This window comes from Eucalyptus grandis, chromosome 8 (genome assembly GCF_016545825.1).
Source record: "Eucalyptus grandis isolate ANBG69807.140 chromosome 8, ASM1654582v1, whole genome shotgun sequence".
In the NCBI taxonomy this organism is placed as follows: domain Eukaryota; kingdom Viridiplantae; phylum Streptophyta; class Magnoliopsida; order Myrtales; family Myrtaceae; genus Eucalyptus; species Eucalyptus grandis.
In genome coordinates this window covers 19326686-19396908 of record NC_052619.1, presented here as the reverse complement: position 1 = coordinate 19396908, position 70223 = coordinate 19326686, and the positions used below count along the sequence as shown (strand labels likewise).

Genomic DNA, 70223 nt, shown 5'->3' with positions numbered 1-70223 from the left:
CCAGGCACAAAGACAAGTTACTAACTTTGGTTTAACCGAAACCCCCGGCCGTTAGGATTTTGGCGCCAAATTACCTCCTCCTAGGCTCGAGTCTAGGGCCATAACGGCTTTTTAATTTGCGCGCGAAGTATTGTATTGTGTGATTATAAATTTAGAATCATGATAATTTTTCAATTTACTTTTTAATTCGCGCGTGAAGTATTATATTATGTTATTATGATTGGATGAAAATATTTATTTTTGTGGGATTGGGCTCGAAAAGAGGGGTAGGACGGTAAATTCCAAGCTTCGTGCTTTGGGGGGTAATGTGGGACTAATGAGGAATGGCAAATCAGCATTTAATTGAGGAAGGATGGAAATGGGGGAGGTGTTGATAGTTTTCCCTCCAAATATAAATTTTTTCCTTTTAATCCATTGGCCCCGTTGTTTTCCCTCCATTATTTGGATGGGCCTGATTTGGAAGGAAATCTCTGGGTTTTGGGCAATTTCTGGGCATGTTAGGTTGCAGCCCAATTAGGAAAAATCATGTGGACACCGAAAACACAAAAGGGTGCAAAATGAACATAGATGGAAAGCCAGACAAAAAAATAGTTCCCCGTTTCATGAATCTGTTTTTGAACTGGAATAATCCCACTCGTGAATTGGCAGTCCTTTTTTTTTTACTCATAATTAAAAAAAGATGAGAATTTCCCTTAATGTTGCTGTGAGAATCGCATGTTCGTTACGGGATATTCCATTAGAGTCATGAGTTGGTGAGCCTGTTAACACTTGTGAATGTCTCTCTACGCCACAACTAGATGCATTGCACAAGGTGCGAATTATTTAGATGTCTGTTCATCGCACCAGTTGACCTTGTAATTAGTGGAAAATGAGTGATTATATTAATCTAAATTTGCAGGCTTGATTTATTTCTTTTATAAATTCATGCTACTTAACAAGACATTACTCAAATCGTGAACATAAATGAATTAATTTAAATTTTAATAGAAACTAAAACTGGCCTTTTTGTTGGAGACATGGTAAAAGAATAGAAAAGGAGAAAGACATATAAACGAAATTATTTTTCAAATTCAAATTAAACCTGGACCTTTCGTACATAAACAGACTTAGTAAAAGAAGATAAAACCGAAAAACAGAAAAGATTACATTAAATTATTAAATAAAAGACTATATCATTAATTGGAGCCCCACCCCTGCGTAGCAAGTAAAATAATTTCAAGCATGGTCTTATTGAAATAAAATAATAACTTTTGTTCTCGTAAAAATAAAAATAAAAAATTGAAAAAAAAAAATTTGTGAAATTGACAACCTACCTGGAAAAGCCTCACTTTTCGAGTGCTTGTCATATAAACAACCCCACATCTTGGGAGCAAAGACGAGTTAATATTTTGGGAGCAAAGACGAGTTACTAACTTTGATAATCGAAACCCCCAACTGTTGGAGCTTTGGCGCCAAATTATGCCTTGGGACATGCCTAGGTCCAGGTATAGGGCCATAACGACTTTTTAATTTGTGCGCGAAGCATTATATTGTTTAATTATGGGTCTAGCGTTGTAATAGCATTTCAACTCACGCATGAAGTATTATATTGTGTAATTATGATTGGGTAAAATATTTTTTGCAGGGTTGATCTCGAAAGGCGGGGTAGGATGGTAAATTAGCAAGCCTTGTGCTTTGGGGGGTAATGTGGGACTAACATGAAAGGGCAAATCAGCATCTAATTGAGGGGGATGGAAATGGGGAGATGTCAATGGTTTTCCCTCCAAATATAATTTTTTTTTCCTTTTAGTCAATTGCCCCCATTGTTTTCCCTCCATTATTTGGATGGCCTGTTTTGGAAGGAAATCTCTGGGTTTTGGGCAATTTTTAGCACGTTAGGTAATCGCCCAACTGGGAAAAAACATATGGATACCAAAAACACAAGGGGGCAAAACAACATAGATGCAAAGCCTGACAAATATAGTTCCCTATTTCATGATTCTGTTTTGAACCGGAAGAATCCCATCTCATGAATTGGCAGTCTATGACCAAAAAAAAAAAAAAAACAATTGGCGGTCATTTTTTTTCCTAATAAATAAAATAGAGAGTTTCTCCCAACATTATCTTAAGGATTTTGAGTGTGTTTGATTGGATTACTGGGGAAAGCCTTTAAGAAAATGCAAAATATTTTAAGTTAAAAGAGTTTTTCAAAATGCGAATTATATTTGTTAAATTGTAATATGAAAATCCATTGTAAAATACCTTTAAGAAAAATAGCGGTGGAGTGATGGGCACATGCTTCTCAATATTGATTCATATGGAATTAGCACAACCATGCTTCTCAAATTCTTGGGGAATCAACTTTATAATGTTTTAATAACGGCTCACGCTTTTTCAGCACTAATCGTGTTCAGGCAACAATTATGCCTAGGTACCCAAAGACTGGTTCTCTTTTGAGATATTATATTTATAAAAGACTTTTGTAATTAAAAAAAAAAAATGTCAACGAAAAAAAAAAAAATTAGCCACGCGAGGGCAGACAACCGTTGGCAATCGAAATCTATAACCGGCGATCGACCTTTGAGGTTGTAAGACCTCAGGTGGCCCCCAAAAACCACCAACGAGGGCTGGTTGAGGTCAAGTGACCCCCTTTAAGGGTGCGACCAGGTGGTGGCAACCTCCACACGACCTCACACAACCCAAATCTAGATCGCCGAGGTCACGCAACCTTGCCGTGTGGGTCGCGTGATCGGCAATCTAGCGACCCAAATCTAGGTATTGCCTGGCGAGGTCATGTTGGGTCGACAAAGGTTGCGTGACCTCACCACGACCCAGATTTGGGTTGCCGGAATGACCAGGCGACCTCAAGCGGCCCTTCACAAAGGTTGCATGACAGATCTAGGTTGCGCGACCATCGTCAAGGGTCGCCCAAACACTGCCCTTTGCCACAACCACTTGCAGGTATGCCAATCCCGTTCATTGAAGAAGATGATGAACAATAGTAGGTTAGCATGCTCATAAGGCAAAAGCTTAAAGCACCTCCTTAGCTGCCTTAGGCTTTCGCCTTTGGAGGCTAATGGGGTTCAAATTTTTTTTTGCGAAACACGCATTATTTGGCTTAAAGGACTTTAGATGGCCAAAGGGCTTTGGGAATGCCTCTTCCAAACACACCCTTATACTCTCATAAAGTGTTTAGTTTGAACCAAACGTACTTTACATGGCTTGAAACTTAAAGACCCAAAATTGGCTAGCCTGCTACCATTACTCTATTGAAATTTTAAAATCCATTAGGTCATATCACGACTATATGTTCAAATTGTTTAGAGGTTCATTCTTTTTGTCAATCGATCATGTGAATTAGTGGAAGATGGATGATTTCAATTTATTTATTTTGTGAAATCGTGCTGCATAACAAGTTTTTTCTCAAACCGTGACATAAATGAATTAATTTAAATTTGAATCGAAACTAAAACCGACCTTTTGTTTTAGACATGCTAAAAGAATGGAAAAGAAGAAGGATATATAAACGAAATTAAATTTTCGAATTCAAATTAAACCCGAACCCTTCGTACATAAACAGGCTTAGTAAAAAAGATAAAACCGAAAAACATAAAAATTTACATTAAAACATTAAGAAAAAGATTATCATGAATTGCAGCCCCGCCGTGCGCAGCAAGTAGTACAATTTCCAGCATCGTTTTCTTCGAAATAAAATAATAATTTTTATTCTAAAAAAATATAAATAAAAGCGTTTTGTAAATCGACAAGACGCCCCTCGTCGTACAAACAACACCCACGAGCGCCGACGCTCCATTTCCATCCTTCGCAATCGCCGACGATGGGAGGTCCATACTCCGGCGCCGTCTCCGGCCGCCGGGACCGCTACCACGGCGAGGACGGCCGCCGCCGCCACAGCCCCGAATCGGATCGCCCCGCCGAGTACCGCCGCCGCCGCAGCCCCTCATACGAGTCCTTCGACCGCCGCGACGACCGCCGCGGCCGCGAGCCCGATCGCCGCGACCGCCGTGGCCGCAGCCCCAGCCTCAGCCCCTCGTACGACGATCGCTACGACGACCGCCGCGACGGCTCGGGCCAGCGGCGCCGACGGGGTTCGCCCCGCGCCTCGGACTCCAGGAGGAGCCCTAGGGCAGACGGAGCCCTAGATTCGTTGCCCAGGCAATTCGGGAAGAAGCGGCCTTACCTCGATCGCGATTATCGGGGCAACGGTAGGTTCTCGGAGTCGGACTCCGATGAGGAGCTGAAGGGGCTGAGTACGGAGGAGTACAGGAGGCTGAAGAGGCAGAAGATGAGGAAAGCCATGAAGTTCTGTATCTGGAATTGCACCCCGAGCCCACCGCGGTACGAGGGGGATGAAATGGAGGAGAAAGCGGAGGAGATTGATGAGAAGTACGGGGAAGATTTGGAGAAGAGCGACTCGAGCGGGAAAGAGGATGGAAAAGCGAAGGGGAAAGGAAAATCTAAGTCCGATAGCGAGGAGTCGAGCGACAGTGGGGCGGACAGCGAGTCGGAGCCGAGTGCTTCTGGTTCGAGGAAGAAGAAGAGGAGTTCAAGTTCTAAGCGCAGGAGCAGGGAATTGTCTGGAACTGAGAGCGAATCTGAGAGCGAGAGGGAGAGTGAGTCTGATGATCCTGCATCGAAGAAGAAGAAGAAGGGTAAGAGTTCGTCTTCGAAAGGGAAGAGTGGGAAAGTGCGTGATACCGAGAATGAATTGGAGAGCCAAAGTGAATCGGAGGATTCCTCTTCGAGGAGGAGGAAGAGGAGGTCGAGTTCTAAAAGGAGGAGCAAGAGAGAGCGTGATAGCGAGAGTGGATCGGAGGTTGAGAGCGAGAAAGAATCAGATGAGGAAGAGGATCGAAAAGGGAAGAAAAGATCCAGGAAACGGTCTAGTAGGCGGACAAGGAGTGGGAAAGAAGTAGCAGGCGACGAAGCAGTAGGAAAAGCAAGAGGAGATATAGTGAATCTGATGATAGCGAGGGTGAAGATAGCAAGCTGAGGATTCTGATGTCAAACCAAAGAAGGACACGGGCTCATCAAGATTGGGCAAGAAAAGTCACAGTCGGAGTAAGAGTGGTCTTGAGGATGATAGCGATGTTTCGAATTCGAGCGAGAGACCACAATCTGAGCCTGATCTGAATGGTTTAGACAGTGAGGTCAAGGCTGAGATCGATGCAGAAGCACTCATGTTCAAGGAGATGATCGAGTCCCAGAAGAAGCCAGCCTTGGATAACGAGCCAGTGGTTGGTCCCATGCCGCTGCCAAGAGCTGAGGGGCACATTAGTTATGGTGGGGCTCTTAGGCCTGGTGAAGGTGATGCTATTGCGCAGTATGTTCAGCAAGGGAAGCGTATCCCGCGGAGAGGTGAAGTCGGTCTTTCTGCAGAGGAGATTCAGAAGTTTGAGGGTCTTGGGTATGTGATGAGTGGTAGCAGGCATCAGAGGATGAATGCCATCCGTATTAGGAAAGAAAACCAGGTTTATAGTGCTGAGGACAAGCGTGCTTTGGCCATGTTCAACTATGAAGAGAAGGCGAAGCGTGAGCATAAGGTCATGGCTGATTTGCAGCGGTTGGTGCAGCGTCATATTGGGCAGGATATTGGCCCTACTCATGATCCTTTTGCTGGAAAAGCTGCTGATGGTCCTGAGGCTTGATAAACATGTATGTTCATGTTTTCTTCTTATTTCATGTCTAAATTATGTGATGCCCTCATTAGTGTTGTGTGTGCCCAACTCTGTTGGCATTCTGGTCAGGTGGACTCATCTTTGTGTGTTATGTAGTTGAGGCATATCTAGTACCTCTCCTTTGATGCTCTTATTATATTGAAATAAATGCTATAAGGGAATATTATTTTTCTTTGGAATGGAAGTGTTGCATGGACCTGCATCATAATTTGCTTGTTTGAAGAATACAGCAATTGATGGTTAGAGATGAATGTACAGATGTTTGTAAGGGCAATGCAATTGACTTGTCAGATGATTTCTGGCTGTGTTTTTTATTGCCATTGTATATGGCATGATTTTTATGTAACTTAATACATGCATGTTATGAGATTATGGAAACCCGACAGTGGAGCTTATGACACAAACATGAGGCCGTGTGGAAAAAAGAAAAAAGAAACGAACTTGCTAAGGCTTAGTTGTCTTTGTTAAGCATGCTTTTGGGCTATACCAGTTATGACTGTTTGAGGTTTTCATTCTAAATGTCACTTTTCTATAGGGCAAGATATTGTTGTTTTATGTTGAATTGACTAGACTAGATTAAATTTAAATTGGGTTCTGCTCTGTGAATTATAGAACTTGCAATGTCTGCCAACCGAATGTTCTATATTAGAAGGTAAATAGTCTGACCAAAATGTGAAACCTGGTAGCGAGGGTGATTGATTAGATTTGACTGTAGAATCATTAAATTTGGCTTTATCTTCAGCCTTGCAAAAAGGTTTTGCATAGCAGTTTAAGACAACATGGTTGGAGTCCTCCTTCAATTGAATTTTGAATTTCAAGTAAGGCCCACGTAATCTTTGGTGAAGCTGCATATTAACTATAGAGGCAATTTGCATGCAATGGAATATGGAGTTGATTATCAAGGCCAGTCTATACTTTTGTGGTGAAGCTACTTATGGTCGTGAGAGACAATAACTTGCTGTCTGTATTGTTCATCTGCTGAAACAAGTCTCTTTTTCTCGTTTCATCTTTTTGTCATTTTGATTTTGGAACACAATTAGATATCAGAGCATTTCTTTTTCTTCCGCATGTGGTAGATAAGTCTCTTTTCATTCCCTTTATAGCTTTATTAAATAATAGTGAAGTACTGATTGGGAATTTAGCACATCTCCATATCTTTTGGTCTATTATGGAGATTTTGGTGTAATACCTAACACGGTGCAAATATTTTCTAAATTAACTAATCATGGCGTTTGTATGTTCATAGGAAATAGATCATTCACCATGGCCTTTGCATGAGGGCATGGAGAATAACTATCTTGGCAAACCAATTGGGGTGAGTTGTCGTAAACTTCGTGGAGAAACTATAGGCTTTAGAATGTGAACTGTCGGGCAGTAACTCTCAGTCAGAGGACTTTGCGAATTTAAAACTACTTTTCAAAATTGTCCCAAACTCATGTTTTGTCTACCCAGATTTACGAAAGTCAGGATGCTGTTGCTAGTGCAATCAAGTAGAAACATTTTCAATGGACCATGAAAATCTCTCAAAGTCGGCATTTTCGGCCTGGGAGATCGTTACTACTGTCTGATATGGTCAGTGAAGGATGCATAGCATAATGATCTAGCTAGATTTCCGTGGCCCAAGCTCTCAAAAGTAGTCGAGGTGACTAAACCAAGTGATCAATGATGAATCACTAAACAAGACATTTCACATTTGACATGGATCGTTGGAATATTACCATAGGCTTTTCCTTCTTGAGTTGATGTGTGGTTCTTTGATAATATGGCTCGAGTTAAGCTCCTAAGCCGACATATCCTGATCTATTGTCTTTCTGGGTTAGGGATCGGTGATTCTATGACAGGGCTTCCTTGACGACGGTGATGCTGCTAAGATCCGTGCCTTGTCTTATGAAGCTGTTCTCACTCTTCGTGATAGCGTGTATATCTCGACGGGAATGTTCAAGCATTGAGCAGCAGCGTACATCATACGGAAACTGTCTGCTTCACTAGATTGTCATAATATATTTCTTTTGGCTAGTTCTTGTTTTTGGCTAGTATGGAAGGAAATAATCAACCAACGTGTAAGCCCACCGTCTCCGACTATTTTGTGTCCTTAGCCCGTTCCTCCTGTATTTGCTGCAACAGCTATTTAGCTTTGCGAGTGACGTGATATTTTTCATGCTACAGTTCAGCAGTCGGCAACAATATTTGATGTCCCCTTCCCTTTTATGATTTTGGCATTCGATCCTCTTAAAACACCTGGCCGATCTCATCCGGTCACGAGTCTCCCCCCACCACCGGTGACGGGAAACTATCAGGCCACCGGAGGCGGTTCTGTTAGTTGGGCTCGAAAACTATGATCATGGTTCTTGATGGATGGTATGGCGTTGAGCTCAATCTATATTCTCTTTGTTCATGTTGCTCGATGATGCCCGGACGGTAGCGCCACAGACGGCCTAATGGGCCTGGGGCCTGGGCAAATTGACGTTTCGTTCTTTAATCAATTTCCCTCTCCAAAAATGATTTAAGGTGCGGATGATAAACAGCGACTCGTATACCCTCATTTTGTTCCTCTTGATTCTGCTGATTATAGTGATGTTTGTTTCCCATGGAGGGCTCAGGTGTGTTTTCCCGGAGAATGGCAGAACGGTGGCTCATGCTTAGCGACCGTTTAAGCCGTATCAAGGAATCTACCCCACACACGATCTCAAGCTTGCAACAGTCGTCTATGTTCTCGAAATTTTGTGGCATTACTTCTCTATGGCTAGAAATTCGAGATTTATACCGATCGCAGAAGCCTGGAGTACGTGTTTTCACAGCAAGAGTTGAGTATGTGACAAATCAGCCTCTCCAGCCAATTTTGGTCAAAAATTGATGATGTGGATACTAAGGGCGCATATGGCAAAATTTTCAAAATAAAAATTAATTTTTGGCTAGAAATTGATTTCTCGATTTGTATTCTCTGCATAAGTTTCTAACAAAAAATTGCATTTGATAACAATCTAAAATTCCTATTCTAGAATGAAAATTTGTTTAATAATAGAATACAAATTTTATTTATGGGCGGTTCGGCGTCTAGCGATCAATGGTGAGCATCTGGTGGTAGGCGGTGGTCGTTTGGCAACTGCCATCTAGTGCCTAGCAAACGGTGACGAAAGTAAACAACGAGAAGAGTTTTTATTTTTCATTTTTGTTTTGAAATAGAAAAGTTAAAAATCATAACTTTTGATTTTTATTCCAAATTTATTTTTGAAATATAAATCTATTTTAGAAATAGAAAAATTAAATTGCGTTACTAAACATATTTCTATTTTAAATTTATTCTGGCAATAGAAAAATAAAAATTTTGTTATACACGTCCTAACTATCCTACGTAGCATAACTAATGGTGACACAGACAATTTTATAAATTTTAATGATTATTTTAATTTTTCTATTTTTTTCTCTTTTTTTCTATTTTTCATTACGGCCATCAAGGTCATTGGCAATACTACCCAGCTAGCGAGGTTAGGTCTTGCCCATGACCAGTGAAGCCTGACCCTTGCTAGCCCAGTAAGTGACTTGGGCATGGCCATCCTCGTGGCCCCTAATGATGGCTTGAGCCTCGCCTAGCCATGGAGAGATTTGCTGGCTCTCTCCTCTAGCCAACAACCAATTTGGAGGAAGAAGAAGGAAAAAAAGGAAAAGAAAAAAAAAGTAAAAAATTCGAAAAATACTATAATACTATTAAAAATTATCACGTTAACATTAATTGTGCTCACATAGAATATGTCATTAGTTTCTTAGATTGATTAAATCGACATAAATATCAAAGGTATAAAACTCAATTGATAAAAAAATATTTAAGACTTAATTGATATATTTGCAAACGGTCTAGAAATTTTTGTATAATTTTCCCCAGCTTTAATGGTTGGTGAGGGGTCACCTCTGGCGGGATTAAAAGTTTTGGGTTTGATTTAGTGAGCCCAATGACAATTATTGCAACTTTACGAGTCGAAATGTCTCGTTAGAAAAATAAAATAAAATTGAAGAACGACCAATGACTCACCAATCAAAAGGGCAGCTGTAAAAAGATTCTTCCATATAGGATTGGAAGAAAATATAGCTTATTAACAAAAGAGTTAAAATCCTTAAAAACTTAAAACTAATACATTCATGTAAAATTTATCTCAAACTAAATTTTTGAACATAAAAAACTCATAACTGATATATTTGTGATAAATTTAATTAAAAGTAATTTTTTTTACTACAAAAATTCCAAATTGGTACACCTATAACAAATTTATTCTTTGCCGGCTTCCATCAAATTTAAAGGTTAAATTTGCTAACTTAGATGACACATGGGTTGTAGTATGGCGACGTGGCAATTCCACGTGGAAATCCCTAGGGTAAATATCATAAAAAATTTCAAATCAGTATATTCGTGAAAATTTTAATAGTAATCTTGTTATAAATTTAACATACACCTGTGACAAATTTAAGATTTTTCATGACATTAACCTTATAAATTTTCACGTGGATTTACCATGTCATTATAACATATCACCATGTGTCATCATGTCAACGAGTTTAATGGTAAAATTTGATGAAAGTTAATAGATAGTAAACTTGTCATTTATGTACTAATTTTAGGTTTTTAGATGTCCAAAAATTAGCTTGTGGTAGATTTGTCACGGGTGTATTAATTTAAAGTCTTTTACCCTGAAAAAAATAGTTTGAAATAAAATTGTTATAATTGTATTAATTTGAGATTTTAAAGGTATTAATCTTTGACAAAATCACAAATTAGGGACCTATGACAATACCTTTTCATGTTCACTAGTAATTTTTTAAGTGTGTTAACTTGACACTCATAACTTTTGGAGCCATGCTTTCCTCTCTAATTTGGACAATGCTCATGATCTATAACTAGACGTGTCGAACGGTCGAGTCGAGTCATAAATGATCTGATCCAAATTGATTTATTTATAACCCATTTATTTGTAATGTAAATTTATCAATCCATATCGGTTCCAATTTGTACCCAACTCATATTACCAAAACACTTCCATATTTAACCAAACCTAGAAAAATTTGTTTGTTATGATTTAAAAAAAAAATTATATTGTTAAAACACTTGTGTACAATTACAAATTTAGTAGATAAATTTGAGGTTCCATTTATTTCACAAAATATGTCTAGCGAGGGTTAGCGGCCGGACTTTGTAGGGAGAAAAAGTACAAGAAAAAAAGAAAAAAAAGGAATTTTAAAAAAATTATAAAAAACTGCTCAAAAGAATGATATCTCATTAATGGGTTAACACAATTAATAACATTTATAAATTAAATGGGTTGCAAATGGGTAACCCGATGGGTTGCAAATGGGTAACCCGTGTATCATTAAACTTATACAACCCAAACCCATTAACAACCCATTTATTAAAACTTAACTAACCTACATATAATCCATCTCATTGATAACCCATTTTGACACATTTATCTGTTGGTTGGAAGATAATATAACCCTTAACTTCTATTATCGAATTAAGGAGAAACTACATTTTTGGTCCTCGTACTGTCTGTTTTGGACCTTATACTTTCTTTGTCCTTACACTATTCTCCGACGACGATTTAAGTCCTCGGTCGAATCCCCCTCTTCGCAATTAATGGGAATTGCCGAGTCGACGCTAGGGCCGAACTTGTGTCATGCCGTGCGTGGTAAGACAAGGAGTGACGACAGATATATGTTGTTTTCACAAATTAAAGAGGAGTGCACCGGTCGTATTGTATCTGGAGCGACCATGTACTGCGCCTTGCGACCCTCGTTAATGGACCATCCTTTTCCAGCGGTGATTACAAGCACTTGATGGGTCGTTAGGAACACGTCATGTCAAAAGACTCAGAGCGACTCAAAACCCAAAAGATAAGACCGAGCGATGGAGGCTTTCATGCTTCTTGCCAGAACATCCAAACCAAGTTTCTCTCACTTGCTGTGCCAAGGTTGGTCCCTGCGATTAGGACATATGCTTGGAGGGACGACCGCATCACGTTGTTGATCATTCAATTTGGGTCTCCCTATCTCCCTATCTCTCTTTTTGTGCAAACGCAGCATTTAAAGCACTGTGCAATTTCTCGGGTCTTGGGCATACGCTCTGTGTCATGTGAGAACGCTTCTTGATTTCTGACATGCCGGTGGAGCTACGGTGATTGGGTTTATAAACTTACCGGGTGAACTACATGGTTATGCTTCAAAACCAAACATTCCATAACCAGCATGGAACTCCCGTCGAGAAGGGTAAGCGTTTGTCCATACACCCTTTATTATGAAATGACACGGTTATGAACGAGTCCAACTCACGTGCAATAAAATCATGCCAGAACGCCTCTGTAAATAGATACATTTTTATAAACAGGACCCTCATATCTAATATGATTATGTTGAACTTGGAAAGAATTCTACTGAATCATCAAATTCAAATGTTAGTTAAATTGCCGATCCTCTCAGTGCTTGGGATGAGCATGCCGGACTGTCTAAATTAAGAACCATCCAAACCGGACCGGACTAGTGGTTTGGTCAGGTTCCCAATTTTGGGGAAATGGAATCGACCCTGATAAAAATATATTTTTAATTTCTTAAAAATAATAATAATTCTTGTATTTTTCTTAATTTTTACTTTTTTTTGCTAAAATCGGTTCCATGGATCGGACTAGATCTAGGTTAGTCCGGTTTATTTTAATCTAGGTTGGTCCGGTCCAATTCTCGGACTCAAAAATTGGGAACTGGTTCTCCCAATCCTGTTCCCGGTTCCTAGGTGGAAATGGATTGGATCGGAAACCGATCACCCTACTTGGTGCTTGTCTATAACATTCTTCTTGGCTATTAACCCTGTGATTATGAAGTCTTGGAGTGGTGGAAAGAGACAAGACTATTGAGATCACATGATGTCCTCCGGTGCATGCGTTAGAAAAGAACAATAATCTTTTTACCTTTCCCTTTTGCCGGTTCATGATATCTCACCTTTTTTAAGTTTATTTTGTGAATGGGCACATGATCCTATGCTTGTCCTGTATGGAGACGGGACAAAGTGGTGTTGAACGAATGCTTTGAACTCATTGCCTATGCCCGCGGGAAAGGGGTCAAGCCAGGCCCAGTTTCATGATTCTCCTGATTAGTGCGATTGACATCAGGGCTCTAGAAATCATCACATCTCTCTCTCTCTCTCTCTCTCTCTCTCTCTCTCAGACACACACACACCCACACACACACAATGCTTACGTACTAGAGAATAAATCTTTTTCTTGCTGGTGCATTGAGATGATGATTGTGTACACTGGCCTTGACTGATTGAAACCAATTTTCTTTGCAGCCAAATCATTACTTCTCACACATCTAATCATGGTCAGTCACCAACCCACAGTGAAAAACATCAAATGAGGTAGAAAGAGAAATGGGTTTTTTGGGAAGGTCAAGGACTGTATATTAGGGTTTTGAAAATAAGGTCTAATATGCATTATTACAATCTCACGCATTCCATCAATGCTGGGTATGTTCAAGGATGAATCGAACTATCTTGAAAAATTACAAGCATTGAAGGTCAGTCCATCAGCGGTTCAAGGACTTGTTCAAGTATGACAGATCAAGAGAAGTGGAGACATGCATTATCGCCTCAACGACTCATTCTCGTTCATTTAATGTTGCACGTTCTTGGAATGGAGACGTGCGTTCGATGGCGGATAAGACGTTCCATGTTCGATCCAAACTAATGCAAGATCTCCATACCATCATCATTATCCATGCAAAACGCGCTTTCCAGAAAGGGGAAACCCTAATGTGTGATTTACGCTAGTACATCACTACAGAACAAAAACTGTTTTCTTTCTAAAAATAGAGGGAAAAGAGGAGATGACCTCCACGTAACTGCGTTAGTCTTGTCGTTGCGGATGGACGAGTCGATTAGCTGTCTGACCAAAAAGCAAAAAGGAGCAGGAAATTTGCTTGATTGGCGGCAAAAAGATGTAAGAAACCACAGAGAAAAAGGGTTGAGTGATGAATCCTCTCATCAACATCTACCAATTAAATAAAATAGATAGAGTTCATCTCAACTATTGATTATATGAATCTTGTCATAGACAAATACTTATCTCGACACGAGTTCAACATGTGACCAATTACATTGATCTAATATGGTCCATTCCGCGCAATTTATGGTTAAGAGTGCATGTGAATCCATGCAAGACTCGCCTTTGCAATGGGGCCCACGTAATTAATAATACGAGATGGTATTGTTCCTACGGCCCTACGAACAACCGATTGCCTTGCCCTACTTGGCACTATACGACGTGGTCATGCTGTCCCGAGAAAGACATGGCTTTGAGCTCAAGCGACTGGGTGGGGACACTCACATGGCCACGCAAACACACGGCAACATCATCAGGCCACCCCTGTCCAGCCATGACCCCCAAGTTGCCATTCCATGTGCACTCCGGATCCCTCGCCTTTTCTCTTTCCACATCTCCAAAAAAAAGTTATTCTAGTAATCTAATCCAATCACAATATGAAATCTCATCGAGGAGGATAGTCTTATCGTGATTACTTTTTTAGTCGCGATTCACTTTGTCTACCGTATTAATCTCGTAACGATTCCATCAATGAATCATATAATAGTGGGCCATTTGGTATAATATTTACTCTCAAAGTTATTCCCCAATCTTAGGAAACCTTGATTAGAATAATATATATTTCCCCTAAATTTCTCTCCTCCCGGATGATCAAAACACACACAATCTCGCGTAAACGAATCTCTCTCTCTCTCTCTCTCTCTCTCCTCTCCCTCCCTCCCTCCCCAAGTCTTGCTCATAAAACCAAAGAAAGAACGAGCTGATCTTTCCATGCACCATTTCTTGATGGGTCTCCAATAGCTCTCTCTTTCAAACACACGACAGAACCTACCATCCCTAAAACCAATCAACCGATCATCGTCCCGCGGCGGACATGATGAGAGACTTCCCGTCCTGCTTCGGCGAAAGCGGCGTCCAGATCGCCGACTCGTCGGCGTCCTTGGCGAGGAACAGCCCCCAGAACTCGGTCACCTGCATCTACAAGTCCAAGATACGCGGCTGCCCTTGCCTCATCACCGTGACCTGGACCAAGACCCTCATGGGCCAAGGCCTCACCGTCTCGATCCTCGTCGACGACGGGGGCGACCACCCCAACTCGTCTCGCTCCCTCTGCCGGGTCGAAATCAAGCCCTGGCTCCTCATCTCCAAGCATAGAGGTTGCCGGAAAGCCCCATTATCATCATTGGATTCCTCCACTCTCGACGTTCACTGGGACCTCTCGAACGCGAAGTTCGGCGCTGCCCCTGAACCCGTCCAGGATTATTACGTCGCGGTCAAGGATGACCGTGATGTGGTCCTACTCCTTGGGGACATGGAGAGGGAGGCCCACAAGAAGCTTGCCGGCCTGGGCTGGGCGCGTGACAGCGCAGTACTCGTGGCGAAGCGGGAAAACATGTTGGGGAAGAAAAGCTACTGCACGAGGGCTCAGTTCCGGGACAAGGGCCAGGCACACAGCGTCGTGATCGAGTGCGACCCGGGAGGTGGCTCTCTGTCCGATCCGTGCCTCGTTATAAGGATCGACGACCGGGACGTAGTGAGGGTGAGGAGGCTGCGGTGGAAGTTCCGGGGGAACTGCACGATCGACGTGGACGGCACCGGCGTCGAGGTGTTCTGGGACGTCCATAACTGGCTCTTCGGGGGCGACTGTGTTGGGAGCAACTACGGGGTTTTCCTGTTTCAGACGTGCCCTTTCTGGGCCGAGAGCGATAATGAGAAGTTCTGCGGTTCGTCTAGTTCGAACTTGTCGAAGCCTTCTTGCATCTCGAGTTGGTGGAGTTCAGCATCACCCTCTTCTTCGCAGGGGATCGAAGATGATCCCCATCATCAACATCAGTTGCAGTTGCAGCAAGGTCTGGGCTTCTCTTTGATATTGTATGCTTGGAAGAGTGAATAAATAGTATTGTTCAACATCTATTTCTCTACCAAAAAAAAGGACCAGCAAGAGAAGTTTTCCTCTTCTACCTTTTTGCTTTTGGAAAGATACAAGAAAGATGAAATTGGGTTTTTCCTCCGTTTTGGCTTTTCATATTGTTGGAGTTGTAACTGGTAAAGAAGATGCATAAGATGAGTTCTTCTTCATGAGTTTGACTGAAGTACAGTGAAATGAATGCAGATATATCGTTGCTTCTGATACATTGTTGCATAGTCAATCCGTACAGAGTCTCTTGGCCCCCAAGAAATCGTACATACAGGAGAAAAAGAGGAAGAAAAAACCTACATTTTCGATTGTCCCTACTTGGAAGGGATATCTTCCATTCATACCCTTTATTTAGGTTCACGAATCATGACATCATTCACATGTATGCTTAACTCAAATCGAAGGTAAAGCTATAGTTTCCTCCATCCTTTGCAGGAGAAATAGCTGTGATTCTAAAATCCGGTGACGTTTATATTCATAACGGCCAATCAAAAATTCGGTGACCCTTAAAAGTGATCGTGTCCAATTTGCAATTCACTTATAAGAGGCATGGTTGGAGGATTTCCTCTGACCAGAGATTGGAGTAAACATGACCCGAAGAAACAAATTTAACACAAGTCTATGTATCTTTTTACTTAACATTTGAAATATGACTTGTACCAAATACGTAATACCTGAATTACTTAAAATCATCCAAGAAGTTATGTTTAATCATCTATAATGCTATAAAATTTACTAGAGATTTTTTATTTTGACAAAACATCAAAAGGTATTTTTAAGCTAAAACTCTTACCAGACGCAATCTCAATCAGTCTCATGTCATGAGAAAATCATATATAAATTTAGCCTATGGGTGAAGCGGTAGGCATAGTCAATCGCAGAATATAAATTGTATTAAAACTCATGTTTTTTATGAGTCCCAATGTGTTTTTCACCATTTCTTGAACTAAATCTCCCTAATATCTTCTCTTCAATCATTTCGCTCACTTGATAAATACATCAAGTCTAATAGTTAATAAAAAGAAATATTCTTCATGCGATTTACTCTGGCTAACAATGAGAAATTTTCTTTTATGACTACCTTAAAACAAAGGACTAATGGGAGTTAAGATTACTATTTCCTTCTATTGCAAATTAGGAAGACAATTTTCCATTAGGAGGCGCTATTTGCACATCCATTTTGGCTGAAACTAATTGACTTGAATGTCCTAACTTCTCTCTCACCTTTTATATTGATTATGATTAGTTTTCTCCTCATTCTAAACAGTTCTCTCCCACACCCCACCCCCCCCAACCCAAAAAAAAAAAAAACAAAAAAACCATCTCTTCATCTGTCTTTATCTTGGTTTATTGTTCGATGCAAATTGTCAATCTCAGGTGTCAGAGGTTCATCCTCGGTGCTTCATCGGAGAGTCTCATAATTTTTATTGAGACTAAAACTAGAGCTAGTTATTCTCTTCGCATTTGATGTATATTGGTTCACAGAGGAAAATGGAAGTTTTCAGTTATGGTTCGTAATTACAGCAAGCTAACAACATGTTTGACCACGAGATGTTTGACCAAATAGAGTTTTTTAAGGGAAATTTCGAAAATGTAATAAAACAGGTGTTTCAAAGTCCAAAAGAGTTAAAATAGCCAAGCCCTTTTTCCGTTTCATAATGATACATCTTTTAGTAAGATATGAGAAGAGGACAGAGAGCAATTCATTTGTTCGACTCGAGAATTCTGAGAAGAGTTGAGCATATATATTATATTACAAATTTAGAAACGAATCTAATCAGGTACAAATCAAGTGATTTGTCGAACATGAGTGAGATCTCCGAAATCTCCATATGTTTGTTACATCTTCAACATCCCCTAAACTCAAGTTGGTAAGAGTAGACAAATTTCAGATGGGTGTCGGGGAACTTTTCAAAAGCAAGTGCTACCAAATTAGCTTTTGAGGAGACGAACCCCATGCAAAAGCACCATTTGAACGCGTTAGGATTAAGTTCCAATCAGACGATACATATACGTGATAGCACATGTAAAAGCTAGTACCACCGAGTTAGCTTTCGGGTAGATCAGTAACAGAAGACGATTACCCCCTTTGAAAGCAAGCAGTATTCGGGAAGATCGTGCACATGGTGTTTGGAACTCAGTTTTCCGAAAAATCCATACTCTAGGACGATGATAATGTTTTAAGGTCAACAAGGTTCTTATAAGCATTCACGACATGAAACAGCATTTGAAAGCATGCGACGGACGGCATCCTATGCGGCCACCTGTGTGACAAGAACTCCCCATCCACCGTCATCCATTTAGCTACAAGTCGGAAAGTATGGGGGAGTCCACGATACATGGGATTGAGCAAAAAGGGGTAGTGCATTATGAGACTGATTCATGGAGGACCTCGCATCGCCGCTTGCGTGGGAGATTTAGGAGGTAGGGTGCATTTTACAAAGAGTGACGCATTGATGTGCATTTATTACGATTAGCATTTGTTGCTACTCAGAAATGTGAAGACAAAAGACAATAATGTAATTGTTTAACTTCAATGCTACAGCCTATGAGAGCTTTCCATCGAAATCTACTTTTCCAAAATCCGACGGTCGGATCTTAATATATCACATCTTTTAACCATGGCTGTTCTATCTTTAAAGGCGTTGGAAATTTTTTTCACACGATAAAATGATTTTCATAATGACTCTGTCACAAGCTTTTCGATCTTCAAGAATTGAAGCCTCAGTGACAAAATTGAAAGAAACGAATGCCACAAACAAGCCTTACTGAAGTTTCCGGGGTGACACTATAATGTCATCCTAGAGGAAATTAGTTTCAATTTATTAGAGCAAAACAGACATTGACTTCACAGCTTGCTCCATCTCAAGAAGCAAACTAACCATTGAATAGCGGTCGAATTGCAATTATGAGACGATTGACAACACTTCGATTATCCACAACCATTACAGGATTGAAATAGCTAAAAATAAAAGCGCCGTGAAAAAGAAAAAATATAAAAGGAAAAAACCAAAACATCAGTCACGAGTCATGCATCCAATAACGGTGGATGACACTTTTGCATAGGAGAGATAGGGACCAGGGAACACGTCGCTAATTAAATTCTAGCTTTCCGGCATTTATCCATATACAAACTTCCGGAGTTCAGGCAACAGGCATACCAACCTGGGGTTTGGGCGTTCCTTCATATCCGCAGCCATCGGCAGTTAAAACTTGACCAAAATGGCACCATCGACTTGGATAGCTAGATAAAGAGCTTGTTGCAGAACTGACAAAAGTAAAAGAAGAAAGAGGAAATACTGCATCAGTCAGATTCTGCAAAAAGATCATAAAAGAACTGCCACTGTTACAAATTCGGCAGGGATGCCTTTCCTAAAAGTAAAGCAGAATAACAAACTATAACAGTAACGCAGAATAACCACGAGACATTCCTCACATATTGTAAAGTGCATTGAATTTATCAGATGGGTCTCTCAGCCACTAGCTTTAGGCAAAACCTTTGTGCACGTGACGTCAAAATTCTCTTCAGCGGAAACTTACACTTTTCTTCCCATAGTTTATCACTACCCCTTCTATCAGAAAAAAATGCACCCTACCGTTAGGCAAAAGCCTAGAGGCTGGGATCAAGGGGCAGGAATGAGACTTTAAATTGAATCTAGAGTATAAAAGCCCCAGACCTCTGGGGTACAATTTACAAAGAAGAGAAAACAAAGCATGGACCCTTCTGAAAATAGATATCAGGAAGAAAAAAAGGAAAAAAAAGAAGAAGGAATTTCCTATACATTGCAAGTATTGTGACACTAGAATTTAAATTTTGATTGGGAAACAAAGAACATCACAGCAAACAGAATGTGAGTTTAAATGAAGTAAAAGATTCAGAGTCTGGATCTTAGGTGTGTTATAAATGACAGTGGAGGAACACACACCATTTTGTTTTTGTGCATAATCTTCAAACTTTTCTTTACTTAAGGCATTTCCTAGATGGGAAAATAGTCCAGCTCATCTGAACTTTCCTCGTAGATTAGGTAGCTGGAATCACGGCTATCCTCATTACCACTGCCTTGATCGCTATTGTAGCTGCTTTCAGATGAACTCATAAATAAAGAACTATCTGATATGTGACCATTATGATGTAACGGCAGCCCAATCTCGCTATTGAGGTCACTATCAATAATTTGTTCCATCTCGCTAAAACTGCAAAATAACATAAATCCATGGGGCAAAGTGGAGATTGAGATTCATGCCCAAAGGGAGCATGCAATAATTTAAATCAGAAGGTAGATATCAAGCACAACAGTCATATAGCAAAATCCCAAATCAATAACTATATGGAAAAGAACATTTTTGGACAAACCTTCCCCCCTCTGATGGAAAATCTGCTAGTAAACAAATGTCCGGCCTTCCTTCCACTACCTCTTTGAATGGGATGACACTGGACAAGAAGACAAGTACCAACATTGCAATGTTAAGAGTGTGAAACCTGCAGCCATTCCAATATGATGAATCTAAGTAATTTTAGGCATACCTTGAAGTGTAACTTCTGTTATACCAGTCACCTTCAGAAGCTAATCCTTCCTTATTGGATATGTCCTGCGGCAGGAAAAATATCAGGCTCTACTGCAGGATAACAAAATGATGATAAGACAAATAGAAGGTCCACGGTACTCACAACGTGTCTTAGACACTTGAAATCTCCAGCAAGAACAGCAGTCAAAAACCGAGCAACCTCCATCTGCAGATAATCTTGTATCAGAGAGGGTGGCGGGGTAGAGAGAGGTAATGGTGATGGGCCTACTCTTTTTCTCACCTCTTTGAGATGCATACAGTCCCGTAAAATCAGGACTTCCAGTAAAGTTCCAGTTGAAGTGCTGCCAAGATTTCTAAAAAAAGAAAACAAAATACCCATTTGAAGAAAATCCATGGGACGTCAACCCAAAACACAGAAAATTAACCTTATGAAATGTTGTTCAGGGAGAGAGAGATTAGCCGACCTCAGAAAATTTCCAGTAATTGAGTAGGATGTTGAAAAGTCAACATATCGTAGCTTTCGAAATCCCTGCAAGAGATACCAAGAAGAGTACTTGCTTGTCATTGACAGAAATGACTCATTCAGAACCATCTTACTAGGTCTACTATCTCCAACAAATGGACTATTAAACTCAAGCATTGAACCAATCTGAAGTCGAGATTCATATCATCCTACCACCTATGACTCATAGAGGCAAACTTAGATGGAAAAGGAAATGGCACAAAAAAGCTGCTGATAGAAATTATTTGCAGTCATTCCCAGATAGCTTTTAAGAGCCAAAAGTGGCATATGGGAAGAGCATTGGTGTCCTATTTAATGGTTCAGAGGCTTATATTTTAGGAACTTGTGCAAAGTGCGGCTGCTTGGTTATTTCTAGGAATCAACAAAGTAGATTTACGTCCATCGAAACATGGTCTCCAATCACCAATGGTCATATAATACAATATCCAACAACTTCTGTACACACGTGCCTTTAGACAATTAATGAAAACCGTGTTCCATATATTGCATTTGGTCTTCAGGACAAGAATTGGATAAAAAACCCCTCAGATGGTGAAAGTGGACATATCAAAACCTATCAAGTTCAGTACACTTTGAGATAGATTGAAAATAAAAAATAAAAAATTCAATTAAATTAAAAAACTGAGAAATTAGAATATTTAATTCAATTAAAACAGAAAAGGAGAAAATCTAGATCTAGGGATTGCAGCTATGGCTGCAACCGCTGCCACCATGATGGCCGTGATTGATACCACCAGCGTATTGCATGGTGGTCCAGCACAACAAAAATAAGAGGGATGGAAAACAGAGAAAGAGGTTGAGGAATTGTGGTGGTGGTGGTGGACTATGGAGGTTGACGCACGTCACTTAGGGAGTGCCACCTGAAAGCAAGCAATAGCTTCTTGTTTTCTTCTCTTTTAATTCATTTTCTTATTTTTTCTCATACAATGCAAGTCTATCCCACCCCTTATCCCAAATTTCTTATCAGGAGGATGTCCCCAAACATCAGATAAGATAACAATTTATCCTATCTGGACTTAATTCTGAGCTACCAAATGCTGCCAAACAGTATAGTGTTCGTGGCCATATAATTAGAGGAGAAATAAGACTGAACTGATAGGATGAGAAAATTTACACCATCGACTACCAAAATCCAACAAAGTAGTCTAAGTTAATAAATTTGGCTTCAGATTAAACAAGTATTACTTTTGATGCAAAAATATGTACCTTAACAAGTGTTCTAACTTTGCAATCATGGAGCTTAAACCCTCTTAGAGACAATGAAGTCATATGAGGACACCTGTTGACTAGCTCAACACAAGTTGGTGATTTCAAACTGTCATCTCTACCTGATGGAAACACCAAAAGTAATGACTATGTTAGAAAAAGCATGACCTGAGAAATTTCTTCATGTCAACGAACTCTCACCTGTTTTTGAAGACTCAAAGAACAAACGTTCTATCAAAGGACAATTTAAGCCCACAGAAGTCAACAATTGTCTCAATTCAACATGCCTGTAATTTGAAGAATGCGATGTTAGAATACGTGATAATGGGTTACAAGAATGATTACCCATTTAGTAACTGAGGAAAATTTCACAAGGTTGTCATGAACAAACTTGGTTAGGGCCATACAAGGAATAGCTTGTCTTGTATGCTAGCAATTTTTGTTGAACTTAGAAACCAAAAAGAAGAAAGAAAACATGATATGCCAGTTGATATGTAAATGAAAAAAGGACGGTTCCAAAAAACAGAATAATTTTGTTAGTATCACAGGCAACAACTTCTGGAAACACAACACTAAATGAAAAAGAACTTACAGGCCAACAATTTCCAGATCAACTAGAGAGCAGCATACTGATAAAGCCGTACAAAGTGATGCACTATCCATTCTTTCAATGTTGTACAAGTGCAATCTTCTCAACAATATCCTTGAGGAAAGAAGAAAGGCAAAAATTAGGGGTCAATTGCAGCATGAGCAACACAAGGTCCAAGAAATCATAATTCGATATACCCTGCAGCACTGCCATCGGCACTCAAAGGGCTTAAGCATGTCCTGGTCAAGATGGGTGACTCTTTCCCTTGTCTGGTCTTCTTATCATTCCATGAAAAGTTGGAGACGTCAACGGAACTCCTTATTGTATAGACTAATGGTTGAGAAGATCCAGGTGACATGGTTGGGCCCGGGACTATACCAAGCTTCAATGACCTCAAAGATTTAAGAGAAAATAAAGCAAATTTAGATGGAGAAAAGTAATCCCATTATGCAAAAAAAAGAAAGTACCTTCATTTAAAATATTAAATAAGATCTCCAGAGACTAGATGAAGAATTCACCAATAAACGACAATCACATAACAAATTCGATCGAGAAAAACCTATTATATATTCCACGCAACCTACAAATAGAACCCAAAGGGAAATAAAAGGCAATGGCATTTTTTCAGATCAATCAAATTAAGTAGCAGAGAGTACACTGGGTCAAAAAAGGCCTCCGGTTTCTCACTGCTTTAGTTTCATATGGTCTACAGGGGGAAAAGGGAAGATGTCCCCTTATGAAGTGTGATGCAAAAGTAGAAAAGTAGCCCATGTAGGTACTACTTATCTCTCAGCCTCGGACACATTTAGTTACATTACAAAGCATCTTTAGAGAACCACATTCACTTCAACCACTACAACCGCACGACAAAGCCTACTCATGACAAGTCCATTGGTAGCAGGTCAGTTGTCGATGCAGAGGAACCATTCCAAGAGAATGCAAACTGGCAAACGGACTTGAAATGAAAGGTTTTCAATATGATTCCTTACTGAAGGGCTCTTCCGGCTCTTTGAATCATTGTAGACACAACGGCATTATTAACCTTCGGGACAACTGTTGTCAGGTCAATATTGGTATAGCATAAAGGATCCATGGCGCACTTGTTAAACAGTGAACAAGTTGCTGCTGCGTAGCATAGGCTTTGTGAATCGAGCATCGAGAAAACCTGAATTTCCTCGTCAATAAAAACATATAAACACCCAAGTAAGGAAATATGGCAAAACCATTTCAACAAAGGCCAAGTGCACGACCGCAGGTCAACAGCGAAAATGTCAAAAGACATCATATTTATCAATAATCAAAGAAGAAAAATATATATTCTTATCTACAAGCAATTGAAGTGATCTGGATGAGTATATATTGTCCGATAAAGGCCTTTTGCAGGCACGATCAGAATCAGCCAGCAACATTTTCCACAATCAGATAGCTAGAACTTGAGTATAAAATTGGATCATCACCGTGGCAACATACAATTCCTCGAGCTCGCACGCAAAACCTAAAATTGAACTCCATTTCTCAGCTGATCCACCCGAGGGATCCATCGACACGCAAGCGAAACGAGCTCGAGCGATTCAACCGCGAATGCTTCCGTCGCCACTTCGCGGCGCCGCCAAAAAAATAAATAAATTACAAACCCAGGCATTGCGATTCGCAAACCTAGAAACCTCCGCAACGAGCCAGAGACGGTGAAAAGGCGGGAACCTTAGTGGTGAGATCCGGAGGGAGAGCCCACGCGACGGAATTGTGCTTGGCGGCGCGCTTCCTCGCGGAGCGCCGGGCGGCCTCGGTGATGGCGGAGCCGAGCCGCAGGGCCCGGTCGATGAGCAGCGCCTGGTCCCGATCGGAGGTCCTCGCGTCGAGGAGCCGGTCGAAGGAGAGGTCGATGGAGTGCGAGCGGGAGGAGGACGACGATGAGGATGAGGATGAGGATAAGGAGGACGAGGACGAGGAGGAGGACGAGGAGGGGAAGGAATCGGCAAGGGAGAGGAAGGCGTCGAACAGGTGGTCGATTTGGCCGAAGGCCGACGACGACGACGACGACGACGACGAGGCCGCCGCCGCCGCCGCCGCCGCCGCCGCCAGTGCCGCCGCTGGCGACGGCGAGGAGGAGGGGCAGGGGCGCTTGTTGGCCATGGGGGGCGGCGACGGTGCGGTGGCGGTGCGGAAGAGCAGGGCATCCATAGTGGGTGGAGTGGAAGATATGAGAGAGAGAGAGAGAGAGAGATTTTTGGGGTTTTTCGGGAGATTGATTTGATTGGAGAGAGAGAGTGCGGACGAGAGGATGGAGCGACACGTGGCGGGTGAGCGGCCGGCGGTGAGGCCGGCGGGGTGACTCTAGCGGAGTCCCCCTCGCTTCCTCGGTTCTCGGGAATAATGGGATTTTGGAGTTCTGCCGGAAAGCGACTGGCGGTGGTGAGCTGCTGCTGACGTGTTGCTCTTACGTGTGTGTGTGGGCGTACATTTATATGTAATTTATATTTATAATCATTGACACAGTTTCAATTCTTCCTTTTAATATCTATTTTCTAAAAACTTATATTCTTATTCCGAAATAATCATCGCTGCTCTCATGATCGTGATTTTCTTATTTCTTGGTAGGACTTGATTCTCTATTTTAATCTATAAAAGTAATTGTGCTATTGATCGCTTGGATGCTAGGAGAACTATCAAAATAGTCATAAACTTTTTTTTTACAATTTAATCATAATTTTTTAAAATTATGTTAGTTCAGTTCATCCACCCAAATTTGGTTGGCCGATGATGACATGAAATAGTTGTCAGTTGTCTAGTGAATACTAACATAATGATTTTTAAATAATATCTAATATTTTTGAATTTTTCTTGAATTTTTATTTTTTCCTTTTCTTTTCTTTAGCTTATTCTTCTTCCTCTTTAGCTTCTGCTCCCCTACAGTGGCTGACAAGGCTTTGGTGAGGCTTACCAACCACCGGGCAAGGTCCTCATCAACCACTACGGGTAAGGAAGCCAAAGAGGAAGAAGAAAAAACAAAAAAAGAGAAAAAAGGAAAAAAAAAAAATACTATTAAATAATTGTTACGTTAACGTTAACCGGTCAAATTTGGTTGAATAGACTAAATTGGTACAATTATAAAATATTTATGATTAAATTAGCTAAAAAAAGTTTGACATTGAATTACTACAATTACAACAAGTTCAAAACTTTTTGATAATTCTTCCCTTATGTACCTTATAAAATGAACTGATCAAAAATATTTTTATTGTCATAAAATTGTTTAGATATTATTTTTAAGAAAATATTTTTAGATCAATTATTTTCCAGGACAATAACAATCCATTAATTTCACGATTGACTTTAACCCACGAGGAAGAAATGAGAAAATAGTGGCCCAATGGAAAAGGACAACCAAGGTTTGTCTTATGCATGACTTGTAATATGACGACTCGTTAGCTCGGAAAGGGGTCCACGGGATGGGACAGGTCGTAGAAAATTGACTAGATTCGTCTCCCACGTTGTTTGCGTAAAGAGGTATATTACAAGTTGCAAAGTCTTTCACGGGACGCTCGGTTCAGTGCCGCAAACTTCTCGACCGTTCATCTAAATTCCTCAGTTTTCATAAATTCGTTCATTTACGTTACCTAAGTAACTTGAATCGCCAGAAAGAGTGACAGAATTTTAGTAAATTTTGACATTGATCATACAACGGAGTGCCGGACATAGACACCACTGTAACCTTGGAATCTACCGGCGTGGCACAACGGTTTCGGTTTTCCGTGGGCTTAGTTTGCAGCGTCAACATCGGGATTGCTCCGATCTTTTTAAATCAATCACAAAAAATATTTTCGCATACAATAAATAAATAACTCCTCTCTTAAGAAAATAATGCCTAATAATGTACCATTCCCGTTATCTTTTCAACCAGCACCAACATGAAAGGGAGGTACAGTAATGAACCCTACGTTCAAGCTGGACACATGAACCCAGACTAACCAGTAACTTGATCTTTTCTGTTTCTCTGGTTTTAGGTATGTCACGGAAGTACAGGAAGACAATAGCTCAGACCTTTCCTAAGGGGGAGCATTCAACTGAATGCAGGAGTCATCCCAGAAACATTGAAACCCAAGAGGTTAGAGAACTTTCGAGTTTTCGACTTTTGAGTTGGAAAAACAAGACATGGACTTGATAAAAAGCTTCGACCGGAACTACCGGAAAAATCAACCTCCGAGTGCTGGGTATCAATGTATGTGCATGTGTTTCGAGCTTCCCTTCAGGAAGAGAGTTCTTGTGTTGTCTCACGAGTAAGGAAAAGACCTAGGAGGAATTGGACATCTCCTGCACCTTGTAGCAGAGTGCCTCTAGAAGTTCTACAAGGCGAGTGTGAAATGTTGTTATTCCCCTTGACTGGTCCGGGCAAAAGATGAGGAGTAAAACAGTTTTTCAATTCTTATCAAGAGAATGCGCACAGAGAGAGGAGTGCGCACAATATGCAAACTCCTTACTCTTCCAAGCTTCTCAAAGCTAATGTCTCCTACTCACCTGAACATTTAGAAATCCAAATGGAAAATGGCGGGCACAGATCCCCTACCTTGCAAGGTGCTTCCCTTGGTTTCTTAATCAATCTCATCCGTTGATATATACCTCATTCACGTGCATCAATTGTTGAGATTGATTGAGACCCCATGGGGAGCACCTTGTGGGGTAGAGGACCTTCATCCAAAAACCGCAGCAAGAACTCCAAATAAACTTAAATCTGATCATGAGAAAAACCAAGATCTATATCTGTCTAGGGAAAATTACAATCTCACTGCCCATGGAACATCCAGGTTTTTACTAAGCCCACTCACAGTCAAAACAGTAGATATGATGTACTAGCTGGTTTAACAGAAATTTAAACTCTTCCTCCTAATGCAAAAAAAGGAAAAGAAAGAAATCTACAACAGAAACACTACGTACTTTCTATGAGACAAGCACTATAAAAGCAAACATGAGGAAAGCAATGCCAAATGATAATTCATTGAGACAAACGGAAAACTAAACATAACTTACATCTGAGTTTAAAGAACGGGTAGTCAAAGTATGATATTTAAGAATTCAAATTGTGTAATTTCCCCTTTTCCCCTTTCCCTGGGAGCTTTGTCCAGAGTCATACGTTCCCGATAAATTTGATCCAGTCACTATTTTAATTTGCAGCAATAAGCATGCACTAGTCAGGATGATGCAAGAGCTTCTAATGCTTTTTACTCTTTTTCGCTAGCAAACGAATTACACAAAAAAGAACAAAAAGAAGAAGATCCATCAGTCATCCATCTTTACATCAACTTTGTCATTCTTATGACTGCGCAGAAGTAACTCCTCCTACACTCATATCTAGCAGACCCAGATTAAACAACAGCTGGTTAAGAAACCCATGATCCTAACTCACCTCTTGGCAATTTGCTGCCTCTTCTGTACAAACTTGTAAATCAGCAACATGCATTAGAAAAAAAATGGGATGACAGCATACCGGCTCTGTGGATAATCATCGAATTTACTATGATACCACCTATGTGTTTCTGCTGCCACAAATACCAAATTCACCACCTGCCATTACAAAGAATCAACCTTCCACTCAGTCGGAGAATTAAATCAAAAGAAGTTGCAAGTGCAAGATAAACAATTATATAATTGTATGAACAACATATACCACAAAACCAAACAGCAACCAGATTGTCACGTCTGATCCTCCACTTGCAACCACTAGTCCCGCATATATAACCTTTCATCATCAGAAGAGGTGATTGGAACCATCGAAAAGCAAATATAGTCAAAACCAATACTTCTTAAGTTTTCCTTCTCTATCTCCTAGGTAATATTCAAGGACAGGAGCAGCACAGAGAGAGAGAGAGAGAGAGAGAGAGAGAGATTTACTATCTCGGCCAAATAGTGTGGACATGAGACAAGTTCAAACCAATTGCCATGAGGCACTACATATTCATGACTTTCTTCTCTGCATTCACGTAGGGAGCCCTAACAAAATCAGGAAAAAAAATTTGACAATTAAGAGCAAAATATAAATACAAGAATGTTCAGTCCATTGATGCTTTTAGAGCAATTCATCTCATCATCAAGTAAATTTTGTGAGATAGTCACAGAGACAGATCCTTTAAGGAGTTATTCTCCCTTTCTAGCTTAAGTATGATAAATGTTGCAGAAATTACGAAAAGTTTGACTAAGAAAACATATTGTGTAGGTAAATCACATCCTAGAAGCTCTTCAAATGCACATATGTGCTGTTCAAAGATAAAGATAATTGTCTTTCCGAAACAAATCGCATTAATGATAGAGCTACACGTACAAGAATTCTATGACACTGATGCTGATGAATCCAACCCCAGAAAAAGATAATAGCACCAATCCAGTGATGCCATCCAAGCTTCATAAGAGGATTGACAAACTCCCACCAATCAAATTCACCAGAGGCCATGTGATCTTTGCCTCTGACAATGAACTCAGACACTTGATTGGCTGAAAATTCATATACTTCCACCACAAAATTGCTGCAAAGTGACAGTGGCGCAGCAGTGTAGAAACTTGCCATAGCAAAGAAATGAATTTGACAATCAGAATAGATAAAGGCATGTAATAGAATAAATTTGAATACCAGACATAATTGCTGAAACATAAATCACAACAAGGCATTCTAATGATAAACCACCTGAATCTTAGTGATAGACAGTAGTGATGACCGTGAATCTCACAAAAAAGTCAACTCATTCATGACAAACCAGAATCACATCCAGTTAAGAATATACTTATGCAAGCTAGTGGTTCAATGACACCAAGGAACTTCAAAGATAAGTAACTACTCCAGAAGATACAGGGTCCCGACTAGCAGGTCACCAGCTTATGATCAGCAAGAGACTCATGAGAACTGATAAAAAGGATGTGTGCAATACTCGGACTGCACTAGCACCAAAACATTAAGCCCAACCCAAACATGAGATGTTTCAGAGTTTACATGACGGCGTCCACAAGAAACAAAACTACCAGATCTTGAATCCATGTCGGATGGACATTAGTTTCAATTAGCATATCCCAGTGACGAACCTCATTAATTGGCCAAACACATGCAAAGAACCAAAAAAGCACCATAGACAAACCCAATAGGTCCAAGATACAACTATAGCTTCAGTAGCAACATTCACTTCCCATACATCAAATCATATGCAACAAACAATTACAGCGAAGAAATACATACATATACATATATATTCTCTTAAAGGCTTAGGGTGCCATCTATAAGTCATGAACTAAAGTGCAAATGCTCTCTGGCCCAGCAAAAAGCACTAATTTAAAAAAGGCGATGGCAAGCTTGACGGTTTTCAGAAAACTTACAAAAGTCCAGTTAAATAGCCAAATATGTGCATCCGAGCTGATGGGCTGTAGTTAAACACATATATATTCTCATAAAGGCGCCGCAAAACTTGGATCTCCATTAATAGAAGCAGAAACACTGATTTCCAAACCACGTATCTATGCTTTAGTGGAGTTGAACGAGATCTATGCAATGTAAAAGGATGCGAGCCACCTGTCAAGTGGCTGGCAATAGAAGAGTAAAGAAAGGGCTCTGAGGCCATAGGTGCCATTTTATATGCATAAATCCATGTTGCAGCAAGCAGAAGCCCTGTCCATACGACAGCTAGCGTATAAAAATGAGTGAAGAACCTTTGAGGGACAGTAAATTTCTGCAATTAACACAAAATTGAAAATTTGATACTCACTAAGGAAAAGTTCCATCTTCGCAAGAAAAATTGCAGACTACTAAGCATGCCAAAATTGAACAGGAAATCTGATGTTTACTTCTTATGAACTTACATTAGAAAGGTAATCAACTTAAGGCAAGAACTTCCTTGAGCCCACCAAAGAATTGAGTGTACACAATTTTCATATTAGCAGTAAAACTAGACAGCATGTCATTTCATCATAAGAAAAAAGAACCTTAGCACTAAGAGTAAGATAATAACCAAACCAAAGCAACTTGGGGTAGTGACGTAATAAGAATAGGAATGGAAATCCAGAAAGAGAAAAGGCCTAATTAAAATGAAATTTTCATTATTTAATTATCTTGTCATGGAACCTGGAAAAGGGAATTTGTAAACATCTATCTTTCAGTATGCCGTAAAAAATTCAGAGTTAAGCTGTTCGAATTGAGATCAAGACACTTCTCACCTAAATGGCCTACTATATTCTCAAAATAATAATAGTGCATAATTAAAGCTAAGAAATAGAAGGCTAACCAAGTTCTCCCATTAGTGAAAGGATGTCTTTCATATACAGTACTAATACAAGTAACTGAATTCTGAAGGTCTTGAATTAGTGACAGAAAAAAATGAGAAAAAGAAAAAAGAAAAAAGAGGGACAGAGAAGCAACGGCTAAAATAGACACCATTAGCATTCAATCTTTAGATTACTTGAGTAATTAGGTTTTTCCACTGCAGTAACCAATAAAGTTTGACAAGAAATATCAATCTGCAAAATCTATCTAAAAAAAATGGAGATTTATCCTCCAGATGAAACCCATTTACTTCCTATTCATATATCTAGCTCCTCAAATTCATCAGCTTATTTCTTGATGCCCTGTCAAACTTGCATTTGCCTTTTCCTTATCTCAGGAAAAAATGTCACAATTTTTATTTAAGCCCATCAAAACAACCAACAAGATGGAAAGTCCAGCAAACTCATGGAAGCAACTAACAGCCACGTTACCAAAAGCCACTGATACTGACTACACACTCTTATCCACTTTTCTTCTTCACTATTGTTTTCTCAGGACACTTAAGTCTAGGACGAATGAATCCAAGCCTAACTGAAAGTAGCTCCCAAGCACTGCTCAAGCAAGAATTGACATCATATAGTTGAACTGAACTCCCATGAACCATGCATTCCAACAGATGCCTGAAGGGCAGAAAAGAAACAAAGGGAATGTAAAGGAGACAACATGAATCAATCTCATTACTCACAGACGAAGAGGAATGCATGATCTTGCCCCTCTTGGCAAACCCCATCAAGGCCTCATGAAGTCGACTGAGTCTCCGAAAAGGCAATGAGGCGACCAACAAAGGCAAAATCCCAGCAATCCATGCCACTCTCAGAAGCCCGACTAGTTCAATCTCCATCTTCTTTGCTGTATTCCAATTTTCATCAAAACCAGAAGATTTTTTCCCCTTAAATATGGAAAATAGCAATAAAATCCTACTCTTGTAAGAACTAAAAGATCTTAAAATAATCAATGATTTGAAAATACTCAGACCCATCAAAATTTGTACACTAAGATTGTGCCCAATACCATAGACTTTGATAAAAGTACTTAGAAATTTCCAACAAATAGCCATTTTTGCAGCACAAAATGAATTTGAGAATCCTGGAGGACAACGGGATCGGTCACCATTCTACAACAGCTCATGACATCAACAGAAAATGAAACACATGATAACAAACCTCTCCAGAAAACTCTCCATGCTACCCTATTTCTAACTCTAATCCCACAGAGAAATGTGGTTCTGATCTAAGCAATAATCGTGCAGCAACTAGACTTAATATATTCCAACAAATGCATTAGCAGGCTAATTGTATCGTGTAAATCAAGATTTATGTAACAGCTCAGACCTCAAGCCAGAGCAGATATCTCTGGAAGAAAAGGAGTACCACTTAAGCCCACCAATAATGTCCAACCCATTAGTAAGCTTAAAGAAATTGCACAACAACGACAAGCCTTTATGTAGCAACATCAGCACACCACCAACCTTCTTTTAATCAAAAATTAATATTCCAGGCCCTGCATAATCTCAAATGCAACTCAGAGGTGATTCACAGCATCGACATAAGACATTCCTGTAATACAACCAATAAGAGCAAACTGCGGGGCCGACCTCCTCTTGGTACCCAAAAGATGCAGAGAAACTTGTTAATTCAAGCTGTTGAAGAACAAGACCTTGATTATTAATGTTCTTTTTTCGAATTGATTGACACATGTTTAAACTCAATTAGATGGATATTTTCGATTTTCACATTTTCAACAACAGAAAAAAACATCCTGCGAATCCTAATTCTTCCCCCAGTAATAAGAACTTCATTGTTCACGAAGAAGTTACTTCCCATATACTTTATTCACGTTAAACACGTAAATTTTAGCATTCTCAAATTTTAAAATCGCAGAAATTCGCACGATCTCGGTGAAGCATTTCATCAAACAGGCGACCGCCGGTGCATTTCCAACGGTAGAATCCGAAATAAATCGATGCAGATACCAGTTGCGGGTCTTACCGGATTGCCACGATCGATTAATGGTTGGCGTCAGACGGTGGTGGCTCCAGGTGAACCCCAAGAGGCGGAATTTGGCAACAGCCGGAGGGAACGCCGTTCGGGACAGCGAGCGGGAGGTGGCGGGCACGGCGAGATTAAGTCGAGGGGAGCGGCCGAGCTCTTCTGTAGGCCGATACGCACACGCGTGGGGATCTCCGGCGAGAGCGGCGGCGGCGGCGCGGAGGACTGTGGTGGAGACGGGGAAGGGGGAGGAGAAATGCTGCGGTTCCGGCGGGGTCACGTAAGCTCCGACTGCGTTAGCGGCGGAGAGGCGGTGGAGAGTGCGAGATCAAGTTAAGAAAAAATTTGTTTATTTTCTTTGACTGACCGTACCTATGTCATTTCGTCCTAACTTATAATTAGATGATGAATTAATAATTATTTACCAAATTAAATTTTAGTCATAAATTAATTTCCACATAATTTTTCTTATATATTGCTCGAATTATACGCTTTGTATTATTGTAGTTAGAAACCATTGTGTAGTGAGTTTTGGTAAAATTAGTTCTATACATAATAAAATGACCTGTCATTACTTTTCATTTGTTGTGAAAAAGACCTGGTGAGATTCTCCATCTAATCACATGTTGTGTTTGATAGACGACAAATTGAGAAAATTGAATGGAATTGTTGCTCCAAAAAAAGGGAAAATTTCAAATAAGGGTGAAAACAAAGCTCTATAAGTGATTAAATGCAATTATAAAAAAGGTATGTATCTTCATCAAAAGACGGTCCCATGACTCAACGCAAAATTAATATCTATATATGTACCCCACGAATTAATAGTAGCAAGGAAAAAAATGAAAATTGAATTGCTCGTGTCAAGAACCTAGGGTCACATCTCGCTAGGTGACAAGGCCCGAAAACCATATTGGCTATGGTTTTGCCTCGAAAATCACATTGGTTGTGATTTTGCCCTTGGTAATCACATTTTCCTTGATGTGAACCTCGAAACAAGATCAGTCCATGCACATGTTCATATCTCATTATACATAAGTTGACATCGAGCCTGGCTCAAATAACTCAATTCCATAACAAACATTACAACGATAAAATTTCGATATATCTACCTTTTAAATGCATATCTATTATAGCACCCAAATGATCGAAGAAAAAAATCCAAAGCCCGATCCGCTTATAAAACAACGTTGCCGTAAAAACCTTCATTTTTATATCTCATCGTAGTATATATTTGATTTAGTTTGGGAAAGCCGTGCACGTTTATTAAAGCATAAGAAGTGACAAAAGTCACTCCCCTCAAGTTTCCGCTAAACGCTCTAGTCAAAGTAGTCGAAAGGATTTCACTCACGCGACGTTGACATTCGGGTCGTCGGGAGTTTTGGAATTTAGAAGGCCCAATGGACCGACTTCTCATTTTCATACGCTGAGAGAATCGTGGCCAGAGCACTTGTGGGGAATTGGGCCAACGCAAGAGAATTGTTGTAACAAAGTTAAGATCAAGAGCCAGCCGCGGCTCCCAAAAATTGCTTAATCTTCTTATTTTTTTGAGTAAGGAAGATTTGGGTCATATAAAAATATGCGGAATAGAGAATTGCACAAATCTTTTGTATTTGGAAATCTCCTAATTATGTTCCTATTGTCTCTATCATCACGGTTAGACAGAAGAAGTTAATTGAAGTTTGGAAGAACCTCCCCTCCAAAAAAGAAAAAATAAGTAAAATAATCAGCGCAAGTGGATGTGCCTTAGTGAAGAGATCACCAATTTGATTGACTTATTACAAAAAAATATCCAAGAAAATGTCTAAGTAGATGTGTCCTAATGAAGACATACGAGTCCGATCAACTTGTGGTAGAGATTTAGTAAAGTTGGTTAACATGTATAGACTATGTGAGATGTGGCTAATGACTTAACAAAAAACTATGTTTTGACATGTTGACGTGGCTGCTCACATGGCAGGATACGCGACAACAAGCTGATGTGATAGATATAGATTTGAGTTTGATGTGGCCATGCTACACTATAGTGGTTGCTGACATGGCAAACCACTTGACAACAAGTTAATGTAGTCATTGACATGGTGGTGATTGGATTGCTTGGATCGATGTTGACATGTTGATGACGCCAGCAATACACATGCAAAAGCTCTAGCGTGTGAGAGGCACATGAAGCTCCATCGCCGCAACACATGGGGGCATGTAACAGTGCGGCATAAGCTAAGATTACCACATGATCTCAACATAGATGGACGCTTCCTCTCATTTTTGTGTTTGTTTCAAAATGAAGAGCACAGAGTTATGGCATTGACAAGATGAGAACAATATATTACAATACCACATTATAATCAATCGGAATTGATTAGGCATAATCAATGGAGATAATGCACCATCTTAAGAGATACTAAATATGAAGCGAAATTTGAAAAAATTTCTAATTATCTTCCGGTCATCCATGATGAATTCCTTTGTCTAAGTGGAAAAAGAAGAAGAAGGAGAAAAGAAACATCACTAAACAATACACAATGGGCAAGATATCATCATTTGTCATGTCATGCCAACTTTGAGCGACGATATTCGTGTCACAAAGGAGAATTTTCGTCTCAAAATCCACAGCTTCTTGGAGAGAGAGAGAGAGAGGCTCAGCGCACGCTTGCCACACATCCTCTGGCACAAAAAATAATCATCATATGAAAAGCTGAGAGATAAGGAGGATGAGTGACTGAGTGGTTAATGCTCGTGGAATGATGAGTGGCTCGGTCTACAGAATCGCTTTCCCCCCTCCTCTTTTTACGGGCATCGTGGCTGTCTCTTTCCCCCCACCTCTCTCCCTCTCTATCTCTCTATCATCTGCATGTTCGCCGCTTGCACCTGGTAAAGGGTGACAATGAATCCACGAACGATCTCGCGTGGCCCCCCCCCCCCTTCGGCTCTCCCCACAAATGGCCAGACATCAGTTTCGAAGAGCAGCAAGCTGAGTGGGTCTTCGAGAGTGCAGATTGGGTACCTTTTACCACAACGGGTTACCCTCCAAAACCCTGCATTGTCCTCTTTGTTGTTGTTGTTCTTCTTCTTCTTATTGTTCTTCAGACTTTATTTCCTTTGGACCTTTAGCGATTGGCTTCGCAATAAGGACCGACGGGCTTTTCATTTGTCTTGATTCGACGATGAGCTTCCTTTTTGCCCTCCGCTGTACCTGGCCTGTCTTCTTCCCTCTCCCACCCACCCGTGGGAAGATGTTCCCTCATATTTACTTTTTAGGGTGATTGGTAAATTCATGAGCAAGGTTATTTACTATAATTGCTTTAATTATTTTGTGTAGGGACCATAAACTTTGGTTCAATCTGCAATTTGATCCCTAAACCTTAAATTTGTTTAATGTGATTTCTGTACTTTAGCCTAATGTCCAATGAGGCTTGGTCCTTAGACTTTTGGTATATGTTTAATATAGTCCATGAATTATATGAAAGTGTTTAATATTGTCATTTGATTAATTCAAGATAATGGACAACATTAAATTGCGTATGTACCAAAAGTTTATGGACCATATTGAATAAATCAAAAGTTCATGAACCAAATTGCACATTAAATTAAAGTTCAGAGACCTTATAGAACAAATTAAAAGTTTAGGGACCAAATTGCATATTAGACCAAAGACCACTTATGTCATTTTCCCTTTTGTGTACGCTGACCTTCCTTCACCTCATAAATTAAGCTTTTGGATTAGATTTCTTGTAAAGAAAAAAATATTGCAGTTTTTTCAAAGCGAGATTAGAAACATAAGGAAAAATGAATGCCATAAATTTTTTATTGGATGTCAATTTGGTGCTAAATCTTTTAATTTGGCTAATTTAATATTAAACATTTTGACGATTTGTCAATGTAATATTTTTGATTAGTTTTGGCTAGAAATTTGTTCATATATTTCGAGTTTACATGGATTCTAGCCATGTTTGAGTTCAGGTTCATTTATAAATTTTTAGGTGTTGCTATGATCTTTCTTTTCCCTTTTTCCATCATCGAAGAGGTTGGACCACTCTGCGATTATTGCTACATTGTAAATGTAATTTTCAATTTTATTTTTTGCATTTGCCTAATTTATGATGTGCTTGGATGGCTAAAAAAGTTGAGAAAATGACATATTAAATGTCATAGTTTTTATACAACGCTCATTGACCATCTTAGGCTATGTTTGGTAACATTTACATTTCTCCCAATTTCTGTTCTTTTGTTCATTGGAACAAAAAAAGAACAAAAATCTATTTGGTAACGCCAACTTATTTTTCTATTTCTCGGAATAGAAACATAGCCAGAGAATAGATTTTGAATAGAAATAAGAAACAAAAAAAAAGTAGCTTATTGTTCCTAGGAACAATTTTTAGAAATAAGCAATTTTTGATTTTTGATTTTTCTTTTGTTCTTCTTTCTTGCTGCGGCCACCACAGTCACCTTTGACCACCCGGGGCCACCATTGACTGGTGCCGCTGTCACCGCCGACTCCCGTTGGCCACCATCGTCCTATAACCATCGATCGCCTCCGCCACTTACGATCCGCCGCCTCTGCTGATTGCTAGCACCAACCACCACTGTCCTTTGACCATTGTCTACTGCCGGCCGATCGGTAGATTGTGGGCGATGGTTGGGCGGTGGCAACAGGCAGCGGGCAGCAGTTGGCAGCATTTGGCCGTTTGTGAGTAAGAAAAAAAAACGAAAAAATACAAAAATTTGTGGATCGTACCAAATGCATTCTTATTTTTTTCTATTTTAAGAATAAAAATTTTGTGTAGTTACCAAATGCCTTATATTACTCAGAAATTGTTCTTGAGAGTAGACATAGAAAATAACTATTTCTCAAAAGAAATTATTCTCCTAAACAAAAACGTTACCAAACAGACCCTTAACTTTTTTTTCTTCTTCTTCTTTTTTCAATGACACTAGTATTATAACTTTAACAAGAGAACATTATAAAGGCATTATAAGTATCATAACTTTTGTATAATGTTCATTTAAATGTCTTAATTTTCATACGTGACCTTTAGCCACAGCACGATTCGCAACAAGAAGCCTTGGCCATGAAATTTCAAGCCTCTAGCCACGAAATTCCGTGGTGGCGAAAGGTTGATTGTCTTGTGGAATTATTAGCATACTTCCATTAACATGGGGGGCATCTCGTAAGGTTGGGAATGAGTAAGTATTACCCCACCACTAACACGAAAATTAAGCAAATATCTAGACCAACAGGAGTGTGGACTTGGACGTTTTTCCATATGATACCTGTCACTTCATCAAGATATCATCAAAAGAGAGCTCACAAGCATATTAATATATTTAATTACCTTTTATCTTAAAAAATTTAAATCATAATCCACAAATGCACCTCAACAATCTCTTTCTCACATGTATGCTCCCCTATAATCCAGACGTCATTCAGCATCAACAAGCCAATAAACATTCAAAGCTCATCAATCAACCAAAAGCTATAATGCCACTTGCCGTAACACACATAAGAAATTCTAATACCACTTGTTGTGACATACAATGAAAGCTCAATACCTTTATCTAGGGAGAGCATTAAAAGAGAGCCTAAATCCGAACTCATTAATGTATTTAAGTCAACGAGTAATGCACCAGGTGGGATTACGTCAACTGCCCTGAAACCTAATCAAATCTCTGTTCTGAAAATTCTCCAGCATAATCGCATGCGCACTTCAACAAAAGCACATTATAAATGGAGTTCAATCTCATCCCAGTCTGTCGCCAAATAGAGTGACAGGAGCACTAATTTCCATTCGATTCCAAAATCGGTCCTCCCATTTGTTTCTAATCAATGGCTTTTAAATAGTCGCTCCAGTTGAAAAAACCACTTTAAATAATGTGACAGACTATTATAACATCTTGAGTATGTTACACCTCCTTAAATGCTCAATCATAATGTGTCGTGCTATTCGATACGCCAACTTTATAAATCACTTTCCGTTATTCTTCCTAGAAATCATGTCACGCTCAACACGCTACGAGAATCTTGAGCTCATGAGAAGTCGAGAACAACGCAAAAGATTCAAAAAGGATGGGATTGAGATTTGGGGAATCTCCACTTTTTTAACTCTTCCAGAGACAGGAACCCCAACTCCGTCACGTGCGACCAGGAGTCGTCTGTCTGCCATTTTCTTGAAAAACAACAACTCCTGTCTCCTCCCTTCACATCGTCCCACTCAATCCGAGCTGCGGAAACCACGCTTTCCTTCTCCCCCATCATCGATCGCGCATTCTCGGTAAAGCCCACGCCGATCTGGACTCCTACCATTGTCATTTACGAATGGTTGCGTCTCCAACATCATCTTCCAAAACAGGAATTCAAGAGTGCCGGTCTCGGTCTCGCGTCTTTTGCTTGCGGATAAGATGTTTTATGCTTTGAGTGGTAAGTGCATCGAGAAAACATCTTATTTTGTGGCTGCCCACTCTTGGTTTAAAGCCTGAGTGAAATGACATCATTACCATTTTCAAAGTTGACGAAGTTCAGGTTACAAGACTGTACCAAAAGATTGCATGCCGAGGGTTGATTAAGACCCCCATCTCACATGTATCGCAAAGTCCTACGAGATAATCGATGTGGGAGCTATGGCACATCTAATAAAAATACAAATAATTTACTCATCTTAGACACATACTATAAATACATTTTCGTCTCTAATATGCGTGAGATCAAGGGTTCAAATTGAAAAATTAAGATTTAAGAGATCTCAATCTTGTCACACACCGATCAATTTTGGGTATGTTGCCAAGATGTAAAGGATGCTAATTGTCAAACTTCCAGCTCCATCTAGAATGCGTATGCATGAACCTAAAACCTAATCATGCATTTTCTTTTTCAGGTAAAATCTTCCGCGTGGGAGAAAACCCTTTATTTTTATTTTTATTTTCGGAAAAAGGAAAGATACTAATGTTTCTCTCATGACCTCATGCCAAAAATAGATTGGTGCAAAGACTTGAAACAAGAACATTTTTCATACCATACATTATATAATGAAGCCACAATCATTTTAAAACTCAAACATCTCGTGCTAAACAGAAAAAGATAAAAGAAAAAGAAGCTTAAAGGGTTTAAATTGCTAGGCTAGTCGCCCAACTCAAGTTTCTCGTATTTTAATTATTCTTCATGTCGCTATGGCACAACCATTATTACTTTCGAATTTACTAAATGAAGCATTGACAATCATCCTATTCAATACTTATTTTTTTCCCTCCGCTGCTGAATATGAAACATTTTCTTTCAACAGGCTTGCTTCTCTTCTTTGACTTTCCTTCTTTTTTTTCCATATGTTTTGCTTCTTTTTCCTAATTGACTAACCGAATACAATGGGCTATACATGCAACACCTAGTTCCGCGTTCATTTTTTACGTTATGGAATTTCAGTTCACTCTCTCGTAGAGCACTTTGGCAATGTGGGACTTGATTGTCGCGGGATCGCAGTGGGCGGTGTAGTAGAAGCTCCTCGTGACCGAGAAGAACGCGTCCTTCACGTCTCTGTCGAGCCTGTGTGCCGAATCCTGGAGCACCAGCTGCACCAGCTCTTGCATGGCCATTTGTATTGGGAGGTCCTCGTTTTCGCATGCCTTTTGGGTTTGGCGATGAGCCAAGTGACGGCAGATCGTGTTGGTGAGATTGCAGAGATGGCGGTATTGAGGATGAGACGAGCGGCCGTCCGAGAAGGAACTGTTGCCAGAGCCGAGAGCTATCATCTGCACGAGGAGTTCAACCACTCCTTTGTACTTATCTCCTTCCTCTTCATATCCCACCAGCCACTTTTCCCACTACATGATTGTCATGAACATCCACCAGAATAAGACAGTGATTAGGAATTCGTTTCTTGTTTTTTCTTTTTTTTGGTTAATTAGTGGATATAAATTGACTAAGGCATTTTGGGATCCATCTATATGGATTGGATTCGAAAAGACAAGCGGCTGTTCTAATTTCGAAGATGGCCTCTAGAAATATAATTGATGATGCTCATTTCATTTATGATTTAGTACCATGTACACGCCAATTAGGACTTACCGTTCTCCATCTCTACTACAGGAAAATATATCTTCAAGGCTGGAAATTGACTTCATTTTTTATATGTTGTGAAGACTTTATATCAGCTCATCGAGATTTGAAATTGTAATTTTACAATAAAATTGTCACTCAAATATAATCATTCGGAAACTTCTACATCGCATCAAATTTGTTAGGGCCAATCTATCGTGTCCTATACAGCGTCAACTCTAGCTCTTCCAGATTAGAGCAAATGATATTAATTAGAGTGAAAGATCATGGTTACCCTGTCTTTTCTTTTCCTAATGAAAGATCATAATGTGGTTATACATTGTAACAACTGTATTCAATTTAATTAGTGGAATATAGGCTTTACCGCAGTACGCAGAGCATGGCCAATGTCTTTACCACGAGCCACCAAGACTTCCAATGAAAGTTGGTCTAGGGTTCCAAGCAGAGCTGTAATGAGCCCTTGTCCTCCCTTGCTGGGAATGGAGCTCCTGCTGCAATATTTTCTTCACGTTAGAAAAGGTGTCCTCATCATTCGCAAATTAAGAACAGTAATAATCAAAAACTTTCTGATCAATCAAAGACTAGCGCCTGTTTGCTTTTTCCCTTTACAGGTTGTACTTGGTTTTTCAGATGCAACGGGCCAAACAAGAGAGATCGGAAAACGAAAAAGGTTATTTGGATTTGAGGATGACGAGGAATGTGGTTTTCGTTCTTCGGAAAGGGAGGAGACGACAAAGGAGCGGACTTACACATACTTTTCCGCGAACCCCGCCTGTTCATGTAAGGTCTCCGCACGTCCACTTGCGGATTTCTCGCTAGGAATTTCACTATGCAGATCGAGATCGTGTTGACCATATGTGCACGTGCAATTGTGTCATGCATGTGTAACTTTCGTACCCAACATTCGAATCATCTCTGGCTCATGGTATACATCGGCAAACACAAATCGCGATATCATGCCTGCGTTAGGGCTACCCTCCTGTTAACCAGAAAAGAGAAACGACAGCGATCCAAGTGATCTCACCTTCCGTTTATGTGCTTCTGTTTCTTGGAGAATTGCTGGAACTCACGAACGAAGCCTCTTCTTCGCTCACGAGAGGTTCCCTCTCCCTCCAAGTACGACGCGATCGCATCCACCAACACACTCGTTTTGGCCCACGCGAGTCTCTCTCTCGCCCGTTCCGGTTCGTAAATGCTTGCTGCTGCCGTAAAGTAAGAATAAAGGAGAGTCTTCCCACTTGTCCCGAAGTCCACAAGTTTGCTCTCGCAATACCACCTATAAATTGCAGATCTCAATTAGCAAATTCAATTACTATACCTTTTTGCACCCTTCAATTATGGCGAGATTACCTCTGAAAATTGTCCCATTCCGAGAGGTGCAAGGCTTGGCAATTGTTGTAATCCAGCTTTGCGAGCTCGAGATAGACATTGTTGTTAACGTACCCCATCCTGCCATTACATACAGGAAGATTAAGCAAGATTTGTTGGTTGTGATTGTAAGTGGGGAATTAGGTGTCGACCCTTTTAAAAGATTAAAGGTTGATTAGAATTTGAACATAATATCTTCTAAAAAAATAAAAGAGTGAAAATTAGAACTAATAAGGGCCACAAAAGAGAGAAGAACCTGTAGAGAGTCTTGCCAATCCAAACGTCGTTTTCGCCGCCATACTGGTCTATGTAAAATCTTGTCTCCACACGAGGTAAGCTTGCATACCATGGAACATCCAGAGCGTACCCGACCTTTAAATAAAAATTCTATATATTTATTTTCTGACAATGGCATTTCTAGTATCTTAATAATTAATATAACAGCTGGCAATTGCATGCCAAAACAACGGAAATAGAATCCAAAAATCGAACCAAGGATGGCAGAGCGATACCCAATCAAAGTTCAAAGAGGAATGTACATACCTCGCCAGGTAAGTCCTTGGTTCTGATCCACTTATCAAGTAGCTCGTTAGCTTCTCGTTTCCGTCTCAGAAACTTCACTGCATGGCTTTTCGCATCCTCGAGGATTTTCTCGCCTGGAAAGATCAACTCGGAGGCCCTATAGAGGTTGAACATTCCAGTGACTGCCTCCGTCGACTGCCCCATGAAGGTTGAGAACACATCCCCGCGCTTAAATTGTTCAAACACGTCTGACGACACCCAACGCAGCATCGACACGTTTATTTCCACCAAGTAGTGAATCAAGAGAAATGGAAAAGAAAAGGAAAGAAACCAAGGAGTTTTCAAGTACCAGCAGACACTTCGTGGCCATGGAGTCTCAAGAGCCTGAATCCCATGGCAGTGTCGTCAATATCACTGATTCTTGAATTTCTCGCCCAGCAGATCCCTTTTTCACTCCAATATCTAATACAATATTTGTCATGTAGATTAACATGGTTTCACTCATCTGAATTCATAATAATTAACTCGAGAATTTGTTGCTTGAAGCTTAGCTCCAAAGCTCGACCAAGCTTCGATCGGGTTAATTTTTTTTTTTTTTTTTTAAAGCTTAGAATTTGAGAGTGTAACAAAAACTTCAATAAGTAAATTCAGCATTCATTTCTTACCTTCAGCCATGTCTAGAATACTTACAACTACTAATTTTCAAGCTACAATTCAACTACATGAGTTGAGCCTCTTGCGTTTAAGTAGATTGAATTCTCAAACAACATATCCGACAGAATACAAGAAAGTCTCGTTTAGGGTTTTTTTTCTTTACCTTTGAACGTAGCTCATGCATCCTTTGATCTCATCCTTGAAGTACCTAGAGACTCCGAGTCGCTGCAAGCGGTCAACGGCCCACAGATGTTCGAACAAGTCAACCGGATACACATTTGGAACTAAGCAAAGTTTGGAACAAAAAAGAGAAGTCACTTTTTAAAGTCCATAACTCAATGATATCAGCAACTTGATAGTGCTAACCAATAGTTAAGTTAGGGGATGACAACTATTTTGTTTGACTTACTATCTGTAAATGACATGCACCAAGTGACATTTTTTAATATTTATATACTTGAGCTTTTTTTTTTATTTATAATTAATATATCAATTAACAACCTCATATGATCACCTCCTAACCAAGTGTCAACTATCCATATTAATTAACAATTGCCAGTGAAAAATGATATTGGTATTACTTCTCAATGGGATAAGACCGCTTCTCTATAGTAAAAAAATTTAAATATTCTACATCCTTATCTACCAATTTAAATCTTTAAAATAATTGGCAATGATCTCACGAGACTTTCGCATGATATTAGAGTAGAAAATTCTGAGTTTGAATTTTTTTTTCATAAAATATTACATGGTATTAGAGGTTAAGTTGTTAAATAAATGTGTGATTTAATATTTAAAATTTTTAAGACCTATATAGAAGTGGCTAATCAAAGAAAATAATTGCAAGAAAAGGGTAGGAATAGAAATTTAACTCCTAATTGAAAAAGTTGTTTACCTCCTCCGTTAAATCTTTGGACAGCTCTGCTTAAATAATCCAAGCAATTAGCATCCTTGGTTTGCATGAGTGCAAATGCAGTGGAGGAGGGAGAGAACAAGAACGATCCATCTGCGCTCTGCAGTTTCAGAAGCTTTTCCCAATTTAAGCCCTCCATCCCCTCCAAGCTATGGAGTAGAGTTGTGGGCACTTGGTGCATTATGTCCTTTGGTATCCTTTTTTTTTTTTCGGTATCACACAAAAACACGACACAATCATTACCCCCAACATGTTACTAAAGCTAAATCTAAATGGGCCATTTCGCTTTGAGGGGAATAGTGATTTTTTTATTAGATAAGTTGTCCTCACTTTTTCATACATTATCTAACATAGTAAAGTGTGAGAAAAGCTAGAGACAACTTTCATTAGCAAAAGCTTTGAGCTCCATGTATTCTGTATTAAGTTCCTTACTTGTTGAGCTTCAGATTCCTCTTCGCGTATATCTCTTGCAAGACGGGAGAGTCGTCACATATCTTGATCTCCAATTTCCGAGCGGTCTCGATAAGCGAAGGAAAAGCAACTTCGAACCCGATGGGCATGTGCTCGGAGTCCTCCTCTCCAAGTTTAGATATGTTGTCTCTGAAGAACGTCATTCCTGTCAAAATCACCCAAGTTGAGGAAAAAAGCATTTGTTTCTGTCGATTCAAGATGCCAAAGAATTGCCAAGAACAAAATAAGGTTAGGCACACCTTTTTCGCATTTGTCAGGATGAATCTTCCAGTACTTCAGAGCCACGACACAAGCCAAGGTGTTGATGATTCGATCATGAGGGGAGAAGATGAGATCGTCGCCCCAAGAACCGTCGGGAAGCTGATTGTCCACGATCCACCGTAGAGCTTCAGGGAACTGAGGGCTACCGCTCCCGCTGACGTCCTCTACAAGAGCAACCCAGGCCGTATCATAGGCCGATATACTTATTTCTCCATCGGTCATCGACCCCAACATCGACTTGGTTGCTTCGACACGTTTGGTGATCCCACTTGATGGATGAGCAACCTTCGCGAAAGAAAGATCATGTGGAACACATCAAGCGATAGGATGACATGATAAAAATGATATCTGATTGGATGAGCGATATTATGTCAGCACGTCACTCGATGTATGCACGTGAGAACGAGGAATCGCAATTATTTCCTCCCGAAATTTACATCAGATTTGACTGGCCAAGTGCATTGTCGAGCCGAAAGCTTTTTGCAGCTGTGGACAATGGCGAGAGAAGCAACGAAACAAAAGGCATTACCTTAACACCTTCAACTCCTAAGTCATCCTCCACAATCTCTCGCCACTTGATAATTGGCAGACCATTCTGAAGCACATCATACTCTGCGCATGACAGTCCCACGTCAAGCCCCAAAAAGGCGGCCACACATTCCACGCTTTTGTTGCAGGTATTCTCAGTTTCTTTGCATTACGACATACTGATATTATTAATCTAGATTCGAATGAATAATCTTGGGCAGGCATGCTGATGGTACCTTGGATGAGAGGTTTGGATATGGCGCTACATCTGGGGCGAATATCGGAGCGAAGATGACGCTTGTCGTTATCCGGGAAGGCAAAACACCTGCAATGTTTTCTAGCTATCGATGGGTTAGTGTGGTTTAGTGGTGCGGTGTGATCCATATTTCTTCATTCGTTTGTATTTATATACAGCTTCTGTATAAACCCAAACACAAGTGTTCAAAAGGATGGACAAGGATTAGGAGGCAGAGGCCGTCTTCGACAGCGATGGACTTGTATGTTCCGGAAAATATTATGAAAGTTTCATCCTTTTTTTGTCTGCTTGAGAAACAGGGTAGGAATAATAAAGTGTATAGTTGATGGGGAGAGAAAGGAAGAAGGAATTCGACATGTAGTTAAAAAATAAAGAAAAAACAGGAAAAGGAAAGTTGATGGCATGTGTGTAAAGTACGGAAGACGGAGGGGGCAGAGTCTGAAACTACCACTTAACCTCACTCTCAGTGTTCCCGCATGATCTGTAACTTCTTGCATATATACCCACAAGTACACCTCTGTCATCTATAAGCTCTCTCTCTCTCTCTCTCTCGACAAGAGTCATAAGACAGAGCGAATTAATGTAAGAAGAAAGGAGGAGAGTTGATGGACAGAGGCGCCTTCTCTTTTACAGAAAGGAAACCGAAAAACCAATGTTGATCAGCAAGAGGGAAGCATGCATGTCTCACCATATCGACACCTTCACACAAGCTAACTCCTCACGCACTAGACCAAGAAGAAGAAGAAGAAGAAGAAGAAGAAGAAGAAGAAGGGAACTCCGACGACCGACTTACCCAGAAGCTGGGAAGGCTTGGCGGGGGAGTACCGACGCTGGCCGAGAATGGAGGGCGAGCGACACGTCGCGGGGGGAGCGGGAGCGGAGAGAGGAAGGAAGCGATGGGAGGACATGTTCGCGTGCGGTTGACGCTAGAGTCGGAGCTGGTGCTGTCGCGTGCGTGCGATGTCGCGGCTGCTGCTGCTGCTGTTGCTTGATGGGGAATGAGGAGGTATAATAAATGGGGAAGTGGCCGCGGGAGGCGGGTTTATATATGGTAGAGACGGACGCAAGAGGACAACAACTGTGTCTCTATAGATTCCCTAGATTGCCCGAGTAGCATCCCATCCTCCTCCCCACGGGGCGCTCCTTGGAAATTACGGTCTGACCCAATTTCCACCACTGTATAATTAAGTCCACCTTGATTTTTTTTTTTAAAAAGATGCAAAATTAAAGTGGTGGCCCCAAGATTTAGTTTACTTACTATTGGCGAGATACTTTTCACATAGACATGTAAAACATCATGGGAATATCTAGGAATGTACTAAAAAAAATTATTTAGTACACTAAAAAATCAGATATGTGAAATACTTAGTTACAACAACTAGATCCTAAATAGAAATGGGAAATATATATTAAAAAAGGAAGAAGGAATCGGGCTATCACTTTGCAATTGAATGATTGGGGGTAATTTTATATTTTTAGTATAAATGAAGTGAATCAATCGTGTAAGGAGTGGAAATAGCACCAGCCTGAAATTCTTATTACCACAAATTATTTGCAATTTTTTTTTGCCAGGATTTAATTTGTTTTCGGCTTTTTGGCTTTTGTTTTGTACCGTAGGGGGCGCTAATCACGCAGACAGTTCAGGAAATGACTAGTATAAAGAATTATAAATCCTCCCTTTTTTCAGTCTACACCCGTCCGCAAAGTTATTCCTGTTTTCTGCACACGGCGTTTTTTTTTAACGAACTAGAAAATACGGTCCGATAAGGGGAAGCCGAGATAGCTGCGCAGTCTTTTTCCCGGCTCGTTTTAGGCTAGCCAAATTTCATCATTACGATCTGGCCAACGCGTTGATTTCACGAAGATTTGGTTACCCGATGAGGACGAAAGTGACCTAGCATTATAAACTACATATTACACAAGCTGAGTAGTACCAAAAATAATTTAATGTCGTCAATTAGGAAGAGGCCGGCACATCTCTTCGGAAGACCAAAGGGAGGCCACGGAAGCCCGCTGGGCATGACGGCTTTCATAAAGATCATTCATAGGCGTGCAGGCCATCGATTCCCATAGGTCACGGAACGAGGACCACATGTCCAGCGGTTGGATCAGCGATACAAACGGATTTTGAAGTCTGATGGATATGGAAATCTATCGGAACATGAGATGAGCATGTTCGTTTGTTTTTGTATTCTTTCATTGGGAGAATTGCCGATAGAGTCCTAAATCTATGACCATTTTTTTAATTTGGTCGTAAACCCTTTACAAAGAAATTTTCAAAATGTTTCGTTTTTTTTAGTTTTCGACCAACAAATGGGAAAAGTGCCAAAAAAGTCCTAAACCTTTTGCTTTTGTGCCAATTTAGTCATAAACCTTTTTTTGGTGCCGATTCAGTCCTAAACCTTTTTAAGTTGTGCCAATTCAATCCTTTCCGGCCAATTTTCACCGGATTTTTCTTGACTGGACTTGCCGACGTGGATGATCGGCGACGTGGACAACTTTTAATAATTTTTTAATAATTTTGTAATTTTTAAATATTTTTAAATACTTTTAATATTTTTTTATTTTTTCTTTTTCCTCCGGCCGGTCGCCGAGGTCCGGCGACCGACCGAGCGGCTAGGCGGGCGAGGCCGACCTCGTTGGATCTGGCGAGGTCGAGTCTCGCCGGCCATGGGCGAGCTTCGCCCATGGCCGCCTCGCGGATCGGCCATGGGCGAGGCTCGACCTCGCCGGATCTGGCGAGGTTGAGCCTCGCCGGCCCTCGCCCGGCCATGGGCAAGGCTCGCCTCGCCCATCCGGCGAGGTCGGCGAGGCGGCCATGGGCGAGGCTCGCCCTCGCCGGATCTGGCGAGTCGAACCTCGCCGGCCCTCGCCGGCCATGGGCGAGGCTCGCCTCGCCCGGATCCGGCGAGGCTGGCGGGGTGAGCCTCGCCCATGGCCTGATCCGGCGGGCGGCCATGGGCGAGGCTCGCGGCCATGGGCGAGGCTCGCCCTCGCCGGCCCTCGCCCATGGCCTGATCCGGCGAGGTCGGGCGAGGGCGGCGAGGCTCGACCTCGCCCCGGATTCGGCGGGCGAGCCTCGCCCATCGCCCATGGCCGGATCCGGCGGGCGGCCATGGGCGAGGCTCGCCCTCGCCCTTCTTGGCGATCGCCTGCGGCCGGTCGCCGGACCACGGCGACCGGGCCGGAGGAAAAAGACAAAACTAAAAAAATTAAAAATATTTAAAAAATATTTAAAAATATTTAAAAAATTAAAATATTATTAAAAGTTGTCCACGTCGCGCCGATCGTCCATGCCATGTCGGCCAGGCGTCCCAACAAAAATCCGGTCAAAATTGCTTTGGAAAGGACCAATTGGCACGACTTAAAAATGTTTGGGGCTGAATTGACACCGAAAAAAGGTTTAGACTAAATTGACACAAAGCAAAAGGTTTAGGACTTTTTCGCACTTGCCCCATGTAGAATGGGGACAAACCAAAAGGTTAACTTAAAAAAAGTGCTGAATCTGGCCAAATTTGGTCTGTGGAATCTCGATGGAGACATCATCACTATGGGGTTATACTTTACAACTTATAATTCATTAGCTTATGAATATAATGAAGAGAATAACCAGATTTGATATGCAGAAAGAATTTCCGAGTCTTAATTAGACACAAATGAAGTGTTCACATCTATTGATGAACTCACCAAGGTCCTCAACGACAACTTCTCTTGAAGAGGGTCCACATCCAGAAATGCTCCATAAGTGGTCTTATCATTGCTATGGTTTAGGGATGATCTGAAAATAGAAATAAAAATAGCCAAAAAAGCAGAAAAGAAATATCAGAAACCTTCTGGGGATTAGTGGGTGGAATACATGCCCTTGAGATAAAGATATAAATTAGAGAGATGGAGGTTGGACCTGCTCTGGTCACTACACATGAGGACGACGTATTTGTTTTGGCCTTTGAAAATTCTGAAGAAAACTGCTGTGTATTCTTGCAAGCCTTTTGAAGCCATGACCAGTAATCCAAATGGTCCAAGACTACCTTTAACTAAAGCACCCTTTCGGCTACAAAGCATTTGTGGGTCGGTCCAAGTTGGGTCTAACGAGTCTGCCCTCTCGAGCTCTTTTACTTTAAACGAGACCACTACGTCCGCCTGCAAATGAAAGGAGATTGAAGGGACCACGCCTCTTATCGTACTCTAGAATAGAGTTACCCATAACCTTTCGCATTATTTTCTTTTCCTTGTCACCAAATATGAGGGAACCGGGTCGGCCGATAGTGCGGTGTCATAAAACACGGAATAGATTTCCTGTGAAAGGGAACTTTTCTTAATGTGGCAGCAATTTTTCTTTATGTGGGAAGTGATTTGGTGTTGCTAACTTATGTTATAGAGTAAATAAGTGCCGATTCAGTAACGGTTACATAATGGGAAAAGTGCGAAAAAAGTCCTAAACCTTTTGCCTTTGTGTCAATTTAGTCCTAAACCTTTTTTCGGTGCCAATTCAGTCATAAACCTTTTAAGTCGTGCCAATTCAGTCCTTTCCGGCAATTTTGACCGGATTTTGCTTGGAGCCGCCGTGGGCGACGTGGCTTTGATCGGCGTTAATGTGGACAACTTTTAATAATATTTTAATTTTTTTAAATTTTTTTATTTTTTTAGTTTTGTCTTTTTCCTCCAGCCGGTTGCCGGGTTCGGCGACCGGCCGGGCGATCGCCGGCGGGCGGGGCGAGCCTCGCCCATGGCCGCCTCGCCGGATCCGGCCATGGGCGATGGGCGAGGCTCGCCTCGCCGGGATCCGGCGAGGTCGAGCCTCGCCGGCCCTCGCCCGACCTCGCTAGATCGGGCCATGGGCGAGGGCCGGCGGGCGAGCTTCGCCCATGGTCGCCTCGCCATATCGGGCCATGGGCGAGGCTCACCCTCGCCGCCTCGCCGGATCCGGCGAGGGCCGGCGAGGTTCGACCTCGCGCCGTCCGGCGAGGCGAGCCTCGCCCATGGCGGCGAGGTCAAGCCTCGCCCATGGCCCGATCGCGGGCGGCCATGGGCGGCTTCGCCCTCGCCGGCCCTCGCCCATGGCCGGCGAGACTCGACCTCGCCGAGATCCGGCGAGGTCGGCCTCGCCCTCACCGGTGGTCGCTTACGGCCGGTCACAGGACCTCGGCGACCGGCCGGAGGAAAAAAAAAAAAAAAAGAAAAATAAAAAAAAAAATTAAAAGTATTTAAAAAATATTTAAAAAATTACAAAATTATTAAAAAAATTATTAAAAGTTATCCATGTCGGCGCCGATCATGCCACGTCGGCCGGCCGGCGTTCGGTCAAGAAAATCCGGTGAAAATTGGCCGAAAGGACTGAATTGGCACAACTTAAAAAGGTTTAGGACTGAATTGGCACAAAAAAAAAAGGTTTAGGACTAAATTGGCACAAAAGCAAAAGGTTTAGGACTTTTTGGCACTTTTCCCACCAACAAATTATCGTAAATTAGATATAGTAAACAATTGTACTACGTCATAAATTTAAAAATCCGTAGTTCACGGTGTTCTGTGTTTGACTACGACGATTCTTGATATAGCATTACTAAGAGGGTGGTCATTTAAATAACGTAAATATAGGTTGTTGATTCTGATTAAGAAATTAATCATATATTTAAAAAAAAAAATCCGTAGTTCACGGTGTTCTGTGTTTGACATGATATAGCAATACTAAGATGGTGGTCATTTAAATAACGTTAATATAGGTTGTCGATTCTGATTAAGAAATTAATCATATATATATTTTGGGAGAGACCCCACTTAATTTCCTTCTTAATTTTAATTTTGTTCTTCTTCATGCTAAGTTCGTGTATCAAGTAGAGCTACTGCGTCAGACATTTTAAAAATCCGTAGCCTACGGGGTCTATGTTTGACTACGGCGATTCTTAATATAATTGCTTTGCCGGCTTTGGATTCCGCAATAAAATATCTTTCATCAAGTGTTATATTTTGATTTTTATTAAAGAGTATTTAGGTTCTATGCTAGTATTGAATAGAGAGAGTCAAATGCCGACGGAGACATACATACATACATACATACATACATACATACATACATACATATACATACATACATACATATATATATACATACATATATATATACATACATATATATATATACAGTCTCGAATCTAATTGAGTCATTTAGTACAAGCTTAGAATTAATGATAATTAGTGTCGAAATCTAATCAATAGCTTGATCCAAACGCACTTCAACACACTAATGAAAGTCCATTAAACTTAAAGTGATTTGTACCATATCGAAGCTTATTCGACATCACTGGACATTGAAAACAATATCAAGAAGGCACTACTTCTAATTGGGTTCAAGGACACAATGTTGGAACTTAATCGACGACACTAGATAGTGGAAACAACATCTAGTAGTTATTGCTTCTAGATGGATATGAGGACATGACGTCGGAATCTAATTAATAACGCTAGATAGTGAAAATAATATCCACTATGTACTGCTCTTAGATGAGTATGTGGACACAATGGCAGAATTTAATTGACGACATTGAATGGTGGAAATGATTCTTGAAATACTTGGCCATCCTTCGTTTCCATGACTGACATGGGCTGATGCCTGCACGTGACAACGAGGATGATTTCAAATGTCTTCATCCCTCGTGACCAGCACATGACAGTAAGAGTAATTTTTGAGTGTCAACAATAGCAACACTAAAATGGTGGAAATCCAACCCTTATCAAATAACACAATATAGGTTGTTGATTATGATTGAGAAATTATTCATATATATATTTTTGGGAGAAACCCCACTTAGTTTCTTTATTTATTTTTATTTTATGCTTTCTTATGCTAGGTTCATCTTATCAAGCAGAATCCTGCTAATAAAATTGTCCTTTCTATCTCTTAATATCCTGCACTTTATTTTTCGGGCCAACTATTTTTTTAATTTCATTTAAATTTTGCCACTTTAAAAGTCCCATCAAGCGAAATTTTTTAGCAATTAACTACAATTAGAGCGTTAATTTAAAACATATTTCCCTGCAAAACTGGATGCGCCGGTCAACCGATTTTCATGGAAAAACGATGACCTCTGTTTGTTCCGCGAAAATGAGCAATTTGGAAAACATTTCCCTAAAAATAATTGCTTATGTCTCTTATAAAATAGATGAATAAATAATATTTTTATTGTTCATGAAAATATTTAGACACAAAATTCTATCGATAACGAAAATATTTTCATTGGGTAATTATTCTAAGTAATACAAACAATCATTTATAAGAAAATGCTTTTAAAATCATTCATTTTTCACGAAATGGCTCCATTTGAGCACATGGCTCCATTTGAGCACATGTTGATGTAGATCGGAGCTAGCATGAGAATTCCTACTATCGATGCAGATTGTTTCTGGAGTTGGGATGATTGCGGCCTATGATGGAACCATTTGAGCGCATGCTCTAATGGTGGCTTTTAAATACCTAGAACGAGCTTGTCTCACCATTTAATTTCAAATGTCTAGATTAGCCGAGGCCTTTGTATTTGGGGATCTGTTCTGTACTCGTAATCCCCTAATGATATCTAGGAGATTTAGGGGATCGTGAAGATATGAAGGAGATTCGCTTGAAAAAGGATGATCAATGTAATAATTGCGATGAATCATGGAAATCAAGTCGGAAGCAATTGCCGTGTTCGACGGGGATGCCGATTCTAATTGCTGCAAAGAAGGGTTACTAAAAATCAATGTTTGTGAATCATCTTTTGCTAAGAGGTCTGTAGATTGCCAAAGCTGGGGAAGTTTTGTAGATAATACATTAGCCAGAGCCTACCCTTCTGCAATTCAGCTTCATTTCCAAAGCCCTAATCTTGAAAAAGAACTAAGCTTGTCTCACCATTTGATTTTGGATGTCTAGATTAGCAAAAGGCTTTTGTATTTGAGGATCTGTTCTGTCATTGTAATCCCTTGATGATATTCAGGAGATTTAGAGGTTTGTAAGAAAACAAAAGAGATTTGCTCGAAAATAGACAATCAATGTAACGATTGCAATGAATGACGAAACTCAAATCGAAAACAATTGCCGTCTTGACAGGGATGCTGACACTAACTGTTGCAAAGAAGGGTTACTAAGATCAACGTCTGAGAATCATCTCTTGCTAAGAGGTCTCTAGATTGCCAAAGCTGGAGAGTTCATTCGACAAGACATTAGCCAGAGCCTACTCCATGTGCAATTCAGCTTCCTTTTCCAAAGCGCTAATCTTGGGAAAAAGGGAAATTCAAAATCCCAGAAGTTGCCACGCGGCGGAACCCTCACGTCAATCTTCTCAAACAGCCACAGCAACAGCCAAAGTCTCTGAACCAGTTTCAGTTTCAGTTAGAATAAATTCTTAAAGGGATTGAGACTGGTCCGATGTATCTGAACCTCGGTGCAAATGTTCAGAACAATATCTTTGACTGCCAAATACCAACGTACTCCTCACTGATTGGACAGGCGGATGTCAACCAGGAATCATATGTTCAAGTCGATAAAGCTTACATGGGGTCTGCGTTCTATTCATGAGAAAACCAAAAAGAGATACATGCATTTATCTTCCCAAAAACTTCTTTAGAAAAAGAAATTATATTCTTTGAAAAATCATTTTCAAAGAAAATCATTATTTTTCATTTACTCGATAACTTAGAAAAAATAAATTTATTCTTATTAAAAGAGAAGTCGTTTTCCTATAACCTAAGCACGTTGTTTTCGATTTATAGAAAACATTCTTCTATAGATTGATTAGTTTTTTGCTAATGAATTAGGAAACAATTTCTTCAGAAATAGTTTTTGTCAAACAAATGGATCCATAGTCCTATACAAATGAGTAGATACCACAATAACTCCATCCAAAGTAAGATCAAACTCAAGTGAGGTAGCAAGAATAGATGTTAAAATCTAGGACATGGGATCCTTCACTATAACTCTCAAGAGATTACTCTAGCTGGAACTCAAGCTCATAGTTTAACTTCATTGTGCTTGATTTGATGACAAGCTTTAACTAACTCAATAATTCGGTAGAAAAGTAATTAAGGAAAAAAAAATCTCGCCATACTTCTTTTATTTTTATTTTTGAGAATAAGTATATAGAATGTCCTAAAACTTATTATAAAAGTGTAATTAAATCCTAAAAATTTTAAAAAGTGCAACTGAATTCTAATTTTTTTCAAAAGTGCAAACAAATTCTCAAACTTATCAAATTAATCCGATCAAGTCTTTTGGTTGGTCACACTATTTGAAAAGTTTGGGACTCCGATATACCTTCATAATAAGTTTTAGGACTTTACCACACTTGTTGAAAGTTTCACGACTCGATTATACTTATTCTTATTATTTTTTTTACCCTCATTAAACATGTTTATCGAGAGACAAGCTCTTCACTTCTAATCCTCTCCCGAGCAAAACAAAGAAGGACAAGACCGCACTGAGATTCCAATCGCACCGGGGAGACCTAAAGGGCATCAGGCTCCTTGCGCGATGTTGGTTGCATCCGCCACGTCAAATGCGTAGACAAATATCAGAACTAAAATTTAAGGAAAGAGATCATCTTTAGATGGATAAGAACTTGTGGGGTTTCCCTTGGACAATCCATGGATGGACGACCCATTACGTTGATCACTGCTGGATTAAACCATAGGCGTCAATTCATGTCGCTGAACTCGTCTTTTAAGCGGCTTTTGTCCGCCCCTGGTTTGACGGTCCGGAAGAGAGCGAGTCGCGTTGGGGCTCTCGAATCGACGGCGTATGAGGTTGCCCGCGTAAAGTTATCCTTTTCCTTGTACCGACAGCGCATGCTCGATTTTTTTTTTTTTTAATTTTTTATCAACACCTTACTATCACTCTGACGATGTGGCGGGTTACGTGTGAATGGAAACGGACGGATAAGCATATTAGCGAATGATTGAGGTCTCTGTTAAAAAAATAAATTAAAAATGATTGAGGTCGGACAACTCACGTGGTTTGTCAAATCTTCGAGATGATGAGGAAAGATGCGAGTTCTACTAAGGAGCATCTCGAATGGAATCGGGCATTTTTAAATTCGATTGAGAGACGGTCATAAGCCAACAAAAGCAATTGAGGGAAAGAGCAAGCATCAACAAAATGAAGTGATGCTCAGGGTTGTTTTGTTCCTACGGGGAATCCCATCTACTTCCACCACCTTTCATGCTTCCTCAGGGTCTCTTGTGTAATCTTTGCTTTCTTTGGTGGTTGGTCTTGTTGAAACAAAATGAAGTGATGCTTCTGAAAATTTGAGGAATATCTCGATGCTCTCAAAGAATCATATGTACTCGAAGATATCTCTACTGGGTATGTCTTTATTGAATCATTGTTTCTGAAGGAAATAAGGAGTTTCATGATGAATTATTATCGGTTATTGGTCTCACTTACTTTAAACGCACAAATTTTTTATTCATCGCATTCGACCCGAAAAGTTAAACTAAGGGGTGAAAAGAGACAATTTATATTTAAGTAACATATAATCCCCGTAAATTGGTGCTTTAGTGCCTCCTCTCATACGAAAGATTAGAAACGATGTGAAGAATTTGACAAACGGGGACCGAACATGCAAAATGAACTGGACATAACCTAAAATTAATATAACATTAGAATGTCCAACCTAAAAACTTCAGTTAATAAGTATAGTGAGATCACATATTTGTAGAGAGTATATAGACCTTATAGAGAATATCAGATACTTTTAAGACATTGGATTCATGTATTTGTGGCCCAACTAAGGAGCAATCGTCGCGTGTTGGCTTAGCCTTGCCAGGAGTACACGATATCTCTTGACTATGTCAGTCTATGTCATTTAAAGTTCATTGTCATATTATGATTATGTTTTCAAGTAATTAAACTAGGACGTCTCAACTATCAGAAGCGTGTTAGGTCCTAAAAGATTAGCAATGTTGGAAGCGTGCAAAAACCCGATACCTTCATCGAGGATGATCATCAAGAGCCTAAGAGACATATCTTCACCTAAAATGACTATTGTCTCCGTTGGACGGGATGAGAGGAGGAAAAAAGATAAATAAAAGGTCGTTGAGAACATTGAATTCTCAATGATTCCATAAAGGAACGCAATATAGAAAGACCATCTTGCTAAAATATAAAGAGATGAATGTAACAAAGAAAGACTGAATGACCAAAACAAATCCCAAAAAATAAAAGAATTAGACCTTGATGTATACAACAAAATCATAGAGTAGATCCATTTAGTGATACTCGACTAAAGGCTCGTCCTCAAATAGTTTCTCCGAGAATGAACTCGGCTCATGTAACCTGGGACTGTTATGAATAAAAAACTATATCGGATGGTAAACAAGTCGAGCTTAAAAAATGATACATGTTTATATACATAATGTGACGTCCCGGCAGCGTTACATACTAAACACAAGTGGAAACTATTTATTAATACTATGACGGGACCTGTCTTAATCAATGATTACATCAAGGTATTCCGACCTAAATGGTTAGCATGTTTACCATGAATATTACATGATCTTGAATTCTTCTAAAGCATGTTTGTCTTCTCCTTACTTTATGAATTACATAAGGGCTTCATTTCATTTCCTACTAGACTCATCACTGGCTTTTTACTTCCATCAACCTGGAAGCTTACATGTACAGCATATAAATAGGACATATTTACATGTCATCTCCAAAAGTGTAAGCGTCAGGCTTGAGAAAGGGGGGTCAAAGGGGAGCCTAGTTTTGCTACCCCTTACACTAACTCACGTCCATAAAAAACAAAAGAGTCTTCTTCAGTTTCGACACGAACTCAGTGCTCTAAGCAGCACCCGCCCCTACTCCAGGGTTGCCGTCACCAAAATGAAAAGGGCCAAACAGCTTCCCTTTGTGGTTAATGAACCAGGCTTCAAACCTCATTGCTATCTAGTTGACAAGTCCGTCATCCATCCAAAGCATGGCTTCGTATCACGTGTAGGTTATCTTGATATCAGGGTCGTACATGTCATGAAAAGACATGTCCATGTAATCTATGATCCCATACTGTGCCATTGGGGGTACGCCCAATTTAGCGATCTAAAAAAGATAAAGGAATGAGCAATGCTCAGTAAAGAAACAATAGAGTCCTAAACTAGATGATCCATTAGTCGCAAAGAAAATGCAATATACAATCCATGACAACATACATAGACCAGAGCAAAACTTTCACATGGACCATTTCATAATCACCCTAACTCATATTCCTATTCACCACCTATAAGGCACACCAATATAGTACACACGTTTTACGCAACTGACCAAAACTAGGATGTGATGCAACAACACATGAACGCACACGCCAAGCGAAATTAATTTATCATGTATTTCAATATGCATCCTCAAATTGGTTTCCCATTGGATCACAAGTTGGTCCGATTGAGTCAGTTCCGAAATCCCGCATCAGAACTTCCATGGAATCCCTAACATGGAAATCTCATTTCGAGGCATCCCATTATCATACAATCAAGGCATTCCATGAACACACGGTAAGGGCATCTCACTTAATTTTCTTTGCTTTGATTTTGACTGCGAACGCCTTTGATATGGTCTAATCTTTAAAGAAGGTAAGCATGAAGACTGCACAAAAACGCAGTGATTCGGAAATTGTTACTGTTGTACAGGAGGATGAGAGGAGAAGAGACGGGACAATGGCAGTTGATTTCTCATTATATCACATCTTGACGAGAGATTTCCTTTTTACTGACATCCTCACACATGCACCTCACCATTCGCACGTGAGCCGTCCTAAGCTAGGCCCACTCCCCCTTAATACCAGCATCCTTATTCACCATAATTATCTTATATCAAAAGGCATACCAAAGGCGACAACTCATTCGCCTTCGGCATCTAGGGCACGATTCATTTTTGTCACGTCGGCTTCTAGAAGCGACAAATTGAATTTGTTGCCTTCAGTCGCCCTCGGCGATAAAATAAAGGAATTTTGAGGCAACAAAGCAAATACAACAAACGGTCAGTGATAAATATTTTGTGTTAAGTTGGTGAGATTTTGTGGAATTATCATCGATTATTTTGAAAGTTTAAGCTGGTAAATGAACGTGCGGCTTAATATTTTAATATACACACGGAAGTTCTCTACAACCTGATGCTCGACAAGCACTACTAGGCGTTAGGATGCATATGTTAGTGAGTTGTGTTAGAGAAATCCAACATTAGAGAATTGATACGGTTTAGAGCAGTTGATATATCCTGATTAGCCTATAATTTATTGGCTTAAGTTTTTAAGTGAAGATAGGTCCAATTAGATATGTTGACAAGCTTGCACTTATGCTTCCTCTTAGTGATTTCTCCGAGTGAAGGTATTAGACTTTTACTGCAAACTCCCAACAAATGGCATCAAGGCCAATAATAAATGTAGAAGGATGCTTGAATTAAGGGGGAGCAGACCTAACATAGAGTTATTATGATGTATGCGTGAGTGAGTTGTATTAAAGAAATCCCATATCGAAGAATTGATGTGGTGTAGAGTAGTTAATATATTCTAGTTGACCCATAACTCATTGGGTTAAATTTTTGAGTGAAGGTGGGCTCAATGGAAATGTTGTTGGGCTCAGACTTGACCTCCCATTTGGCAATCTCCCCCGGTGAAGGTATCTCATCCAATCCTAGTTAGAAGGAATCAAATGAGCTCTTAGCTTGGAAACTGGTTCAGATTGCAACTGACGTTGACAAGAGTTCTTGGCATCTTCCTTACTTTCTCTTTTTTTGTTTGCATTTAGAATCGGTGTATTCAGTTGATGTTTTGAGAGTCAGGCATGTGAACTGTGACGTGACAACCCTCATAAACAAAACAGGAGTTTATTTCAGGTCGGTGCAATCGGCAATAATATCGAGTGGCGTGAGACAAAGCCATCCTTTTCTTAATTGAATTTTCTCTTTTAAAAGTGGACTCTTGTGATTTTCCTGTTACAGCTCAATCGGATCATTTCTTAGCGAAATGACGCCCATGCGGTAACGCCCAAAATAAGTCGTCAGCGCTGCTCGCGCTTTCACTTGATAAAAGAAAAAGGGTCGTTAGTCATTTTGATTATTCTTTTTATGACAACCGTATCTTTGTTAGAGTTACCAAACGCGAGCAGGCTTCGAAAAATAGGGTAACGGCTTCCACATTGGAAGAAAAGAAATCATGTGATGCTTATATTGCTCAATGTGCAAAAATCTCAAGTCTTATCATTTTCTAGGCATGAACATTAGTCATTCACTTCACGATGATTGACTACATTTGCATGGTTCAATGCCAGGTTGATTCATTGCACGAAATCGGCATCGCATAATACACTTTTTTTTCTAAGCCTAATGCCTCCAGTTGTCTTTCACAAACACCCAGCATACACAAAACTTTCGTTTTGGAAGATATTTCGTGTTAAGTCGATGAGATTTTGTGGAATTATCATCGATTATTTTGAAAGTTTAAGCTGGTAAACGAATGTGTGGCTTAATATTTCAATATACACACAGAAATTCTCTACAACCTGATGCTCGACAAGCACTACTAGGCGTTAGGATGCATATGTTAGTGAGTTGTGTTAGAGAAATCCAACATTAGAGAATTGGTACGGTTTAGAGCAGTTGATATATCCTAATTAGCCTATAATTTATTGGCTTAAGATTTTAAGTGAAGATAGGTCCAATTAGATATGCCGACAAGCTTGCACTTATGCTTCCTCTTAGTGATTTCTCCGAGTGAAGGTATCGGGCTTCTACTGCACACTCTCAACAATTGGCACCAAGGCTGATAATAAATGCAGAAGGATGCCTGAATTAAGGAGGAGCGGACCTAACATCGAGTCATTATGGTGTACGCGTGAGTGAGTTGTATTAAAGAAATCCCACATCGAATAATTCATGTGGTGTAGAGTGGTTAATATATCCTAGTTGACCCATAACTCATTGGGTTAAGCTTTTGAGTGAAGGTGAGTTCAACTGGAAATGTTGTTGAGCTTAGACTTGACCTCCCGTTTGGCGATCTCCCCGGGTGAAGGTATCTTATCCAATCCTAGTTAGAACGAATCGTTTGATTCTCGCTTGAAACTGGTTCGGATTGCAGCGACGTTGACGAGTTCTTGGCATCTTCCTTACTTTCTCTTTTTTTTGTTTGCATTTAGAATCAGCGTATTCAGTTGATGTTTTGAGAGTCAGGCATGTGAACTGTGACATGACAACCCTCATAAACAAAACAGGAGTTTATTCCAAGTCGGTGCAATCGGCAATAATATCTAGTGGCATGAGACAAAGCCGTCATTTTCTTAATTGAATTTTCTCTTTTACAAGTGGACTCTTGTGATTTTCTTGCTACAGCTCAATCGGATCATTTCTCAGCGAAATGACGCCCATGCGGTAACGGCCAAAATAAGTCGCCGGCGCCGCTCACGCTTTCACTTGATAAAAGAAAAAAGGTCGTTAGTCATTTTGATTATTCTTTTTATGACAACTGTATCTTTGCTAGAGTTACCAAATGCGAGCAGGCTTCAAAAGATAGGGTAACGGCTTCCACATTGGAAGAAAAGAAATCTTGTGATGCTTATATCGCTCGATGTGCGAAAATCTCAAGTCTTATCATTTTCCAGGCATGAGCATCAGTCTGTCATTCACTTCACGATGATTGATTGCATTTGCATGGTTCGATGCCAGGCTCATTCATTGCATGAAATCAGCATCGCATGATACACTTGTTTTCTAAGCCTAATGCCTTCGGTTGTCTTTCACAAACTCCCAGCGTACATAGAACTTTCGTTTTGGAAGATATTTCATGTTAAGTCGGTTAGATTTTGTGGAATTATCATCAATTATTTTGAAAGTTTAAGCTGGTAAACGAATGTGTGGCTTAATAGTTCAATATACACAAGGAAGTTCTCTACAACCTGATGCTCGACAAGCACTACTAGGCGTTAGGATGCATATGTTAGTGAGTTGTGTTAGAGAAATCCAACATTAGAGAATTGATACGATTTAGAGCAGTTAATATATCCTAATTAGCCTATAATTTATTGGCTTATGTTTTTAAGTGAAGATAGGTCCAATTAGATATGCTGACAAGCTTGCACTTATGCTTCCTCTAAGTGATTTCTCCGAGTGAATGTATCAGGCTTCTACTACACACTCCCAACAATTGGCACCAAGGCCGATAATAAATGCAGAAGGATGCTTGAATTAAGGGGGAGCGGACGTAACATTGAGTTATTATGATGTACGCGTGAGTGAGTTGTATTAAAGAAATCCCACATCGAATAATTCATGTAGTGTAGAGTGGTTAATATATCCTAGTTGACCCATAACTCATTGGGTTAAGCTTTTGAGTGAAGGAAGGTTCAATTGGAAATGTTGTTGGGCTTAGACTTGACCTCCCATTTGGCGATCTCCTCGGGTGAAGGTATCTCATCCAATCCTAGTTAGAACGAATTGTTTGATTCTCAGCTTGGAAACTAGTTCGGATTGCAATTGACGTTGACGAGAGTTCTTGGCATCTTCCTTACTTTCTCTTTTTTTGTTTGCATTTAGAATCGGCGTATTCAATTGATGTTTTGAGAGTCAGGCATGTGAACTGTGACATGACAACCCTCATAAACAAAATAGGAGTTTATTCCAGGTCGGTGCAATCGGCAATAATATCTAGTGGCATGAGACAAAGCCGTCCTTTTCTTAATTGAATTTTATCTTTTACAAGTGGACTCTTGTGATTTTCTTGCTACAACTCAATCGGATCATTTCTTAGCGAAATGACGCCCATGCGGTAAAGCCCAAAATAAGTTGCCAGCGCCGCTCGCGCTTTCACTTGATAAAAGAAAAAGGGTTGTTAGTCATTTTGATTATTCTTTTTATGACAACTGTATCTTTGCTAGAGTTACCAAATGCGAGCAGGCTTCGAAAAATAGGGTAACGGCTTCCACATTGGAAGAAAAGAAATATTGTGATGCTTATATCGCTCGATGTGCGAAAATCTCAAGTCTTATCATTTTCCATGCATGAGCATCAGTCTGTCATTCACTTCACGATGATTGATTGCATTTGCATGGTTTGATGCCAGGCTCATTCATTGCACGAAATCAGCATCACGTGATACACTTGTTTTCTAAGCCTAATGCCTCCGGTTGTCTTTCACAAACTCCCAGCGTACATAGAACTTTCGTTTTGGAAGATATTTCGTGTTAAGTCGATGAGATTTTGTGGAATTATCATCGATTATTTTGAAAGTTTAAGCTGGGAAACGAATGTGTGGCTTAATATTTCAATATGCACACGGAAGTTCTCTACAACCTGATGCTCAAGAAGCACTATTAGGCGTTAGGATGCATATGTTAGTGAGTTGTGTTAGAGAAATCCAACATTAGAGAATTGATACGGTTTAGAGCAGTTGATATATCCTAATTAGCCTATAATTTATTGGCTTAAGATTTTAAGTGAAGATAGGTCCAATTAGATATGCTGACAAGCTTGCACTCATGCTTCCTCTTAGTGATTTCTCCGAGTGAATGTATCAGGCTTCTACTGCACACTCCCAACAGATGGCACCAAGGCCGATAATGAATGCAGAAGGATGCTTGAATTAAGGTGGAGCGGACGTAACATTGAGTTATTATGATGTACGCGTGAGTGAGTTGTATTAAAAGAAGAAATAGCAAGGATCGGAATCTTTTGCCGAATGATCAGGTACTGCATTTTCATTTGTTCAAATCGACTATCTCAACTTCTCAAATTGAGCTCAATGGAGTACCTCCGTCAAGTTCGTAGATTGAAAATCCCGATGTGGTGGCGACAACTTTAATTAGCCATCTGATATGCTAACGTAAATGCTTATGGGGAAAGCTTTTATTTAAGTTGGCAAAAAAAAAAATACTCAACATTAGGTCCTTCCTATCGGGAAGATGAAATAAAATAAAGTGATGCCTCTATAAATTGAGGAATGTGTAGATGCTCTCAAAGCAACATATGTACCCGGGTTTGCATGCATCCCATTCATGCCAATGGACTGACATAACAAAAAAAGACAATTTTTGAGATTAGCAGTGCCATGTCTAGTATTAAGCTCCTCGTCAATAAATGCTTTGAAGTCATTAATAAAAGGATTAATACTACGAAAAATCTCAAAATAGTATAATTGGGACAAATTTAACTCAAACTAATTTTTGACCACAAAATACTCCAAATTGGTACACTTTTAATAAATTTACTCCAAACTAATTTTTTTTACCTTAAAAAACTCCAAACTGGTACATTTATGATAAATTTACTATATATTAATTTCCTTTAAATTGTTAATATCACAAAAAAATCATAAACTAGTATACTTATGACAAATGGGGAATAAAACCTCAAATTAGTATGCTCGTCAACTGTCACGTGTCATCCAACTTAACAATTTTGTAGTAAAATTTAACAGAATTTAGCGAATGGTAAATTTATTATAGATGTACTAGTTTTGAGTTTTTAGTTGTAAAAAATTAGTCTAGTGCAAATTTATTACATGGTACCGGTTTCTGATTTTTTTCGTGCTATTGACCATAATAAATTACAGTAGATTTAGGCTGCGCATGGTAACGTTTCTGTTTTTCTCAATTTCTTTTCTTTTGCTCCCTAGAACAAAAAAAGAACGGAAACCCGTTTCGTAAAACATTTGTTCCTGGGAACAATTTCTCTATTTTTTTTGTTCCCGGGAACATTTTTGAGAAACAAAAAAAAAGTAGCTTCTTGTTTCCGGGAACAATTTTTAGAAATAAGCCAATTTCTCTCTCTTGCCGTGGCCACCTCCAATCGCTGGAGCCATCGTCGACCGCTGGCCGCCGCCCATCGCCACCGCCGCCATCGGCCGCTGCCTGTCTTCGCCCGCCATTGCCGGCCGCTGTCGCCGTTGACCACTGTTGCCACTAGTCGTCGCCGACCACCCCCCCGCTGCCCGGTCGTCGTCGGCTCATCGCCCGCCGTTGCTACCGCCACTAGCCGTCGTTGACCGTCGCCGCCCGTCGTCGCTTGCCGCCGTCGCTGCACGATCGCCCGGTCGGCCGATGGTCGACGGTGGCCGATGGGCTTTATAGCGGCGGTCGCCGGTGACGGTCGATAGCCAGCGGTCGTGCAGCGGCAGCGGCGGGCGGCGACGGGCGGCAGAGACCGGCAGTTGGCGGTCAGCAATCCGTGAGCAAGAATAAAAAATGAATAAATACAAAAAAGAAACTGTTGCGTTACCAAACACATTTCTATTCTTTTTCTATTCCAATAGTAGAAATTTTGTGTAGTTACCAAACGGGTTCTTTTATTTAGAAATTGTTTCCCGGAATAGAAATAGAAAAGAACTATTTTTGAAAAAAAAAACTCTTCCCCAACCAAGAAGCGTTGTCATGCGCAGAGGGTCTATTTGTTAATTGGACAAATAATGCATGATTTTATTCTTTTGTTCTTTGAAACAATATATATATACATTTGATAACTTTATTGTTCCTGGAACAAATTTATTTCCGGGAATGAATTTAGAATATAATCAAGAAGTAAAAAAAAAAAAGTTGATTCTTTGTTCTTAAGAACTCAATAATCAAGGCAAACCATATTTTTGTCCTCTTTTCTTTTCCTTTTCTCTTATGCTTCCTCATTGCCGATCATCGGCCATGATAATGGCCGGCGATTGTGCAGGGAGGCTCGGCCTCGCCCGAGTTTGTGAGACTCGACCTAGCAAGGCAAACGTACATGAGATTCAGTATGTTTCCCTTGATTGATTGTGATTGATTATAATTGATACTTTACTATTTTAAATAGCTATCTTGTAAAATCTATAAATAGACTCATGTACACTTTAATTAAGAATGTATGGAATATTACAATCTTATCTCTGTCTTCACTGTTCTTAACTTGGTATCAGAGACACAGTTATTCCTCTCATGTATGTGTTTCCACCTCCTATCAGTTTGATTCTACATGCAGCTCTTAATCCGACTTGCACTTGACATGGATTGTTAAATTATTATCTTATTTTACTTGGCAATGAGTTTTACACACTATATATTAATGTGGTCTCTTTTTACCTATCAATTTAATCTTTTGGATAGTACTTTTGTAACATTCTAAATGGCAATCTTACTAAGGAAGTTAATATGTTGCCTCTTTTTGGATAAACTCATCCCTCCAACAAAATGTGTCGATTACGTAGAGCATTATATGGCTTGAAACAGGCTTCTAGTGCATGATATTCTAAGTTTAACTCAATCAGGAAATCTCTTACTTTCAAATTCAATCCATGACTCTGCTCCTTTTTTTTTTTTTTTTTTTTTTCATGTGGATGACATTGTTATTATTAGCGTTAACTGGCAAAAGAATACCCCAAGTGTCACAACTTCGCATAAAGGGACACATAAGTGTCAAAACTTATAAAATGTACACTTAAGTGTCAAAATCGCAAAAGAAATGAACACTGAGGTGCCAACAACTAGAATTTCTGGCTAAATAGTCAACGTGGTTTTTTTCGATGAAAATTTTAAATGATGCGGCATTTCTTTTAAAATTTTTTTTATCTATGTAGATAGGGCGAACGGCATCATGCCATCCAAGTGGACTACGTGAGACGACACTAAACAACATCGTTTGGCGTCTTGACCTGACTATGCTCACCATTGCTTTTCACGCTCAGTTGTCATTCTCTTTGAGGCTCCATCACCACTCACCATTCATGCTCACCCTTCATGCTCAGTGTTCACACTCACCCTTCTCATTGTTCCTTCTCGCACTCACCCTTCATGCTCAGTTGCCGTTCTCACACTCGCCCTTCACAATCAATCATTGCTTGTCGTTCGCTAAGCCTTCGTTGCCGCTTGCCATTCCTTAGTGGTGCATTTTAGGGGCAAATCGAAATTAGTCTCTTGGGCTTCAATTAGGGACTTTGGCCGATTTAGGGTTTTAATTTGGGGGAACATGGAGGACAACGTTGTTTTAGATAAGAATTACTGAGTGGACATTCCAGCGAGTTACGTAAACCAGTTTTACTAATATAATAATGCCACATTAGATTTCCAACAAGCCTCATCGGAGTTGGCACTAAAGTATCCAATTTTTTTAAAAAAATGGCACTTAAATGTACCTTTTGGATTTTTTGGCACTTATGTGTCCTCCTCTGCCAAGTTGTGGCACTTGGGGTATTCTTATCCTAGCATTAATCACATATTGTCATTTCAAAAGTTAAGTAATATCTTGGTGAACAGTTCGAAATGAAAAATTTTGAGCCACTCAGTTGTTTTTTTTATGCTTGGAGGTTAATTCAAATTCCTTTGGTTATTATGTTTCATAAGTAAAATATGACATTTATCTTCTTTCTCAAGCCAAAATTACTAACAATAAGGTTGTTACAGCTCCTATTGAAATCAATGCCAAATTTGGTGCCAAAGATGGAACTCCTTTTTCGAATCCTATATTCTATCAATAGATGGTTGATAGTCTTATATATCTCAATATTATTACCTAGCATTGCCTATGATGTTCATATTGTTAGCCTACACATGGCTACACCACGTATGACTCATTTTGTTGTATTCCTTCAAGTCCTTCGCTTTGCCAATGGTATATTATTTTATGGCCTTCACTTTTCTGCTCAATCAATCATGGAGTAGACAATTTATGCTTATGTTGACTGGGCTGGTGACGCTTAAGATTATTGTTCCACTATGTATTACTATTTCTTTTTCGACAACTCAGTTATCTCATGGCATAGCAAAAATTAGATCCTCACCCCTCGCTCTACTATAGAAGTGGAATAACAAGCTCTTACTTATACGACATCAAAATTACAATGGTTGGAATGGTTACTAAGGATGCGTTTAGTAATTGGCTAAATGATAACTGATTTTATTATTTTGTTCCCGAGAATATATTGAAATAGAAATCCATTTCGTAAATTTTTTATTCTCGGGAATAAAATCCATTTTTTTCTAGAAATATATTTGGAATATAATCAAAAAGTAGAAAAAAGTTGATTCTAGTTACTTATTTGTTCTTGAGAATAATTTCATAATCAAGTCCAAACCCAATTTTCTTTTTTTCTCTTTTCTTTTCTCTCTGTCTTCCCCCAATCGATCACTAGCCGCCGTTGTTGCCATTAGTGGGCGTCGGCGATCGGCTGGGCGAGGTCCAACAAGCTTGCCAGAGGCTTGTCTGGCCACTACAAGCCTCGGCCTCGTAGATCTGGCAAGGCCAACCTCGTGTCACCCGGGGACTAGCGAGGCTCCTTGGGTTGGACGAGGCTCGTTTGGCCATCGACGAGGCTCGTTTGGCCATCGACGAGGCTTGGCCTTGACTAGATTTGAGAGGTCAAGGCTTGTAGTGGCCAGGTGAGCCTCCAGCAAGCTCATTGGACCTCACTTGGCCACTTGACAGCCACGCCATTGCGGCAATTGGCCACAAAGAAGGAGGAAGAAGAAGAAGAAGATAAAAGAAAAAGAGAAAATAGAAAAATAAGAAAAATACAATAAAAGTATTAAAAAAAATAAAATTCAAGACTCTTATTAAACGCATTTCTATTCCGAGAATAAAAATTTCGAATAGTTACTAAACGCATTCAAATACTCAAAAATTGTTCCTGGGAACAGAATAAAAAAAATTATTTTTGAGTAGAAATTGGTCTTGGAAATAGAATGATTACCAAATGCACCATAAAAGACATGAGATTGTGTCAACGGTCATTCATTGCGATAATCGAAGTGCTATCCAAAAATGCACAAAGCATATTGAAATAAACTGTCATTTCATTTGGTATCATGTTCTTCTTTCCCTTGATTGGTCTTGATTGATCATAATTGGTATTTTATTACTTCAAATAGTCATCCCGTAAAGTTTACAAATAAGCTCATATACTCTTCATTTGATAAATGTACAAAGTATTATATTTTCTTTGTCATCACAATTCTCGACTCTAATTATATTCTCACATGATTAAACTAGAACGATGCCTTGACAGTCATGAGTGCGTTGGATCTTTTTTTGACAAAGATCATACTCTAACGTCGGATTAACTCACGTGAGTCCCTTTCATTGGGCGGGCTCTCCATGTGTCCTGGTATCTTAATGCACCATACTTATTTTCACTCGAATCTTCCACTTTTTTTTTTTTCTTTTGGTTGAATCTTCCGCTTGAACCTGCTAAATTTGGTAGATGTTGGAGAGAAGCAACACCTCTCCCTCAGCCTTTACCTCAATCGCTTTAGCCCAACCAAGTTGAGCAGGAAGCCGTGGGACACCGTTTGCCACCACAGTTAGAAAATCACACTTAAGATTTCTTCATTGAAATATTTCACAAAATGTCGATACACACGTGTTGGGCCCCACCCAACAAATTAACCATCGGCTTTCATATCGCTAATTTTTTTTATTTGGTCTGAATATATGGCTACTATGGGACGCCATACATTGAGTTGTGTTTCACAGGAAGAAGTTCCGATAGCGTGGAAACATTTGGATCTATAGACCCGGGTCAATCAAGGAACTTAAAGAGTGGTCGATCTAAGAGTTCTTATGCCTTCAATAATGTTGGTTGTGCTGTAAATAGGAACGCGTTGTTGAGAGACATAAAAGTTTCTTTGAGCAGTCAGGCCACAAAAATATGGACTGTGGAAGAAGTCGAAAAAGAAATTTGATCGAACTACTTAGTGACGTTGGCCAGAGTTATCACGGGAGAGCTACGTATAGGATCGATCGACACCCTTGCATCAAGGATGGCATGTCGAGAGAGGATACGCAGATCGAGTTTGCTCCTCAGAGAGAGTTCGAGTGCAGCTTGGGCTTGGTAGACGTCTTTGGCCGCTGAACGGCACGCGGAGAGCGCTAGGGGAGCAGTGATATTATGCGGCATTATGGAGCAACGGATCATATGCTCTTTCTTGGCTGCAAAGAAGAGCCATGGTAGAGATTTGTTGACCATATCTCTGAGTTTTGGGGAACGACTCCGCCTTGAAATGTGCACAGGCTTGACGTATGTTGGAATAATCAAATATTAAACCACGCATTTATCTAAAAGCTTAAGTTTTTATAACAATCGGTAGTTGTCACGCAAAATCTCACATGATATTAGAGCTGGAGGTCTTGAGTTTTAATCTTTTCAGACTCTATTTGTTTTGTCCCTACACTTAGTATTAAGCAAAAAGAATATACTAAGCATAAGGGGGAATATTTGAATAATTAAATATTAAACCACGCATTCATCTAACAGCTTGAACTTTTTAAACCGTTGACAGTAATTCTACAAAATCTAAGTTTGTGGAAGATGGAAAATGGAGGCATGCTAGGTGCCTTGCCAACATGGGCAACATGGCCGAGGTGCCTAGGCCACTATCGAGCATCCGGAATACTGCCTAGGCCACACTAGCCAGGTGCCTGGGCCACCAGTCGGGCATCCAAGACGTGGTG

The 70223-nt window shown here is 40.1% G+C and overlaps 5 protein-coding genes across 6 annotated transcripts; 2 read left to right on the top strand and 3 right to left on the bottom strand.

Moving 5' to 3' along the window:
* Window positions 1–3751: 3751 nt before the first annotated feature.
* LOC104456988 (NF-kappa-B-activating protein) lies at window positions 3752–7886 on the top strand. The gene is given in 4 exon segments (XM_010071897.3): window positions 3752–4903; window positions 4906–5008; window positions 5011–5655; window positions 7499–7886. Coding segments are annotated over 3 exon segments (1827 nt in total). The 5' UTR covers window positions 3752–3817; the 3' UTR covers window positions 5649–5655; window positions 7499–7886.
* A 6741-nt stretch (window positions 7887–14627) lies between these two features.
* LOC104456989 lies at window positions 14628–15647 on the top strand. Its single transcript, XM_010071898.3, has one exon. It carries the CDS (start codon window positions 14628–14630, stop codon window positions 15645–15647), a length of 1020 nt encoding a protein of 339 aa, XP_010070200.2.
* A 2798-nt stretch (window positions 15648–18445) lies between these two features.
* LOC104456990 (F-box protein SKIP17) lies at window positions 18446–24737 on the bottom strand. 2 transcript variants are annotated; one of them, XM_010071900.3, is made up of 13 exons: window positions 24218–24731; window positions 23506–23681; window positions 22714–22908; window positions 22520–22630; window positions 22129–22214; window positions 21928–22049; window positions 20663–20727; window positions 20479–20551; window positions 20341–20403; window positions 20197–20261; window positions 20026–20103; window positions 19598–19865; window positions 18446–18939 (listed from the first exon to the last, which is right to left on the bottom strand). In XM_010071900.3, exons 1-12 carry the CDS (start codon window positions 24695–24697, stop codon window positions 19649–19651), a joined length of 1731 nt encoding a protein of 576 aa, XP_010070202.2. In that variant the 5' UTR covers window positions 24698–24731; the 3' UTR covers window positions 18446–18939; window positions 19598–19648. The 2 variants fall into 2 exon arrangements, with proteins under 2 accessions (XP_010070202.2, XP_010070203.2); XM_010071901.3 differs by lacking the exon at window positions 19598–19865 and having other exon boundaries at window positions 24218–24737.
* Window positions 24738–27524: 2787 nt separating this feature from the next.
* LOC104456991 (polyprenol reductase 2) lies at window positions 27525–33149 on the bottom strand. Its single transcript, XM_010071902.3, has 7 exons — window positions 32798–33149; window positions 31495–31658; window positions 29870–30219; window positions 28830–29064; window positions 28403–28501; window positions 28179–28250; window positions 27525–28075 (listed from the first exon to the last, which is right to left on the bottom strand). Exons 2-7 carry the CDS (start codon window positions 31648–31650, stop codon window positions 27971–27973), a joined length of 1017 nt encoding a protein of 338 aa, XP_010070204.2. The 5' UTR covers window positions 31651–31658; window positions 32798–33149; the 3' UTR covers window positions 27525–27970.
* A 6769-nt stretch (window positions 33150–39918) lies between these two features.
* Window positions 39919–46802, bottom strand: LOC104456992 ((-)-kolavenyl diphosphate synthase TPS28, chloroplastic-like). The gene is made up of 14 exons (XM_039299496.1): window positions 46605–46802; window positions 45792–45880; window positions 45557–45639; window positions 45006–45312; window positions 44728–44911; window positions 44278–44492; window positions 43546–43666; window positions 43078–43190; window positions 42750–42976; window positions 42463–42578; window positions 42189–42287; window positions 41863–42114; window positions 41203–41329; window positions 39919–40603 (listed from the first exon to the last, which is right to left on the bottom strand). Exons 4-14 carry the CDS (start codon window positions 45259–45261, stop codon window positions 40202–40204), a joined length of 2112 nt encoding a protein of 703 aa, XP_039155430.1. The 5' UTR covers window positions 45262–45312; window positions 45557–45639; window positions 45792–45880; window positions 46605–46802; the 3' UTR covers window positions 39919–40201.
* Window positions 46803–70223: the final 23421 nt, after the last annotated feature.

Bases quoted from the DNA above. Each gene is read 5' to 3' on its own strand.
- LOC104456989 (XM_010071898.3), top strand. From the start codon at position 14,628: ATGATGAGAGACTTCCCGTCCTGCTTCGGCGAAAGCGGCGTCCAGATC.
- LOC104456992 (XM_039299496.1), bottom strand. From the start codon at position 45,261: ATGTTGGGGTCGATGACCGATGGAGAAATAAGTATATCGGCCTATGAT. The intron at 43,667-44,277 runs GTAAACAACTTT...AACTTTGCTTAG, and splicing joins CCAAAGATTTAACGGAGGAG to TTCCAAATGTGTATCCGGTT. The intron at 43,191-43,545 runs GTAAAGAAAAAA...ATATTGTATTAG, and splicing joins TGCATGAGCTACGTTCAAAG to ATATTGGAGTGAAAAAGGGA.
- LOC104456991 (XM_010071902.3), bottom strand. From the start codon at position 31,650: ATGGAGATTGAACTAGTCGGGCTTCTGAGAGTGGCATGGATTGCTGGG. The intron at 29,065-29,869 runs GTAAGTTTTCTG...TGCTATGGCAAG, and splicing joins GGCTATTTAACTGGACTTTT to TTTCTACACTGCTGCGCCAC. The intron at 28,251-28,402 runs GTAAATCTCTCT...TGATGATGAAAG, and splicing joins CACACTATTTGGCCGAGATA to GTTATATATGCGGGACTAGT.
- LOC104456990 (XM_010071900.3), bottom strand. From the start codon at position 24,697: ATGGATGCCCTGCTCTTCCGCACCGCCACCGCACCGTCGCCGCCCCCC. The intron at 23,682-24,217 runs GTTCCCGCCTTT...GAGGAAATTCAG, and splicing joins CTCCGGATCTCACCACTAAG to GTTTTCTCGATGCTCGATTC. The intron at 20,262-20,340 runs GTGAGTACCGTG...TTCCTGCCGCAG, and splicing joins TCAAGTGTCTAAGACACGTT to GACATATCCAATAAGGAAGG.